Below are 70920 nucleotides of genomic sequence, written 5' to 3'. Positions count from 1 at the left end.
AAGCCACCGCAATGAGAAGCCCGTGCACCGCAAGGAAGAGTAGCCCCCGCTCGCCTCAACTAGAGAAAGCCCATGTGCAGCAATGAAGACCCAACTCAGCCAAAAATAAATAAAAACAAAAAAACAAAAAACAAACAAAAAAAACTGTAGCCCACTAAGTTCTTGGGGTGGCACCCTCTTGCCCTCCTACTTGTAAGCCCCACAAGCGTCCTACTCTAATAAATCACTTCTTATCTATCACTTTGCCTCTCACTGAATTCTTTCCATGCTGAGACAGAAGAACCTACGCTCTGCCAAGTCCCAAAACATGTTGTATGATTTCACGAGCAGCAGGCTGCAAGCTCGCTGGGCTCGTTCCAAACAGTGGCTCAAGGGGAGCTCAGAGCTCCCTGTGCCAGGCTCTCTGGGGAAAGCAGTCCCGGGCATCGTTCCCCCACCCAGTCCTTGTAAGTGTTTCTGCACCTCCCTCACCCCACTTGCTTGGTTACCTTCATGGCGTCGTACAGCTCCTTGGCTTCGTATCCGTATGGAGGGTACATGAGGGCTATGATGAGCCTCTCGAAATTGCTGCTCAGCTCCGACTTCAGCGTCTCGGTGAGATCCTACGGCAGGAGCAGGGAAGGGTGGTGCTCTGTGTGCTGTGTCCACTGGAGGGCAGGCAGCGGGTGCTGGCCGGGCCCAGGGGCTCTGGCTGGATTCTCACGTGGGCTCTGCCACGCGCTGCTGCTGGCTGGGGCTTCTTGGGCCAGCAACTCAGCCTCTCTAAGCATCATTACCCTTTTCTGTGAAATAGAGAGCTTGGTGTTCCTGCTTCATACCGTTGCTTAGGGGATTGGCGGAGAGATGTCGAAATCCCTCTCAGCGCAGTGCCGGGCACACCATGAGCCCGAAATACAAGTCTGTCATTAAGCTCATCAAGTCCCTGTCGCTTAGCCCATAGACACTCAATGAATGAGTGAAATGAATTAAGGAATCTATCTCACGTGTGTCTCCTTCTAAGGGCACTTGTATTTGCAAGAAACCACAAGGCCACACCCAGCTGATCTCCCCTCACAGCACAGCGGAGGACCAAGGGCCTTGTCAGACCTGGATTTAAATCCCAGCCTTGTTGCTTACAGGCTCTGGGATCCTGGATCCTCCACCTCTCAGAACATCAATTGCCTCTGAAGTCGAATGCAGAGAATAATGCATAGTTGTGAAGGTTAAGAGAAAGAAATTATTTTTAGGAGAGCACATTGGTTTCTCCCATGGAGTGTTTGGGCTTCATCATTCATCTTCCTGGGTTAAGTGTCCACGTTACCAATGTGCGCTAATGGAGGTTTCCGGCCACCACAGCTCTGTGTGCATTTATTCCTGTGTTTAGCTAGGATGCTGATGCCTGGCTCTGTCCTGGGGGCGGCGGGAGGAGGGACAAAGGGTCCAGGCGGCGTGCTCCCTGCCCTTGGATTTCGCCTGTGGCAGGAGGGAAGGGGCAGGGGAACAGCAGCTCCAACACGAGGAGACAGCCCTGCGGCACAGCACAGAGCAGAGCCCGGCCGGCATCTCTGGCATGTGGGAAAGAGAAGGGCCTTCCAGGCTTGGGGAATAGGACAAGCAAAGCATAGAGGCAGGGAAACAGCTCAGGGATGGGGCCGTGGAGCAATTGTAAAGGAGCAAGTGAGAGAGAAGGTGGGAAAGGAGGTTGGGGCCAGACATCAGAAGGCTGGACCAAGCCAGGGTTGTGGGGAGCCATCAGTAAGTTTTCAGAGTTAAATCTGATTTTCAGAGAAACAATGCATCATGTTTTTAGTGTATGTCCCAAATGCCCCATGTTGCCAGTGGGCTGGGCTCTAGACCAGCTGGACCTCATCCAGCAAGGCCCTGCCTGCAAGGCTGTCTCTGGCAGCCGTGGTCCCTACAGCCCCCCGAGCACAAGTGCCCCCCTTTACCTTGCCAAACTGAGCCTTGAAGGACTTGGCAATCTGCTGCCTCTGTGCGTTGCTTCTCTGCGTGAGCACATCGATGATGGCCTGCTCGTTGGTCCCTGCAGGGGGCACAGTATGAGCACCCTCATTGCCCCTGGGGGACTGATGAGGGCTGGGGAGGAGGGAAGGCAGCTGCTTGGTGGCCAAGCAGTGGGGACGCACCACCTGGAAACTCCCAAACCTGATGATTTTCATGGTGTAGACAAGACAGAAAATGCATCTGTCCACCCCCCCATCCACACGATGTTGGGGTGCAGCCAGGCCTAGCCTCACAGCGATAGAATCTGAGGCCCCTCTGGTTATCTGATCTGCTCTGGACATCAGCTGGAAACTCTGGAGCTCAGGCAGTGAGACCTCCTGCCCTGACCTCCCTTGTGCTGGTGGCCATGGGGGAGGATGGGGACAGAGGGTCCAGAAAACTGGATCTGAGTCCTGGCCCAGCAGCTGGGTGAGTAGAAGCCTCACCTCCCCAAGCCTCCACATTTTTCTTTGGGAAGTGGAGATAATAATAAAGATTTCACAGGAAGTAGAAGACAGAGCATGATTTCTCAGCTTGTCTGGGAATGGCAGTTTTTGTTAATGCCCCAATTCACCAGTCAGAGCCAGTTAGAGGGTAAATCCTGCCTGGGTGACAGCATGAGGGCTGTCTGGGCCGGGTTATCCAAATCCCAGCGGGCCTCCAGCCAGCCCTTTCCTGCTCAAAGGAAATCAGGCGCTGGAGACAGGACGGTCAGCCCTGCACAGCTCCCAACATAGTCCCATCCGAAATTCACAGTGACACGCAGGGTCCAGAGTTCTTGGGGCCATTTTATGAGGGAGAAAGTGCAGACTGAATGGGGGGAGGTCTCTTGCACAAGGACTCCCAGGAACACACAGCAGATGGCCTCCCCCTCCCCACCCCCATTACTCCCAACTGCCCTCCCCACCTCCAGTCTTGGGAGTCTGTGTAGACCTGTGCTGGGGAAGGTGGGCCCTGTGTGATTCTCTGGGTGCCAGAGGATTATGGGGAGATGCTCACTCCCAGGGCTGTGAGCAGAGGGGTCTTGAGCAGCGTGGGCAGAGCCCCAGAGAGTCACGGGGTTCCCTGGTCAAGGCCACTCACCGATCCCCTTCATAGCTTTGTAGAGGGTCTCTGCATCGGGGTCTGGGTTGAAGTGGGGACTGCTCTTCACGGAGACACCCTTCTGTTCAATCTGCAAGAGAAGCCACGCCTGCTCAAAGCGGGAATGTGGGGAAGGCAGCGCCCCTTGCAGCCAGCCCAGCAGGGTGAGCACCAGCTCGGCCCCTGCAGACCAGCGGCTGAGCCTCCATCCGTCCTGGCCCTGCCCATCCATCCAGGGTGAGGGGAGGCCCAGGGGAGGCCACAGCTTCTGGACATGCTAGTTTCCAGCATGTCGTGCTGAGGAAGGGGCACCTTTGTCCACTTTGCACTAGGTTGCCATATGGTCCTCTCAGGTCAGGGCTGCAGAAGACCCACGTGCCTATTAGCCCCTTGGCCAAGGGGAGGCCTGGCCTGCCAGCTCGGCCCTCAGGCTGGAAGGAGGGGCCTCCTGAGGAGGAGTGGGTCGGCGCCACCCGGCCACCCTAAGAGATGGAATCCCAGCTCTCAGCCCCAGTGCCAGCCCTGGGGAGTTGGGGCTTGCAGGCTCAGATGGTGTAGGGAAAGACCTCAAAGGTGGCTGGCACTGTGGCCACTGCCAGAGCCTCCGTGCTGACTGTGGGGCAGCAAGAAGGGCTCTAGAGACTGGACTCCAGCCTTCGGTGCTGGGAGCCTCATCTGTCTCCTGAGTCTCCCACGGCCAGCTGCCCTGTGGGGACCACACCTCCACCCCCTCCTACACACCCAGCAGCCTGTGCCACGTCTCCTCTGTAGCTCTGGGTCCTTAGATCCTCAGTTGGCCATTTTTCTCCTTACTTGCACTTCCTGGGTTTTTGTGACGATCAATGGACTTTAAGGAAGAAAATAAAAACAACCAAAAAATTTGGAGAGATAGAGTTGGGGTAGGAGGCCTGGCCTGAAAAAAGATCAGCAGGGGTTTGGGGGGCCGCTAAAGAGGGAGAATCCTTCAGAGTCCAGTGATGGTTTTACTGCGGTGACAGGGCACAACAATGGAATCTCCTAGGAGATCTGTGAGGCCAGATGACCCAGGGGCTGTTCACTCAGAGGCGTTAGCTGTGTAGGGAAGGGTACCCCCAGAGACAGTGGCCTGACCGTGAGGGATTGCTGGTTCCCCTTGGGGCTCCGTGGGGCTGCCTTGTCTCCTGTGCAGAATGGCCCCTTGTTTTAACAGGCTGGCGCCAGCCAGAGCCACAAAACCTCTCCCATCCCTGCCCCGTCCTGGGACGTGGGCTCTGAATCAGGCTGCATCTCTCCCAGGCAGTGCCATCTGAGGGCAGGCAGCAGGAAGGGACAACCCTGCTCAAAGCTACAAGGACAACGATCAAGTAAGGAAAGGCTCAGTGGAGCTGAACACGCTGCCTCCTTACTCCTTCTATCCACCCCTCGTCCACTCATCTACTCTTCCACCTACCCACCTACCAATCCACTCATCCATCCATCCATCCATCCATCCACTCATCCATCCATCCATCCATCCATCCATCCATCCATCCATCCAATCACCACATCCATCCTTTTTTCCTCCCTTTCTTCCTTCCTTCCTGGCCCTGGTCAGATCCTGAAAATACAGAGCAGCTTCCCATCCATGGTATATCTGTAAGGATATTTCTTTTGAGTAAAAAGTAAAAAGTCTTTCCATATCCTTTGCTTGAATTTCAAATATCTGGTGACAGATTTTCCTACTTTATTTCTTAGCACCATGTTTCACAGAAGAAATTACGAGAAGTAATTCCCTGTGCAAATTTCATCCAGAGAGCCTGTGTGGTCCCAGATGTTGCCCAGCTGCATGCGTGCATCTATTGCATCCCTTTTTTGTGGAGTCATGAGCAGCTGTCACTACTGTTAGTGATTTGAGCACCTCCTATGTGCCAGGCCTTGTGTGTTAGAGGCTTTAGGTGCTTTAGATGCAATGCTCTTCTCCTTGCTGTCTCTGCCAGTCACACTACGTAGCTATGAAGGCCCCATTTTACAGGCTGGGCTCGGAGTGCCTGGCAAGGTTACGCACCTAGTAAATGGTGGTGATGGATTTAACCCACAGCCTGACTCAGAAGCTAAGCTCTGTCTGCTGCCCCCCTGCTCTCAATGACTCAACCTTTCCCAGACATGGAGTTTTCCCGGTACCCTTCGTTGAAGGAAACCTTGCCCACAGGAATGCAGGTCATTTGTGAGCGTGGGGTCATCTCAGATCTCAGTGCTAAGCTCTGGAGGCCATCCAGGAGGGGCTCTCCCCCGTCCCTTGCCCCAGGCTGGCACTCAGGGGGCTGCACAGCAGTGACTGACCAGGCCGTGTGTGTCAGTCACCATGGAGTGGCCTATTCAGTGGGTCTGAGGTTGGGCTCCGGTGGCAATGTTTGTAACTAACTCCCTGGGGGTTGTGATTTCATTGCATTGAGGAGCCCCAGCCTTACCTCCTACGCTAAGGTGTTAGGGGGAAAAAAGACAAATTTCTGGGAATCAGACCCCTGGATGTCAACATAGGGTGGTGGAGCTCCAGATTTTCTATCTACCCACTCCCTACCCCATGTTGGAGGAGGGGTCTGCCTAGGCCCTTGCTGGGTCTTGCACAGAGCAGGTTAGTTCAGACAGGAACATTTTCACTGAAAAGGTGACTCAGCCTGGCTTGTGACTCTGTTACGTGTCTGTGAAGGTCTCAGGGGAGCTGCCACGCCTTTGCCTTCCCCCATCACAGGGCTGCCCCGGAGAACTTGGGAGGCAGAACTTCATCTCCACAAGAGAGGCACAGACGGTCCCCCCTCAAGCTGATCTTCCACGCCCCTTGGCTGCCCTTGGCTTGTGGGTGGCTGAACCCCATAGATCTTGAGCTCTGGCGTCAGGTTGCTCAGAGTCTAACCCAGACTCCAACACTTCGTAGTGTGGCAACCTTGGGCACTGTCTTAGTCTCCTTGTGACTCCGTTTCTTCATCTGTGGATAAGGATATTGGCATCTATATTGTACTGCAGAGGTGTACAGAGGCTCAAGTGAGATATTGACAGAGGAAGGTCCAGGGCACAGTAGGTGCTCAAGGAATGTCATTGTTATCCTTCCAGGTTGTCATCCAGCCTCCCTGCAAGGAGGCTTCTGCCTGCCTGGCTGGGTGGGCCCCAAGGATGGGCCTTTGCCCCACCCCACTGGGAGCAAGGCCCAAAGTCAGGCCACCTTGGGCAGCAGCTGACCTTGGAAAGTGCCCAGCACTGGACTCTCCCTGCCACGTCTGCCTCCTCAAAGCCTTGTTCCCCATCAGCCAGGATGAAGCTGGAGGCCGCCCTGGCCCTTGCCCTGTCCTGGCTGTTTCGCTGAGGTCAGATGGCTGCCTTACCTTGCCCCTGGTCTCCTCGCTGTCCAGGCCCAGCATGTCTGAATCTGAGGGCCCCTGGGTTGTGACGTTTGTGACAAAGAGATTTCCTGAATTAGGATAAGCCCGGGTCACCCACTAAGAGTCACAGAGAGCCTGGGGGCAGGGACAGAGAGAGACCGCAGTTCACACTAGACCCCCACCTGCTAGCTGTGGGACTGTGCAAGTTACTAGATATGGCTGAGCCTTGGTTACCTCATCTGTGAAGTGGAAATAGCAGCCCTGATATCCCAGGGCTGCCTGGGGATGAAGTGAAGGAAGGTGTGCAGAGCACACAACATCGTGCCTGCCCAGGGGACACCACCTGCTCCTCATCTTTGTCCCCCTTTTGTGTTTTCAACTCCTTAGCATGAGACAGCATCAGACTCAAACCCAGATGAAACACTCCTGAGAATCTGTTCATTCACTTGGACATGGGAGATTTGGGGGCAGGATGTGCTGTCCCCCCCTAACTCAGCCCTCTGTCACTCTGTAAATTTCACTCATGGATTTCAAATGTGGAAGGCCCCTGTGGCCCAGGTCGTCCTCCCATCCCCTGAGGAGAAGATATTGATGAGTCCTCTAACATCAGCCTATTCAATCAGGTTATTCTCTAGCTCAAGGTCCTTCAATGGCTCCGCATTGCTCTCAAGGTGGAGCCCAAACTCCTTAGCCTGCCATGCACAGCTCTGTAGGACCCGGCCCTGCCTGCTTCTTTAGGTACATTTCCCCCGACCCTCTACCCTCTCATCCAGGACCCTCGAGCTTACTTCTCTTTAAAGCCAAGCTTCCCAGTCTTCTGAACCTTTGCACATACTGCTCCCTCTTTAAGGAAACATCTGCCTGATTCTCCCTAAACACATGCATGTGCATACACCACACACACACACACACACACACACACACACACACACACACATGTACATATGACTCAACCATGACTCCCCCTTGTTTCCAGCAGCCTGACCCCTCCCTTTGGGCTCCCCCAGCTCCTCAGCTTCCCCAGGTGCATTTCAAGGTTTCTTTATCTGCCCAGCTCCCCTGTTCTCATCCTGGCCACCATGAATGCCTCTGGGACTGGGGCAGTATCTCCTTGTCTTCCTCCCCAGGGGGCAGCCCAGTCCAGTGCCTGGCCCGGCAGGAAACAGAGTGTTGCCGGAGCTGACCTCCCTCTAGACCAACACCATGAGGGAACCCTCCACCTCTGCTTGCTCTGCACTTACCCAGGCTTTCCACCAGGCCATCTTGTTTACCTCGCCGCGCCTTTCCTCAGGGAGATGAAGATGCACCGGTCAGCCCTGCCTCCGCTCTGAGACTCTGCACACTCGGCCCTGCTGCACTCAGAAGAGCAGGCGGCTTGGGGTTGGGTGTGGTGGCAGCAGCATGCAGGCCCCAGGCCCCACCCAGTACCACGCCTGCACACCCCCCGCCCTGCCCCCGGGCTCTGGGTCCCTCCTGTGGCTCTCAGGCCCCACCCTGGCACCAGCCCAAATGCCCTGTGGAAACACACCACTCGTCGCCAAATGTTTGAGCTGTGCTGTTACACAGACTGGGAATGCTGAGCTCCAACCTGTGAAAGCCCCACTTAGCAAACACGAGCCTTCATTCGGTCTTTGCTAGACCTGATCTATAAAAAAGAGTCTATTTATTGCACGGCTTCTCCCCAGTGAACAATGCAATGGGGAGCTCTGCAAAGGACATAAAATAATAGCAGCCTCCGCTTGTTGGGGCATCTCTATGCCTAGATCCCTCTTTAATCACTCTGTGCACTCTATCCTATTTAATCTTTGCCACAAAGATTAAATGGAAACTCTAAAGTTTAGATAATTTGCATAAATCACACTTCTTGTGGGAAGAAGCCACATGATCCAGCAGGCCTCTTGGACTTGCCTGCTCTGCCATGGGCCCTGCAGGACAAGTTGGCTGCCAAGGGAGAGAGGAACCTCTTGGAAAGAGGTTAATTTTTTCCTTTCTGGAGTTTGCCCTCCTTGGGGCCCCTGCCTAGAACATTCCTTAGCACCACTCTCCCCATGCCACCCCTTAACCCGCCCTTCAGGGTAAAGACCTTGTCTCAGTGACTACCCGGTAACCCCTCCATCCTGGGGTTACTTCCTCAGGGCTTCCAGAACCCCCATTGCTCCTAGAGCCCCAGAGAAAAACAGCCCCACCCTGGTGTGACTTGTATTCAGTGAAACCTCTCAGGGTGTTGATGAAAAATTAATCGGTTGATCTAAGAAAGAAGTGGAAAATTTTATTCGAGCCAAATTTGAGGATTATAACCAGGGAAGAGCATCTCAGAAGGCTCTGAGAACTGTCCCGCCTGTTAGAAGTCAAGGCTATATAAGTTTTTTGAGACAGAGGGCTGTACATTAAATGACGTGTCATTAATAGTTTACACAATCCAGATCTAAGCGCCATGTGGCCCCTTACAAGATCAAGAAGGAATGTTATCTTTTAAGGGACTGTCCGGCCGGTGCTAGGAGAATGTTGCTCTTTATGATCGAGCAAGTGTTTCTGCCCACGGGAGGTCTGGTTGATGCCTAACGCAGACACACAATGCACAGTGCGGGAGAGCGGAGGCCAAAGGGCAGAGAAAATTGTTTGTTTAAATTTTTCTTGTCTTGCCATAAAATATGAATTTTATTTCATAAGGGTAGCAGGTAAGAACTGTCCCCTCCGGATACCTGACCCTGGTTCCAGTGCTCCTTTCTCTACACAGTCCTCAGTCTGTTCCTTCTGGAAGTGAGGGCTGGGCGGGTGGGGAGGGAGCTGGGCCAGCGTGCAGAAGGGAGGGGAGGCAGCCGGGGCGGGCCGAGCAGCTGCTGCCCAGGGCTGCCGTGGGAATGGGGACGGGTCATCACGCAGAGCTGTGGGATGCCACTGTAAGAGGAAGACTGCAGCTTGCTTCAGGTCACACGGACTGAGAAAGGGCCTGCTTGGGGCCCCAAACTCCCCACCCTCCTTGGGAGCCCTTGGGGCCAGAACCAAGGCGTCCTCACTGGTGAGTCTTTCTTAGGACCTCAGCTGCTCACGGGGGCCATGCCTACGTCATGCCATGAGGATCAGGGTCTGGGGAGTGGGTATCCTCCAGGGGGTCTGTCCAAAGTCAGTTATGAAGATGACCCTAGCTAGGTCACTGCAGTGTGGTGGCCCTGGGCTGAGCCCAGAGAGAAACTCTGGACTCTGAGACCAAGACAGGCCACAGAGCTCGGTGCAGAGAGAATGTCAGACAGGGTCCTGCCCTCTGAGGGTCCACAGTGCACAGCGACCCAGTGAGGTCGCAGGAGAAGACCTGCCTTCTGTGACCTGCTCCCTCCAGCAATTGTGCCCTCTTCTCAGGCCCCTGCTCCTGCAGGCAGGACCTCACCTTCTTTTTGAAACTCTGGGCTTAGCTTCCAGGATGCCCAGCACTCCTGGCCATTCTTTTTCATCTCTTTTCTGCAACCAAACTGTCCCCTAGGACTCCTCCCTGGGCTTCCGTTCTTCCCCCTTTTTGTTGGTGGTTCTGAGGCTAGGCTGCCCTTTGGGCTCACCTGGGTACCTCCTACCCCAGAGACGAGAGCTGCAAGGTCCGCACCTGCTCTTTTGGGGTGCCCTTGGCTCAACATCCCCATCCCAGAATCACCCACTGACATCATGTCACTGTGGGTCTCTGACGTCCTGCGTCATCCCCACGTCCATTCTGGAACCTCTCACCCACCCACTTGTGCCCATAGCCTGCCCTTGTGCCTACTTCCTCCTCCTGAATGGCCTTTCCTCACTCCTGGCTGGGCGTGGGCAGCCTGCCGGCCCTGGCTGTGAGCCTCTGCCCAGCAGAGTGATCCTCTTCCCCCACGTTTCCTGGCTGGGATGGCCATGTGATGTCACAGCGTCAGGCAGGAAGAAGGTGCCCGAAACCATGGGGCTTGCTCAGCCCTGCTGAGTGAGCCCTGGCCTGGCGTCAGGCAGGGCTGGGTCTGGCTAGCCGCACCCTGGGGTGGGTGACTGAGCACTCTGTGTGGGTCCTCATGGGTGAAATCTTTGTGGTGTGCCCTTCCCACCGCTCAGACAGGGACTGTAAGGACCACACACAACGATGAGGCTGGCAGAAGCTGGCCTGGGAGGTGCTCAGTACCTAGCCAGGCCAAGCTAGAGTTCTCGTGAGGAACGTTAGGCTCTTCTGATTGGGGAGGGGGTCTCAGGATCTCCAGCCTCACATTTCACTCATGGCACAAAGAGCAATGGGCGCTGCTGTGTTCCCAGCGCTCAGCTGAGAGCAGGCCTTGCTGAGCCTGCAACCCTGACCCGGGGGAGCAAAGACTGTCCACAAAGCCCTGTAAGCTGCAGGTGAGTGGCAGAGAGGAAGGCAGAGGATGCTGTCGGAACAGACAGCAGGGCAGGGGATTGGGTCTCATCTGGATCCCCGTGTTGGGAGGCTGCTCTGAGGAAGTGATGTTTCTCTGGGCCCTGATGAATGGTTGTAGTTAGCCCAGGAGCAGGGCTGCAGGTGGGGTAGCAGACAGGCAAAATGGAGGTAAGGGATGCCCATGGTGCGGTGCTCATGTCCAGGTCGGGTGTGTGTGCCCGGGGCTAACTACCCATTAGAACGAGGGAGGGACACGTGGGAGGGTGTGGCCTGTTCAGGATGAGAACGGCTGCAGAGTCACCAGGGAAAGTAACGGGGACTACACAGGAGCCTTGCAGGCCGTGGACAGGGTTTCTGCTTCGCCTGAGCACACTGAGGCAGTATGGACGGCGCACAAAGGAGAATGGCATGATCTGGCCCAGATTCTGGAAGCCTGCAGCTGTGTGGAGCCAGCTGGGGAGCCGGAGACCAGGCAAGTGAGGAGGAGGGGACATGGGGTTGCAGACAGACAGGGGAGAGATGGAAATGGCGGCAGGATGCGGGTGTGAGGGACAGAGATGTCTCGCAGTGCAGGGAGTTGGAGGCCAAGAGGTCAAGGATCAAGAGGTCCTGGGTCATCCTGTGGGTGTTGAAGTTCCCGGGGATAACAGTGGGCTTTGGGCTGTGAGGCAGTGTCAGCCAGGTGCCCGAGTCTGCAGTGAATGAGGAGTAGAGGATGTCCATGGGGAGAAGGGTGGAGGATGGCAGAGCAGAGCGCCGGGTCCCTGACAGCATGCGGGGTCCTTACACTTGGGCACGCTGGGCTCTGGCAGAGGGGCTGGGGCTGGCCCGCTGGCACAGACCCGGCTGCCCCAGCCGTGAGTCTGCTGTCCATCACAGGAAGCTGCACATTTGGTGGGAAGCCTGTGGCTGGGACAAGGCCATGCTGAGGGCTTAGGGCAGGGTCCCGCCAACCCCCCCTAGTACTCTGCCCTCTCTCTAGGTTTTCAAGCAATATCTCCAGTCTCCAGAAAGGGGAAAAATAGCTCTCACCATTGACAATGTGATAGAAGGGGCCACATAATGGGCATGAAATCAACTAAGAAGTGAACCAAAAGTCTCCATCATGCTTGTTCCATGACTCTGCTAACACTGACATTTTAAAACTGATTTTTAAACTGGACTAGTAGACAATCGTAAGCTCTGAACACTGGAACAGTTTACCACATCACACCAGCTTCCTGCCATCCTGTCCTCAACAAGCCACCTGGGCACCCAATGCCTGAAACTACAGGACAGGAAGGCCCCTGGGGGGTGAGGGTGGGACCATAGGCAATGCCTATTAGCCCCCTGTGCCTTCTGCCCCTGGGCCCCCAGGGTTAGACTGCTGCTGATTTAGGCCCAGCCCATCTCTGAGACAGTCCCCTGCCCTGGGTGGGGCCCCCGCCCCTGGCCTCCTTCCCCTTTATGTCCTTCTGCCTGCATGATGAGCACCTCCTGTGGCTGGCCATCTGCTCTCTGAGCCAGAGTTTGCTTCCTTGGGATGCCTACCACCCATGGGTAGCAGAGAAATAAGGAATGAAAATTCTGGGTTTCCAGTTACAAGGAATCGTATCTTTGGGTTGAAAACCCCTTGTCATCTTTGAGCTCATGAGCTGCAGTGCTGGGCATCCTGAGGTCCCCTGGAGCCCCAGAATCTCCAAAAGGATCATAAGCGTGGGGCTGCAACACATGCTTCCTCAGCTCTTCACCTGTCGAAGGTGAGGATGAGTGGCCAAGGCCCTTCCTGATCTTGCAGCAAGTGGGTCCTGACCCAGCACTGCCTCAAACTGCCAGGAACTCATGGTGCAGGAGCTGTCTCTGAGGGGCCCCCACTGTGTATGTGAGTGCAGGGAGCTATGTACACAGTCATGTTCTGTCTTCACACAGCTGGGGGCACTACGGAGGAGAGGGTGACCTGCCTGGGGTCATCCAACTTGTCCATCACAATGGACTTGAGCAGGACCTGTGGCCTTTTTGTCGCCAAAGCTTGTAGGAGTCTTTTCCCAGGACCCCCCTCTTCCCCAGAACCCACTACTTGAAAAGAGGTGCTCCTGATAAATGGCTATTATGGGCCGAGTTGTGTCCTCCCCAAATTCACCTGTTGAAGCCCTAACCCCCAGGACCTCAGAATGTGACTGGAGATATGGTCTTTACAGAGGTAATTAAGTGAGGTCATATGGGTGGGCCTAATCCAACATGACTAGTGTCCTTATAAGAAGAGGAGATTAAGACACAGACACAGACACAGACAGAGGAAAGACCATGTGAAGACAGGGAGAAGACAACCGTCTACAGGCCAAGGAGAGAGGACTCAGAAGAAATCAACCCTGCAGACTCCTTGATCTAAGACTTCTAGCCTCTAGAATTGTAATAGATTTCTGTTGTTTAAGCCACTCAGTCTGTGGTACTTAGCTTGGGTACAGCCCAAGCAAGTGAATACAGTGGCTTTGCTGTTAACTGAACCCACACTGCACCACTCCCTGTTTCCTGTACCTAAGGGTCTCCCCTCTCCACCTCCACTACCAAGTCAAGCCCTGTTCTCCCAGCCATCACAAGCCCAGTATGTAGACTGGAGGCAGCAGGCAGGTGTGGGACCTTCATAGAAGGGGCAGGGGTTGGGGGCAGGGAAGAGCAGACACGAGGGGTTCTTGCTTGCCTACATGGCCCAGCTTCCTAGGGTGTCAGGAGGACAAAGTAGGTGGGAGAAATGAGTAGGAATGAAGGATGTAGGGTGACAAGGGCAACTCATGGAGAGACAGATGGGTCAGGCTCCTTAACATGCTGAAAATACGTTGGAGGTGCCTGCTCAGCCTACTGTCAGACTCTCAAAACTGCCCCCGGGCCCCGTGCTGGGCCTGACAGCAGCCGTGTTTGTACATGACCCTGGTGGCTGGACCAGGCATGGACATCTTTCCCCCAGTGATGGGGCGCTGGGGAGCAGCCAGACAACCTGAGCGGAGGACCAGCAACCAGGAACTGGTCACAGGACGGCAGAGATGGGCGAGAAAGAGCAGATGCACAGAGAGGGGGAGGGACAGAGGCCAGTGACGACATGGTCCAGAGCTCAGGAGGTCCTGCAAGAGAAGGCCAAGCATGGACCCCATGGAGTTGGCAACATCTGGTCCCACCGGGGCCTGGCTGCCTGTCCACTCATGCGTGGGTCGGGACCCACAGCCACTCCAGCCCTGTCCTTCTGGCATCGGCTGTGGACCCTGCCTCTGCACAGCTTGGAAGCAGCTCAGGCTGGGCTCTCCTGTGTGGAGACTTCAAAGGGCAGGATTTCTTAAACTTTTCCATGAAAATCCCCGGTAGATGGAGAACATGAGTCAACTGGGCCACATTTTGACATGGTCTAGGAAATGTGTGCAAATCGTGTGGCTCACCTGAAAGATTCATGGTTTAAAAATGGGCTCGTTCATATTTACGAACGTAGTTTCTGTATGCTCCGAGAGCTCCTCCTTCTCCAGGGCCGTGGCTGCCCCTGAGTCACCCAGGGCCCGGCCTGCAGGGGCCCTGCAGTCCTGGTGGCTCTGGCGAGGCTGGGTCCCCAGTCCTGCTCACCACCCAGCCACCTCTCTGGAGTCCGGTGACGGGCAGCCCCCGTCTGACCCCAGACCTCTGCCTCCTGCCCTCTCCACTCTACTCCCTCACTCAGAGGCACAAAGCATTGCCCCTCAGGAGCTTCAGTCTTGACACAAGATGGAAAAGAGGCTGACTTCGGACACTCGTTTCCCACTGCAAGCAGCCAGGCAATACCAAGGGCCTGGCTCCCTGCTCGGAACGTGGAAAGGAAAGCAGAATGAGAGCATGACACAGAGCGGACATGTGTGCAGACTGCCCAGCACAGCGCCACTGGGAGCCCCGGGCAGTGCTTGAGAAACGGAGTTCCCTTCTGCCACCCCGACCTCCTCTGCATCCTGGGCACACTCGGGGTCCTGACGCACAGACAAGAGGGTGGGAGGACTGCTGTTAAGGCCACAGCTTTGCCAGGTACCCAAGTTCCCTCGCGGGGGCACGTGTGCATGGCTTCTACTTGTGTGCTTGTGGAGGAGGCCTGTGGTTGACCCTGCGGGGGTCTCAGGGAGGTTCCCGGCTTCCAGAGGCTCAAGCCTTTGGCCCAGGCTTGGAGGTCCATCTGAGTCTACAGGGGCTGCTTTACATGACACCAAGAGGCACTCAGAAAATGTGCGTTTTTGTTGCCCTGGTCTAAAATAAGGAAGAAGCACTGCCCAGTATATTCCTCTGTGTACAGGTCTCAGCTTGGGGCAGCTCAGATGTGAGACCTGTTACCTAAAACTATCCTGCTCCATGCCAGGACTCAGACAGAAGGGGGATCTGGGACAAAAGGCCGCCCTACAAGTCAGGTATCAGCTGAGGGCTGTGTGCCCTTTCCTCTTTACTAGGGTGAGGAGCCCCTAGTTAATGCCAAACCAGAGGGATTGGATGAGCTAGAACGAAGGAAGGCAGGGGGACAGACGGGCCCAGGGGGAGACTGCTGAGGAAACTCCCTTTTCCTGCTGTCTCCTGTTACTACCGCAGAAAGGGAGGCCGGGGTCAGTGGGTGTGGGTGCCGAGCTGTGGACTTGTGTCCCTCCCAGATCTCCCCTGACCTGATGAAAGTGATGACTGCCTCCTTCCTCAGTTCAGGGGTCAGGAAGGAGTGATGGGATAAAAATGAGAAGGCTCTCAACATCCATTAATAAACAGACATGTGGATTTCAGCCAGGGTCACCTTAGGCTTGTTATGAAATCACAGATACACTTCTCCATTTAGGGTCACAGAGTCTCAGAGATGGGCATGTACTATTTTACAGGTATCCACAGACACATAGATATAATGTAGGAGCACAGAACCAGTTTCAGAAAAGTGTCCCTGACCCTCTCAGGCCTGGACAATGCTTTCACCAGTTACAAACAATCTAAAATATTCCACTTCTAAGGAAGAGATAAAATCTCTCTATAGGATTTCACATTATCTAAACCCCCTTTCTGCCTAAAAAAAAAAAGTTTCACACACTCTCCTTGGTATCGTGAGTACGTTTTCCTTTTTTGAACATAGGGAAAGTTATGGTCATCACTATCCATCCACTTCAATCAGTACAGATGAAAAACCCAAACCTGATATATTTTTACCTCTAGTTGTCTTACAGAAATGCAACTGAAAGGCATAAATATAACATTCAAGGAGATGGGAGTGAGGGTGGAGAGCAGTTCAACTTACTATCAATACGGATTAGGGACAACTGGTTATTGCCCCAGGCCCCCAACCCCGGGGGATCCCTCCTTGAGTGCTCCCGTGGGCCGTATGCCCGGCACTGGAGTATCATACAGACCCCCTGGGTGGTGGGGAGGACACGGCATGCTGAAACATCTCTGTCGGGAGCACAGTTTCTTCTATGGTGGCAGATGGCAAATAGGGGAGGTGGAACTTTATGGAAAGGGAGAGACTCCTCTAAAATTCCCCTGGGCCTAGGGACCAGTTGGTTTACCTGCACAGAGAAGATGCATTTCTGGAAGATGCACTTCCAGCTGGTGAACTGTAGAGGGCCTCGTCTCTTTCTGAGACACGTTCGCAATGGAGGTAGCCAAAAAATGGAAACCAGGAGCACGGAGTGAAGGAGGTGAGAAATTCAAGTACTTTTCTCTGCGTCAGATTAGGGAAGGAGACACAGGATAGTATTCATGTTGCAAAGATGTTTTGGGCTTTGTTCAAAGAGCAGAATTTGACTAAAACCCCACGCGTCCCAGCCCTTGGTGACAGATGAAGACCAGGCTTTGGGGAGTGGGGCTCATCATGTCTACATCCACAGGATGCCGGGGTGCTTTGTCCTGGCAGGAGCAGTATAGATACGTCTCACCAGGTAACAAACTCTGATCAGCAACAAATTCCAACGCCTTTTGACTGTAAACCAAGTCTCAGTATATATGTCTAATTCAGCAAACAAAGGGCTCTTAACAATCTTGGGCTCTTGGTGCTTTAGAGGTTGGGCTATGGGGGCTGGAGTGACAAAGTGGCGCCGCAGCGTGGCCGGGCAGGGGGAGAGATGAGCGGCTGCATCCTGGAGGGAAGCCTGGAGCACACGGGCGGGGGGCATTGGCACCGTGAGCAGCAGCTGTTGACGGAGAAGCACTCCCGGCTGGGTTGAAGGCAGACCTTAGGGCTGCAGTGCAATTGCCCACAGTGGGGCTTCATTAGGGCGAAGTTGAGGCACTTCCCCTGCAGGGGACAGAAGAGAGAGAAGGTCACTAGAAGCCACTGGAATTGGGAGCAGAAGGTTGTGGTTTCCCTGGCCTCTGGGGCCTGCCGAGCTCCTTCTCTGTCTCAAGCCCACCTTCTCCTGCTGCCCAGAGTTCCCTGATCCCCCTGCTGGGTCTGTCTGGGCCTGTTGGTCCCTATAGGTGCTCCATGTGGTGTGCAGACTTCAGGCTTCCGTGAGCCTGCCATTCACGCGTGAAGTATTACCTTGAGTGCCTGTGAGGGACAAAGGCCACTGAACGCTGCCTGCTCCTCCTGAGGCTGTCATTTTCCTCACCCTAGGTTTTAAAATCCTTAGTAACCCTTTAGAATGATCGTGGTTTTCCCTGCTAATGTAGCCACATTAGGAAAAGAGAACACCTGACCCCCCTTGAATTTGAAAGAATGTTCTTAACAAATCTTCGACACCTTGAGCCTGACCTTGTCCTCTTCCACACCCACAGGGATGTCTGATCCGATGAAACTTTCAGGAAATACACCCTGCTTTGGGACCTGCACCCCTTGGCGCAGAGCAGAACCAGACCCAGAGATGGGAAGGGATTTCTCACTCTGACTTTCCCCGGCATGACAAGCCTGAGATAGTTTGGTAAATGTCACTTTCTAGCAACTTTCTATGTAAAATCACCTTAGGCTTCAATAAGTTAATATTTCCTCTTTTACAGATAAACATTTTTACTTTTCCTGATTATAAAAGTAGTACCTGCCCATTATAGAGAACCTAAGCAACACAGGAAAATATTCACGAGGAAATACATGCTTCTTTTCCAACCACCCACGATAACCACTATGAAGAGGGTCCTGAACTCTCTGCAGACAGCAACTTCTTTGATCATTTATCAGCAATTCCCCTTTTCTGATCTCCACCCCCAGCTGGCCGTTCTCCCTTCCAGATGCACGGCCCAGGTTTGCCCTCTCCTGCCACCTTCCTGCGGGTCCTGTGTCGTCCAAGCTCACCTCCCCTGCCTCCTACTCTGCAGGCCTCTTCAGCCTCTAGGTCCCCAGGCCCAGCCTCGGGGCCCACTCTGCCTGAACCCTGTCCTGAGCCACGAGTGTCTCCGGCTGTCCATCCGTGCTCTGTATCCACTGCCTGCCCAGGCCCTCAGCTCCCTTCCTAGGCCAACTCAAGTGTCTCCTCTCCCCTGGTCACCTGGCCCTTCCCCTCCTCCCCTCCCCACCCCCAATCCAGGCCTCACGGAATCAACTTCCTCTGGCTTCCTCTTCCTCAACTCACACCTTCAGCTGTGCTTCCTCACTGTCTGGGAATCCAGCCCCAGTGCCCAGCCTGGCCCACCAGGCCACCCAACCGCCGGCTCCTGGCCCATTGCCAACATTGCCCGCACGCACCCAAAGTGTCCCTGTGTCTCAGCTGCACCCTCCGTGCTTCTCAGCTGCACCCTCCGTGCTCCTCTGCTCCAGGGTTGTCCTCCCCGCCTCTCCGTTTCCCATATCCAGACTACCCATCCTCTGAGGCCGCCTCTGCCCTCCCGCAAGCCAGTCTGGGAGCGCCTGGGCCACACAGCCCCCAGGGCACGGGAGCTGGTTCCCTCTTCTCTCAAGCCCACCAACAGGGTCTCCCTCACTGGCAGGACCTTCACCCTTCCTGCCCTAGGACTGCACCCCAAATTCCTTAACTACTCTTAACAGTTCATTTACTCAGGTGAATTTTAGAATCATTTTGATCAAATTCCCTAAAAATATTCATTACAATTTTCACTAAAGCAGCATTAAGCCCATGAATTCTTTTGGGAAAAGCTGACATTGTGGTCTAGGTTTTTGTATTTTCAAGTCTTCCTTTATAGCAAAGAGTCAAGTTTTGTGGTTTCTTTTTATTACAGGTTAGCACACATTGTCACACCTGTGCGTGGGTAAGTTCTTTTATTGCTGTGAATAGACTGGGATCTTCTATTTTTATTTCTAAGCTCCTTTATTTCTGCTTATTTACTCCAGAATGTGAACAGACCGTTCTAGACCTAGTGTCTACCATCTGCTGTGGGATCCCTTTGACTTCCTCAAAGCACGACTGCAGGGCACCTGTGCTGAGGCCTGGCTCCTCTCCCTCAGCCGCAGCCTGTCACTGGGAGCTGCAGGGGGAACGTGTACATGGGCTGAGGGAGAGGAGCGAGTGGCTCCAGGTGGTGGTGGAGGCCCCTGGGTAGTGGCAGAGCCCCTGAGTCTGTTGTGTGATCATAAGGGGGTGAGGGAGGTGACTAGGGGCTGACGGGGATCTCCCTCCCCTCTGGTTTTCTATTAATGAAGAGATCTAAGCCAGTGACCAATTACTTCTTACATCAACTCAGCGACTCCACAGTGAAGGGATGTTTAAGAGATTGGCAAATGGTTGATTGAACCTTAATCTCCAGTGCTTTGGAGCTTTGGTTCCATTTCTGGATTTCCTGCTTATTACAGAGGGAAGTGTGTGTGCACGTGTACGTGTGAGCGTGTTTGTATGTGTGAATGTGTGTGAGAGAGTCTGTGTGTGTGTGAAGAGTAGGGGGTGAGGGTTGTCGAGGATGGAGGAGCAGCCTGCCATCACTGTCCCAAAGTTATGATCTGGGACTTTCACAAAGGTCACTGTCTTGAAGGACATCTGTCAACTTGGGACTTCCTGGAGGGCTGAAGTCCTGCCCCAGCTTTATCACACACACTTTGGTGCTCCCTCTGTGGGTGGGGTCAAAAGATAGGAACTCAGGAGCTCCTTGGCCATGAATGCATCATATGGCCTCTCTGCAGCTCTGATCATTACCCAGGACAATTGTTTCCAGTAAATATTTATGTGTTCATATTTAGAGGAGGTCTGCAAGCAACACAGTGTGAAAATAAGAAATTATCATTCATAATTGTTTGCACATCTAACACACTGCACAGAGGAAGGAATTACTTTCCAGTTGTTTCCCTATCACCATGATAGCAGGTTACAGGAGCCGCAGGCTGGACTTGGAAGTGAGCCTCCCTGGGCTCTGTTCACAGCCCTCCTGTACCCCTCCAGAACCCTGTCACATTGAGCCCATCATGAAACATCAGAACCTCGGTTTCTTCAGCTTCAAAATGCAGAGGAGTGATCACCTGGCAGGACAGAGAGGCAGCCAAGCACGGGGTGAGGTCTGGGCCCTGGGCTGTCGGTACTGGCCTTACTGCTTCATGGCTGTGTGGCTGGGCAGGTGACTCAACTGCGCAGGGGTCAGCTTCCTCCCCCGCAGAGTGTTGGGAGGATGAAAAGAGTGAGCCTGTGTAAAGTACTCAGTGTCTGGCGATCCCTACTCTGTATAAACGGCCGCTGTTGGGAGAATGAATGAGATCCTTGTGTAAAGGGCCTTGCATGGTGGTGGCACCCAGGTCACACTCTCTTGGAGACAGTTGTATCACTGTCAGCATCACATTCAGTGAGAAGTGGAAGGTTTCCCATTTTTACCGGATTTTCCTGAAGGATCTAGGAGAACTGATTTCCATGAACTGAAGGGGCTGCCCTGGAAAAGGCAGGGAAGGAAGAGAATCAGGACCTTGGATGGGGGGCAGGGTTTGGCTCAAGACTAAGAAACTAAACTGAGTCTTGCTGCGTCATTTTGTATATGTGTGTAGGGAGAGATGGTCTGGAAGGGACCATTATTAGAAAGCTTCCTCTGGGGATGAGAAGGCGGTGGGGCAGAGAGACACAGTCGTTTCACAGAAGGTTACAGTAAACAAGAATGACTGCTTCTGCTACAAAAACACTGAGATTTTTGGTAAACTGAGTCTTTGAGAGTTTTCTGCATTGTATTGTGCTGAAGTGCAGGAACATCTGGATTCATTGAAACGAGCAGCTGACTGAGGTTTTAGCAGGCAGTAGCTCCTACAAGTTCACCCCCAGACTCCACTGTTCACATTCTGAACACGTTCACATCCGCAGGCCTGACTGCAATTCCAGTCCAGGCTGAGGAGTTTGGAAACAACCTCCCTGTGGATCGGGAACTGGAAGGAGGAGAGGTTGTGCGCCTGTGCTGCTGGGAATCCCCTCTCCTGCGGCTTCTGTTTTCCAGCACAGCCTGGTGAAGAGGGTCTGGGCAAGGTTCTGTCTGAGCAGAACACGGGGTGGTCTGCAGTGAGCAGACGAAAGGCTTATGTCTGCACATTCAGGGCTGGGGGTGGGGGCCGACTCTGGTCTGCAGAGACTGCAGGTCTCAGCTGACACCATGTCTTGGTTCATGATTAACTTTAAGCCTGGGACCAGAGCACTGAGGGCTTCAAGAAAGGAATCAGGACTCACTCCTGCACCTACTGGAATACTGGGGTATCCACAGAAATCCTACAACACTAGGGTCTCCAGGACTAAGGTTGGGAGGGACAAGGTCAAATGGGATGGGGGCAGAGGAGTGGGAGGGGTCACATCCACCAGGCACAGTTACAGGCTCCCAGCCCCTCTCAGGATGAGCAGGGTTGATTTCAGGTAGCTCTGGCTGCTGCCACTTACTCTCTGGGTGGTCCTGGCAACTCCCTTGACGTGTCAGGCCTCAGTTTTGCCTCCAGCGAGCACACAGGTCACTGTGAGCCACAGACTGCTGGACGGACTCGAGAGCTGGCATTGCAGGGGCCTGGCAGAGCCCTGGGCAGCTATAAGGCCCCCTAATCCATCACTCTGCCACTTCCCCAACCTGAGCTTCGAAGAGTGGCCCTGGGAATGGGACCATTTCAGAGAGGTGCTCAGCGCCCCTGCCCTTACCTCGCTGGGCAGGAAGGCCATACCTGGCATCTTCCCTTTGTCCACCCTCTTGTCTCTTGCCTCCCTCCGCTTCGGCCCTCTGTCTTGCTCTGTCCCTCCTGATCCTGAGTGAGCATCTCTGGGTGGGTGTGTCCACTGTTCAGGGCATAAGGCTGGGGTGGGGCTCTTATGACTATGAAGGAGCTGGTTCTGGGAGAGGCTCCAGGAGAATCAGGTGGGAAATGGAGCTTCTGTGCAATCAAGGCTGGAACTCAGAGCTCGATTCAGACCCAGAACTGGGAGCCCAGCTGCCAAAGGAGCTCTGACACCACTGTCACCAGACAGTGTCTCTGCCGGGTGTGAGCATGCCTCAGGTATGTAACCAGCAGTGTCCAGAGGCTTTCAGGCCTGTCTAGAGTTTCCAAACGCCCACCTGCCCAGCCACCAAGAGCCAGTGTTTTCCTGATTCAGTGAAGGTGGTGAGCGCAGCCCTCACTATAGACCCTGGGACCACAGCATCCTCTAGGCCGCTGGCCCGGTCTGAGTTTGGAATGGCCAGGCAGATGATTTTCAGGCAAACCACTGCTCTCCTTGGGCCGCAGGGGCCTGAGTAGGGCAGCGTCTGGTAGTTTGGGGGTAACCATCATGAGACCATGAGTGCTGACCCAAAAGCAGGGCAAGCAGTTAAGAAAGGTGGGCCCAGACTAAGAATTCAAGTCCAGCTCTGCCCCTCCCAGCCGTTGTGACCTGGGACAAGTCACTTAGCCTCTCTGTGGGTCAGTACCCCCTTGGTAAAGCTGGGATAATAGTTGTATCTATCTGTACAGTTACTGGGAGGATTAAAGCACTGAAAACATGTAAAGTTCTTAGGTTAGCAACTGGCCCACAGAAAGGACTCAATAACATCGGTCATTATTATTAAACAACAAGGATGACAACTAGAACAATTTAGCTTCTCCCCACTGTCACAGGCACTGACACAAGGAGGGCATCTTTACTACCTGGTAACACCAGTCATTGCTGGCCAGACAACATTGGGGAGGGCGTGTCACCATGTCCTCCACCACTCCTGCACCTGAGTGACCAGCCCAGGGGGGTCTCATGGATGGGGTGCAGCCAGCAGTCCCACAGGGTCGGGTGGGCAATGGGGAGGGATGATGGACGGGAGGCCAATAGGCCTCTCCAGCCCTTTTCACTTAAGATTGGAATTGCTGGGCATTGCTCTGGAGAAGAAACGTCTTGACACCCTTGAGACAAGGATGCAGGGGAAATGCACGGGCGCCATGTTGAGAATCGTCTGGAGGCTCATGAGTTCTAGGTCTCCACGTCTTGGGCGTTCTTCTCAGCAGATGCTGGGACAGGGCTCTCTGACCCACAGTCCCGGGGGCAACTGTCAAGGGCCAAAGCAAGACCCCAGCCCACGGGGAGCATCCCTGTGCCCTGCTTACCGTGTCCCTGGGCGGACACCACATCAATGACATCTGGTTGCAGCGCTGGACAAAGTCACACAAGGTATCCAGTTTTCCCTGAAAAGCAGATGTGGTTGTGAGGAAGCTACAGGCATAGATGCTGCCTCTAGAGGGGTAGTGTCCCCTCTGACTTGAGATGGCCTGTCAGGGCTCTGTCCCCACAAATTCCCTGAGACAGCACTGCAGCCACCCTTTGGGGCCACCCACCAACATCCAGAAACTTGGGCCCATGCCAAGGGGGAAACCCTGGTGGTGATGGGAACATGAGCCCTCATACTTTTTGGCCTCCCCTGGGCCACTAGGGTCGGGAGGGCTTTGGCTTTTCTCTGGCACCAAGTGACCGTAGTCCAGTAACCATAGCTCATTTCCATGCCTTATGGGTCCAGACCTGTGTATGAACCAGCGACCCTCACCTCCTGCTCCCCAGCCTTGGCGTCATCACTCCTTCCCAAGGGCCTTTCTCACCTCCATTCGTTTCATCCCGCCTCCTTGACACCCACAAGGGACAATCACCGTGGGGCATGACATTTGACATGTCTCCTCTGGCTCCTAGGAAGAGAAAACACCGTCTGCGTCCTTGTCTGGCAGCTCCTCGGTGCAGACAAATGACATCTGTTGCCCCGGCACCTGTCAAATACTGGCCACTCAGCAAATGTTTGTCGGAGAATCAAGGACAAATGAGCAGCACCCGGCACTGTAAGAGAGTGGCCTCCCTGCGAAAAACACACCAACTCCTTTTGGTTTATAAAGATGGCTCTTCTCCAAACATCAATGAACTCTATCCTGTCCCCTTGGTTCCTGGCGGCCACCCTTGCAGGAGAAGCTGGGCGTGAGGCTGTGCCATGTGACGGAGGCTGGCAGGGGTGTGGGCATTAGCAGGTGACAGCGCTGTATTCACCCGACTCTGGCAGATCCAGCCTCCCCCGGCCACACTGCAGCCAGTGTAGACGTCAGCCCGGGCAGTGACCCTGTTTCCCACCAGATCTCAGGTCCAGGTCCGCCTGCCTCGGGACACGGCAGCCCTGCTCTAACTACTTCTTATGGGCCCTGGTTTGGGCCCCACCCTGGGTCAGCCCCAGCCTCCTCACCTGACCCTTGGTCCCTGTGCTCACCCGGGCTGTGCCTCCCTCAAAGCTCAATGACCGGTAAGAGTCCCTCCACCCTCCTCAGCTCCCCAGTCCCTAAAGGCCAACCCTGCCAAGACCCTCACCCTGACATGAGACAAGGATAAAGACCAAGGAAATGGAGCCCAACATACATCAGAGGCTGGGGAGGGAGACCAGGTCCCTAAAACCTGAGGATCCTTTCTCAAAAACTCACCTGAGTCCTGGGAAGGACCATCCTACAAACAGTCCTTTGAGAATTGACAAAAAGCCCATTTATACCAGGAGGGATCATAGCTGTGATAAAGGTCCTGGATCAGGCCGTGCTAGGAGTTCAGGAATGATATTGTCTGGGTGACATTTTCTGAGCCCACTTCTTCATCTGCATCCCTTCCTGCCCTCTGTCGCTCTCTTCTTTCTGCCAGCTCTCTCTGCCCAGATAGGTGGGAGCTGGAGGGGTGGGGGAAGTCATATCCCCATACACAGCAGGGGGCCTCTCTGTGCAGGTGAGTGTGTACATCAGGCATGCTGACAACATCAGGACCAAACATACCACTTACCCTTTCTGGTTTCTGCACTGGTGGCGGCTCCTTGGTAGTCTAGAAAGGAAATGGTCAAAACTGAAGTGGTCAAAGTTTAGTGCCCATATAACTCATCTCTACTGAAGCGATGCCTTCTGGGACCAGGTCTTTGCAGCATGAATTGGCTTCCCTCAAATCTCACACCCTAGCCTGGGGATCACAGCTCCTCCCTAATGGCTTTTTTCACCTCCATCCATCTTTTCCTTCTTACTTGGTACCCACAGCAAGGGACGATCACTGTGGGGCATGGTGATAATCACAGGTTAGAAGGCATGTGGAGGGCTCTGGCTCAGCCATGCAGACAGGAGGGGACCTTGCTCAGCAGCAGTAGGGGGACAGAACATGGCCTTTTGGGGTGTCAACCTAGGTGCCCACTGTCTGTGGGTCTGCAACCAACAGGCTCCACCTCCCTGAGCCTCAGGCTCCTCGGTCATCAAAGGGGAATCGGTACCTCCGTGGAGGGTCAAGGGGGAGACAGGCAGACTAAGGCCCCTGGTCCCTGGTAGAGTTTTCAGCAGCAGCCCTGACATCATATGAAGACAAGAGAACACTCCCCACACCCCTCCTCCTCTCCCCTTCCCTCCCTCCCCCTGCAGCCCTCCCTGCCTCCCAGCCCTCAGGGATGACAGGCCACCTCCCTCTCCCCAACCCCGCTTTCTCTCCTCACTTCTCGCCCTTTGCAGAAATCTGACCTGCTGGCTTCTATGCTGCTTTGCTTGTCCTTTCTCACTCTGCTTCTTCCTCTTCTTCACCTACCTCTGGCCTGTGTCCTTGCAAACCCAGCCAGCCAGCGCCTCTGCCTTCCCTCCCACCCGGGGCCAGTCTCTGTCCTTTATCATTATCAGGACACCTGCCACACCCTCTGAAGGTGACATTTACCCTCAATGCCCTCCAGCTACCAATACCAGACCAGACACCAGATGGTGAGCTCCTGTGGGCAAGGGTAGTGGCTGCTTCATTTCTGCCCCTCTGTGCCCAGCACGGGGCCCTGCACATCCTGGTGACTTAGTGGTGACTGACGACGGAATGACGGAAGGCACCAGAGATGGACAGGGATCCATGCTGCTTTCAAAGGCACAGCTGCCCCCGGGGTTAGCATCCTCCCGGCCAGCATCCTTCTCCCTTTGGGCCATCAGTGCCCTTGCAGACCCCTCTTTGTCCCCCAACAGTGGAGATTCCTGGGGCCTTGGTCTACCTGAGTCCTTCAGAAGCCTGACTGCTGTGGGGCAGCCCTGGTCTCAGGAGGTCTGGGGTCCTTTTGCCCCAGGGGCCAGGACAGCCCATAGGCCACCTCCCTGTGAAGGTGAAAGCACGAAGCAGGTGGCCCCCTAGAAGCCCAGGCTGTGTCTATGCCCGGGACGGGAGGACAGAGTCTGTGCCTTGTTTGCTTGTGTGTTGGCCCTGGAGCTGATGGGAACCCGCCCACAGGCAGGATCGTGGGGCAGGCATGGGCGTGGTCCCTTGGGGGTTGGCGAGGGCTGGACGCAGGCTGTGCGGGCAGGGGTCACTCACCTTCCTGCGGCACAGCCACCAGATGCACCAGAGCACCAGGAGGAACAGGAGCAGGGCTGGGATGAGGGCAGAGAAGTAGAGAGGGTTGACATAGGGGATGAACTGTGGGGGTGGTGATGAGGGAGGCTCCTCGGGAGGCTGCTGGGCAGTTGGTGGGTCAGCTGGTGGGTCAGCTGGTGGGGCAGCTGGTGGGGCACTCTTGTCATCTGGTGCCCCTTCCTACAGAAAAAACACACAGCAGAGTCCCGGCATGGACCAGGCGCCTGCTACGTGGATCCCATACCAGCCCACCCTGTCCTCCCAGGCCCCCTTCTACATGGTTGCCCCACCTGAGGAGACAGATTCTAGGAGGTCGGGGCTGGTACCCAGAGAGCCACTGTGGAGCCCTGGGCCACAGACCCCACCGCTGGCCCTGTTCCGAGACTCTCCCTAGAGCCCTGCCAAGGAAGCCCAGTCCCCCATGCAGTGACAACCCAGCCCTCACTGCCTGCCTTGGCTGAGAGCACGGGGGTTTTGTGAGGACCACAAAATACTACGACACACAGACGGGTGAGGGAGGGGCTCTGGGGCCCCAGAGAGGTGTGGGTGCAAGAGCAGAGGCAGGACACCTTGCTCACCTCCCCATAGCCTCTCCCCCCTACTTCTCTGCTCTGCAACCTCAGGCCAAGCTGACTAAGCACGGTCACAGCTGCCCTCACTCTCCTCACCCCTGTGCCGGGGACCCCGACTTGGAGGGCCCAGGTGTCCCAGAGGCCCTGGACCCTGTCCCCTAGTACACAGTGCCCCAGCCTCTCCCGCTCACCCCGGCTGGAATCCAGGATGGAGCCTTGAGCTCCCCACCGCAAGGCCCGGGCCAGGGGAGGTGGCAAGGTGTGTCCAGGGTGGGCAGAGCCTCAGCACTGTTTCTGGACTCTGCTTAGGGCTCTAACTGGTCTCTTCCATGTGCCTTCAGTGACACTTGGTTCACAGAGAGAGCAAAGGTTTGCAAGGCCTGGACAGTAAGGTGTCCCCCAGGTGCTCTTTTTAGTAGCACTCTCAAGGCACTACTCAAGCCTCATGGGGGTTCAGATCCTGGAGGTAGGGCTAAGGGCTCCGAGCTACCTGTGAGATGCTGCTCAGGGGCCTGTCTGCACAGGCTACCTGCTGGGCCTGCCTGGGGCGTTGTTCCCTTCGCTTGCCTCCCCAGGGTGCAGGGTGTCAGGACAGTCTTAGATGCTAGAGCCTTACCCTGGTACTCGCACAGTTCTTGCTGGTGATGCTAACATTGTTGTTGATGACGCTGACACCATTGTTCAGGCTAACTTCAACAAAGACCTCCCTAAAGCATAGAAGGGGCAGACAGTGACTACCAGGCCAGACAGACATAGTTCTAACACTTGGCTCAAATTGTAGCTTATAATATCTCCTCACTGTAATGACTTTGAACATCAGGCATTCAGGGCTACCAGAGAGCAGACGGCAGGGGTAAGGGGAGCTCATCCCAAAAGTACTATGAGGTCAGCTTCTGCAGTGTAGGCTGACCAGGCAGTGAGGAGCCCTGCATGGGGTCAGATGCCCTCAAGACCATGAGCGAAGTGACCAGGGATGGCGGTATGATGTCACCATCCCGACTCCTCTGTATGTACAGAGTATGTGAATTGAGCTCCAAAAGGCTGCCTGGAGCAAAGGTACCATCCCTGGGGCACATCATCTCCTGCATCCTATGCTCCTCAGCAGAGCCTGGGCCACCGCAGATCGCTGAGCACCTCCGGGGACCACCAACCAGGGCAGGTGTGAAGGATGCCCTCAGTCCTCCTGGAGACAGACATGTGCTGCCCCAGTAGAGGTGGCTTCCTAAATTTTTTACACCTCATGGTAGCAAAAACTGCCCACTTGGCCCCTGGGCTGGGCACTTACTGATCTGGCTTCTCTATCTTTACTCCTGGGCATGTTATACTGGTATCTTTCACAGACTTGGCTTTTATATCTGAAAGACAATTACAGGAGAAGAATGTCAGTGGACTTGTCCACTCATCCGCCCCTCCCCTTCTGCCTGCCCTTGGCAAGGAGAGCTACCACTTTGGCAGAAGCAGCTTCTCTTCTCTGCCTTCTTCTGACACCTACTGTGCACCAGGCACTGTCAGGGCTCTGGCGTTTAGTGGGAACAAGGCAGGCAGAGGCCCTGCTCTCAAGGACCTGACATTTGCGGGACTGGAGAGGGAGACAGACAATAAAGTAACAAACAATGAACAAAATAAGCGCCGGAGTGAAAAGTGCAGTGACATCAATAAGCAAGGGACAGGATAGAGAAAGGAGGGGAAGGGACAGCTGCTTAGAAGCAGGTGACCTGCCCTGTCTTTTAGAGACTCAATTTCTCTTTAAGAGAAAGTGAAATATTTATACAGGACATGATGGGATGTCTGGGATTTGCTTCACAATAATCAATGGTGAGAGTATCAGCAAAACCAGATTGGCCAGGATTGGTAATTACTGAAAGCCGGGGAAGGCTGCTTCAAGGGCATTATACGATTTTTGCTACTTTTGTATGTTATTGAAAATTCCCATTAAAGATAAGGTCTTTCTGAGGTGGTGTTCCTGGAGCTGAAACCAGATGAGGGGAAAGGCAGGGAAAGGTCTGAGGAAGAGGGTCCAGGCTGTGGACACCTGTTCCGAGGCCTGACGCATAACTAGCTGAGCTTGTTGTGGGAAAGAGGTGAGTGAGGAGAGGGGGCGGGGCCTCGTGGGCCCTGGGAAGGGGTTTGGGCTTTATTCTAAGGTCAGTGAGCCTGTGGCGTGGCTGGCCAGGTTCGGGTAAGTTTGGACACAGAGGTAGCAGGGCCTGCAGGTGGACTGGATGTGGGATGAGAGCAAAGAGGAGTCAAGGACGACGTGCAGGTGAGTGAGCAGAGCGCCTGGGTGGGTGGCGGTGCCATTTATGGACACAGGGAAGCCTGAGGGGAACAGGGCTTCTGTGTTCGTGCTTGTTCTGTAACTTTGTGGGAGCTGGGAGGTGGCACGCCGGAGGCTCAGACAGCCCGTAACTAGTAGCTGTGGAACCTTCTCCTCTCCTGAGCCCTAACTCTTTACATTCTTGTAAAAAGAGATGGGAAGGCCCAGCTGCTTTGACTGCTGGCTTTCCTACCAGCTTTCTCCCCACCCTGCTCAAACTTCCCCAGGTCCCAGACTTCCCCTCTGAAAGTTAGAATCAATGGTCCCAGAGGGCTGCAGCGGTTCTGACATCGGTGATTTGGGAGGAGAGTGCTTTCACTGGCCTTTTTCATGACCCAGGCTTCCCAAGGCCCTAGGAGCTAGGTCACCACTTCCCGGGGTCTGGAACCACAGCTCTGCACCTGCTGCCCTGTGTGGACAGATGCTGGCCTGCACATTTTTGCTGTGTAGGATGAAAGCAGGTTCTCTCCTAGACTTGCACCCACAGGGCTGTGATCCGAGGTTAGGGATGAAGTTCTACAGGAGGGGCCATGCTCAGGGCCACGCCTCTAGGGACATGTTCCGGAGCATCTCTCTAAAAGTGGAGATAGTGGGCTTCCCTGGTGGCGCCGTGGTTGAGAGTCTGCCTGCCAATGCAGGAGACACGGGTTCGAGCCCTGGCCTGGGAAGATCCCACATGCCGCGGAGCAACTAGGCCCGTGAACCACAATTACTGAGCCTGCGCGTCTGGAGCCTGTGCTCCGCAACAGGAGAGGCCACGACAGTGAGAGGCCCGCACACCGCGATGAAGAGTGGCCCCCGCTTGCCACAACTAGAGAAAGCCCTCGCACAGAAACAAAGACCCAACACAGCCATAAATAAATAAATAAATAAATAAATAAATAAATAATTTAAAAAAAAAGTGGAGATAGTTTTAAATGTTCTTCTTTTAAATTTATTCAAAAATAGGCTTGTCGTCTGTTTAGAAATATTCTCTAATTTTTACAAGACTGGAGTCTAGGTGTCACTACCTGGACACTTAAACTTCAAAAGCACACAGATCATAATCAAACTAAAGATTTTCCTCTTACATTCCTAATCTGTTAGTGTTTTTGTAGCCTCCTTTTACCTTAGGGGCATTTTTGGGGGAACTAATACGTCTCATGAAGAAGGCTCTGCGTGACGCTCAATACTTTCCTCAATTCCACTTCAGTTTTTCTTCTATCATTCAGGAAAACTGGGGTTTACCAGCTGTATTTGAGGTGTTACAGGCACTTATCTGTGGCTTTGGAATCAGGGGTAATGTTTTATTCTTTACTTTTTTGTACTTCCTGCTTTCTACTGTGTAGCATTGTTATAATCAACAATCTCTAATAATTTTTATTGTTTTTTGCCACAGGTCAGGGCTATTCGCTACAGAATGGTTCATTTCCATGTGGAAAGGTTTTTGGACCTAACTCAACTGTCAGATTAGCTGTGAACTTTGGACGGTGTTAGTCCTTTGTTGGGACTGAAAATGAAAACTAATCGCCGAGTATAGTTAGGGGAAAGGATCTGCATCTGAAGGATAGGATGGTTGAGATTAGTGTGAAAAGAATTCCAAAAGGGAGCAACTTACTTTCCACAGGCTGTTCACAATCCAGAACAGGGAGAGGGAGGTGACGGCAGGCACCCCACATACTAAGGGCCCAGAAAAGCATGGTTGACTGGAAAGCAGTTTCCAATATTAACGGATTAACTAAATACTTCACTTGCCACATTTAAAAAACTTTGTCTTAAAATATGAAAACTTTACATACTAGCGACAGACAAAACGTATAGAAACCTTGATTAAAATATTTCTTCTTTATGCTTCTCTATATTTTCTAAACTGTTTTGCCATATGTTTTAATCAGAGGAAAATGTAATTAAAAAGAACCAAATCAATCCCAATCAGTGCATCAGGGCCCCTGGCAATAAACAGCCCTGTACGGCCACTTCTGGTTAGCCTTGACTACGTGCAGTGAGGCGGTCAGCAGAGGAGCCCAGGACTGTGGGATGGGCTCTCCCGTATGAGATCCTGGTGCTGGTCCACCTCAGAGAGAAACACTGGTGACATCTAGAGTGGGAAAGCAATATAGCCATGGACCACAGGGGAACATCTGAACACATTTCCTGGAGGATAGGTTGAGTCCCACCTTCCTCAAGAACTCATCTCAGTGAGGTCAAAGGCCCAGACTGGGCAATCACATCACCTATGTCTACTTTCCAGTTCTTCCTGAACCAGCTTGTGACCTTGGGCAAGCTCTTGAATTGACCCTGACTCTGGTTTCAGATCTACACAAAGAATAACAATTGGTTTCTTTTGAGAATTAACTGGGATAGTGCATGTAAGACACTTAGCACATTAGCAGATGTAGTAGGTGCTCAATAAACATTAGCTCTCCACATAAATATGTTACTGAGTCCTAATCACTCCTGAGAAATTACAGACCAAGGGAAATCTAGCTCCCTGAGGCCATCTGCACACTATGTGGTGTGAGAGTGTGGCAATGGCAGAGCTCTGCGCATTCTATGCACCCGTGGAAGAAGGAGAGATGGCCCAGAAGTGTGATGGGGCAGAGGACTCGTTCTGGGTTTACCAGATGGCCCTGGAATGAGGAGTGTCATTGAACATAATATAATCATATTAAATCAATGCATCAGGGGAGGGTTGAGGAGGAAGAGGAAGTTCAACTGTCCCCAGGCACTCTGTGGGGGAGATCAGGCCCACCTCAGCACTGAGGACACATCTGCTTCCCCAACTGTGTGCTTCCTCAGGCCTCTCACCCTTCCTGGAGGGACACCTGGTGCCTGAGTATTTCCAAACAGTAGCTTTACATATGTGATAGGGCTTAGTTAGTGCACCTACCATACTGGCCCCATTTCACAGTACAGATAATAGAGGCTGAGAACAGAACACTCATTAGGTCAAGATCACACATGTAATGTGGGCCACAGCCAGGATTCCGGGGCCCAGGCCTGGCAGTTGGCATCCTCTCTCAATCCCAGGTGACCACACGGTCCTGGGAGAGCTCAGTGCACCTGGCCCAGACTCAGGGCCCTGGGGCCGCCTCCACTTCCCACCAGCAGACTCGTAAGATTCAAGTCCTTGTCTCTCAAGGGAAGTGAGGGCCGAGGAGAGTGTGGGGGGAGTGTAGCAGTGAGGACAGACCCAGCACCCCCAACCCAGCTTTGAAAGGTGTACGCCCTGACCCAAGATGCTCCTGATGTGCTAGGGATTGATCACTTCCTGGCCTGAGATGAAGGGAGCGGTGGCCAGGCTTCCCAGCCAGGTCCCTCCTTCCATTGTCCATGCTGCCTCTATCCTCACAGTGTCCACAGTGAGTGGCCAGCAAGGGCTTCGACGGCCTAGCTGGCTCAGGGAACGCAGTGCGGTGTGGGAACGCAGGGGGTGTCACTTGGCGGCATCAAGGGGGTTACTTACCAAAGAACTGCTTGTCGCTGAACTTAAATCTACAAATAACTTCATCCTTCTTCTTTGCATTATTAAATCCTTTTCCAGAAATCATCAATTCATTTTCATCTGCAAGGGCAACACCCAAAGGTCTGTGTTAGGAGGGGCTGAGTGCTGTCTTCCCTCTGATTTTGCAGTTATGACAGGCCACTCCATAACTGAATTACCAGGGACTCTGATGAGGAAGCATATGTGTCTGAACCAATATCTGTGTGCACACTGGGCCTCACCTGGTATCACAAAGGGTACAACTGAGATGGCTGGGCCTTGAGCACCCGGGGGCTTCTCACTACTGCCCCTGACCTATCCAACTCATTAAAGGCACCCAGTCTCATACCCTCCACAAGGGCAAACCCAGCCATAGGTTTCTGATTCTGAAGCCAAGGTCTTCCCTAAAAGGCGCAGGCAGTGCTCTCCACCAGGCCCTCCCTTACACAAATGACAGGAACCCAGATAACGCAGGCTGAAGACAGTCCTGACTCTTCTCTGAGGTGAGCACACAAGCCTGGGTGCCTGTAGGGCTTTGTGACACTAGGGGGTTTGCTCCTCCTCCCTGTGTTTCTCTCTGCCTATGGCAGGCTGGAGACCCCAGGAGCAAGGCCAGAACCCGGGTGAGGCAAGGAGGAAGCGAGGACCCTGCCCCGGAGAATTCCCCATGGAAGGTGAAATCCTGTCTCAGCTGTGGTTCTGAAGTCTGCAATGAGTACTCTTCCCCTCCCTCTTCCTGCCCCTTCATGTGCCTCACACAACCCCCCAGGGATTCACCAAGCACCTCTTTCTGTCAGGGTGGGAGACACTGATTTGCTAAGATGCAGTTCTGGGCCATAGCCCCTCTGCAGGCTGCTGGGTCCCCACTGCTGCTTCCTGGCAACTGAAACAAATACTAGGGGATCCAGAAAAGGCAGCTAGTGGGCCTGACTTCTGAGGAACTGGCTAGGATAAATGCAAGTCTTCCTGCTGCTAGCCCGAGGTCATTAGCCTCCAACTCTGTCTCCTGGTCAAGGTCAATTAATTACTTGAGGTCAGTTAACTCTGAGGGACATGCCTCAGAATGCCAGCACAACCTTGGACCTGGCAGTCCTGATTCCTCCTGCAATTCTTCATGCAGTTCCCATCAGATCAAGGCTAAGTTTGCAAATTCTCCGTTTTGAGGCAATTAGATTCTTGGGCTGTAGGCTGAAGCTGGCCTGCTAACATGTTTTCATAGGCTTTTGGAAGCAGAAAGCCCCCATAGAGGACCTGGCGGTCCCGGCCTCATGGTGAAGATTGGACCCAGCCTCCTCTTCCACGTAGCTGACAGGAGGGAGGGCAGCAGCCGAGGGCAGGGCCGTCTGATGGCCCAGCGCACAGCCCGTGCCGCGTCCTCAGGAGCAGCGCACGCTGCCCTCCGCCTGGACACCCTCCTTCCTCCTTGTGTCTCCTGCGGCCCTCAGCCCCGCTCGGGTGCTGCTTCACCTTTGCAGCAGAGCCCCCTGTGCCCCAGGCACTGCTGCTCCCAAAGGGGGGCTTCTGAACTCCGGCAAGTCTCCAAAGTGGAAGGCAGGGTGATGGTTTCAATATTTCAGCAAGAGACCTCCAGGTAAAGGACTTTTGCTATGTCCAGAAAGCTGCTCCTTTTGCTTCCCAAACCCCTCCCCCTGCACCCCAATTCCTCCAACAGTATCAACCACAGGAAGAAAATGAAGTCACAGGAAGGTCTAAAATCGGCTTGCAGGGCTGCATGTCCCACGTACAGTCCACTGCCCACCAGCTCTCAGGCAGCAGGACGAATAGTCCCGGGAAGGGAGATGGATCCTTTCTGGAACAGAGAGCTTTCTCTCTGGAAGAAAAGTTGTACACCAGGCCAGCCGGGGGCTCCAGAGAGTGGAGCTGGGAAGGCAGGCGTCTCCCTGAGCAGGCTGGTGGAGCTGAGCATGAAAAGGGCATCTAGCCTGCCTGAGACTGACACGGGCACACAGGTGGACATGACCTGCCCTGGGGTGGGCGTGTCTGGGAGCACCACATGCTGCTTGGGACAGTCACTTTGAGAGAAACTGGACACTGACCAACTGTGACCTGGGTGTTCCCTTAAGGCAACAGGTCTATGTCTGGTCTTGACCCCAGGGAATTCCTTTCCCAAGCTCGCAGTGGTAAGCATCAGGATGGTCCTACAGTATGACTTTCTAGTATCGACTTATTAGAAACAATTTGAATATTGATCAAGGGAGACCCATGAAATAAATTGTTCCATCCATGCAATGGAATACTGTGTAGATGGCTGGAAAGTACTATGTACTGCATGATCTCATTAATGTAAAAATATCCTTGTAAAGTACACTTAGGTAGGTCTTTACATATAAAAGCTGAACTCTTTGTGGTTGTTATCTCTGGAGAGAGTAGGATGGGACAAGGGGGACCTTATCACGGTGGGAGGACAGCCTGGACCCAGGCTGGTTGCAGGAGTGTCCCCGTCTGCGCAGTGTGTCCTGCCTTCATCCCGCAGGTCCTCCTGCCCCGCACAGCCTGCCCCTCCCCACCCCCCCAGAGGGTCTCTGGCCATGACGCAGAGCTGGATGCCGGGCCTCAGAGGGAAGCCCTGCTCTGCACTGTGTCCTCCTATGGCCACCACTGCTGGGACCCACCTGCTGGGCTTCTTGCACACACTCACTCTGGCCCAGTCACATACAGGAAAAGGAGTGACCAGGTGCCGCCTCCAGCCTGCCTCTGGGGTCCAAGCCCCGGGCCAACCCAGCAACACACAGGAGGGATGAATCCCCAAACCACGGTGCCGAGTGCCCCAGGCCAGGCCCTGCGCTCACCCCCTGTGAGTCCCTGAGGAGAGGTTCTAAAGCAGCAAACTAGCCTGTGGAGGAAGAAATCAGGGAGTAGCTGCCTCCAGGGGGTGGGGCAGGGATTGCCTGGGAAGGGAGCTGAGGGGACTTTCGGGGGGCAAATGTAGTGTCTGAGTCTTCATAGGGTTGGGGGTTACACAGGTGTGTGCATTTGTCAGAAGTCATCAAATGATACATTTGCTTGCTGCATTTCAAAAAGAGAAATCTTAACAAAAATTGTTTCCCAGGTAAAGAAATGTGATGCAGTAACCCGATGACTGTGTTATTTTGAAATGCATCAAGATATAAGATGGGGACTTCCCTGGTGGTGCAGTGGTTAGGAATCCGCCTGCCAATGCAGGAGACAAGGGTTCGAGTCCTAGTCCGGGAAGATCCCACATGCTGTGGAGCAACTAAGCCCGTGCACCACAACTACGGAGCCTGAGCTCTAGAGCCCGCAAGCCACAACTACTGAGCCCGCATGCCACAACTACTGAGCTTGTGAGCCTAAAGCCCATGCTCTGCAACGAGAGAAGCCATGGCAATGAGGAGCCCGCGCACCACAACAAGGAATGGCCCCTGCTCGCCACAACTAGGGAAAGCCCGCAGCAATGGAGAACCAATGCAGCCAAAAAAAGAAATAAGATGAATTGATGAAAACAGAGAGTCAAGAAAGAGAGAGGAGTTAGATAAATAAATGATAAAGGAAATACGGTCAGGTATTAATTGCAGATCCAGGTAGTGGAGAGAGGGGTATCCATTGTACATTCATTTCCACTTTGCTAGGTTTGAAATCTTCCGTAATAAAAAGCTGGAATAAAAACAATGAATTGAATGATAAAAATAAAAAAACAAAGCTGTGGACACAGCCAAGCAGAAGTCATGGTTCATACTGGGTGACAAGTGCCTAATGACAGGAACAGAGCAAGGGCTGTGAGAAGCCAGAGGGACCAGTTGACTAGGAAAGACTTCGGGGTTGAGGCGCTCTGAGAGTGAAGTCTCAAAGGCTGGGTGGGCTGGACCCTGTAAAGCTGAGGAAGGTTTTGCAGGGAGCCCAGTTCCCCCAGCCCCCAGCCTCTGCAGCAGGTGGGCTTAGAGCAGAGGCTGGACCTTGGAGGGCCCAGTTGTCTGGCTCGGGGGCTTCAGCCTCCATGGTCAGGCTGGGGTAGGGAAGTGGCCTTCTCTGCCCCTCGGGTCCTGTGCAGAGAATGGGCTGGAGCACATGCCTGGAGGCAGGGAGGCCAGCAGAGGCCTCTGCCTAGTCCTGGAGGGAGGCCGAGAGGCTGAAGAGGCCCGTGCCTCATGCTCACCTCCTCCCGGCTTCCTCACACCTGGCCCACTGACTTATTCAGAACGACAGCCTGATGAACAGCTTCTTCTACTTTATTTGGGGTCCAGGTTCCTGCCTCGAGCTTTCCCTCCAAGTGACAGTCATGCTGTGTGGCAGCTTTTGACAAGATGACAGCAGCTGTAAAGGTCAGAGCAGCACTGCTGGGCCACGCTTTCAGAGGGTGTGCAATGGGCACCTGTCACCTCAGCTGGGCCACCACAGGGCATGAATGACAATGGGTATCTTCCTCTATGGTTTGACAGGCCTGTGTATGTCCCAGGGACATAATCAGAGAATTGAAGCTGTCAGGCTACTGCACGGCTGGTACGTGACACCAGAGAAGCCCTGGTTTCATGTCTGGGGACAGCAGAGCTCAGATATGAACATTGTTGTGTCTGACCCCATGGCCTACTGTGCTGTAGCCTTGCAGTTCAGAGCACCGCGGCCAGGACCAGCTTCCTGGGTCTGCGTCCAGCTGCATCCAGCTGTGTGCTGTTACCAGTGGGAGCGTGTGCTTATCCACCCACCTCAACTCCACAAATCCCAGTGATGTAGACGTACAAGCCAGCATGCACAGAGCTCACTGAGAGAGAGGGTTTCTACCAGAAAAGCAACTGCACAGGATCCTCCCCACACTGATGCAGGGACCCTTCCGGGGGAGAGAGGGCATCCTTGTCAAGTTCCAGATCTCAGGGAGAGGTCGACCCCGTTGAACCACTGGGTGTAGTGATAGCTGTGAGTATTTGTTGGATGCCTTTGTCAGTCTGTGTTGCTAGTATGATGCTGACCGTGAACTATGTCCAATTCTTTTCTTCATCCACTGAAATAATCATATTTTTCTTCTCCATTTTGCTGATGAGGAAAATCACATTGATATTTCATATACTGAACCAGGCTTGCATTTCAGAGGTGAGCCCTAATTATTCTTGATGTATTGTCCTTTTTTTATGTTGTTGGATTCTATTTGCCAGTGTTTTGTTGAGGGTTTTTAAAATAAAGTTTTTCTTATTTCTTAATTAAACTTTTGGCTTTGAGTTTAAAAAATATGTACACTAAACTTATCATTTTGCAATATTTTTGTGTCAAGTCATTTTGTGGCATACATCAAACGTATACAGAGCTGTATGTCAATTACATCTCAGTAAAACTGGAAGAAAGAAGTAATTATACAAATACACACACACGCACAACCAACACTCGGCATACACACCTCACATAAACATTCCCTTATATGCCCAATGTAGTCATATGCCCACAATTTCCATACAATCACCCCACACACTCAGACATCACACTCACACACACCATACACACTACACGCACAACCACACATAGTGAAACCATGTGCTCACAGCACACCTGCAACGCACACTGGGCACATTCACCACTCACACAAACACACACCCCTGTGTTTAAAACAGCACTCCAGCTCTTACCTCCTGTACAGACACTGGAAGGCTCCACAGCTGTAATTTCAATACAGGACTTAGTTCCGAGCTAGAATAGGGAGATGAGGGGCAGGGGCTTGAATGTGGGGGCTTGGCGAGAAGCTTCCCCTTCCCACTTCTCACGTCCAGCCCTCACTCACTGGCTCAACGATGTATTTAAGAGCCTTGAATCCTTGGTCCACTCCAAAGACGTGACGCGGGCTGTCTGCAATTTCCAGTAACTACAGCAGAGAGGAGATGGTTGGCACACAGTCAGGGGTTGAGGACGCAGCAGGTCCCATCCCAGAAGACAGGCTCTTGCCTCCTGCCATGCGGGATTCCAAGGCCACGTGCTGGCATCTGCTAGCAGCCCACCCTTAGGGAGTGGAAAGCTCCTCCACCCGTACCTCTGCTGTGCAGGTTTACACAACACTTGCTATTCATCTGCAGTGGCTACCTGTTGTCCAGACACTTGGGGTGGGTAGAGGACCATCCTCTCGGAGACCCTGGGACAGGTGCCTTTGAAAAATTTCCCCACCTGGGCTCAAAAGTGGCACCTGGTTACCTGTTCTGAATTACCTGGTCTTCCTCAAAGTCTTTTACACCCACACAGTATACTGTTGCTCCCATTTTCCGAGCCTTGTCAGCCTAAGAGGAAAAAAGCATTGAGTACAATTCACAAAACAGGTGGAGCACAAAGCTGGTAACGATGGTCTGGACTCACTTCTTCCTTAGTCATTTCAAACGGTGCTTCCTCGAGGGTTCCATCGGTCAAGGAGATAATCATAGAGGGAACCTTGTTTTCTGCAGAAGCAGGGAGTGGCCTGGTCAGCAAGGCACCTGGAATGACCTGCCTCAGGCTGCCAGGCCCACAGCACTGCTCCCACACCTCCCCCTCCTGGGGAGAGGTCACCCTGACCCGAGCACCCACCACCCAGAGCTCCTGGAGGGAGAAGGGGCCTCAGCCCAGGACCCACTTGACAGACGAGGAGCCTGAGACCGGATCAGAGCCCTTCCTAGTGGACCCTCACTATGGGCAGGTGGCACAGCCTTTGCCCTGAAAGGCACCTGCAGCTACTTCACTGGACGAGGACAAGCCTCTCAGGTGAGCACAGGGAGGAGCAGCCAGAATGACTGTCAAGGTGCTTGGGCAGCAGCCCCCGCCCAGCTCCCCGCCTTTCCCCAGCAGCCCATGCGTCTTTCCTGACAAGGGCTGCAACCCTACAGTCTAGATGCAGGTGGTCTGGGCCAAGTACAGCCATTGCCACAGTCGGAGGCACAGTCACAGGATGAGAGTCAACCAGAGGGAAGAGGCTCAAGGGAAAGGAGGCAGAGCCAGAACTGTGGTGGACAAAGTGTGGGCAGCCAGGGGGACGCCAAGGTCTCTGTTCCCTAAACTGAACTCCGTCTGCTCGCCGTCCCTGGAAGTTCTCTTTTCTTTTTCATGCAGCCCAACCATAGGTCAAGCACTTGATATCTAGTAAGAACCAGGAACGTAATGCATGATGCCATGTGGTTCTCGGAAGCACCCCTGGGGGTGGTTTTCATCCTCACTGCGCAGAGGAGGAACCTGCATCACAGAGAGGGCAAGGGACTCGCTCCGAGGGTCAGTGCTAGGTATTGGCCGAGGGGGTCTGCACCAGCCCTCGCTGAGGCCCGCGCCTGGCTCTGTCCCACCTGAGCACAGTGACGTCAGCAGGCAGCTTACCTCCTGAGTTAGCTTGTTGAATCTGCTCATTTGCCTGCAACAAAATGAAGGAAAGTTGGGGGAGGGCAGTGAGATGACCCAATAATACTCTAAGAACTTGAGAAAGCAGAATAAAGTCTCAGAGCTGTAGGATCTGTACCTTTTTAAATCCTTCCTGCATGTGTGTGGCTCCACTAGGTACTATATTCTGAAGTCTGCTAAGACCGTCACGAATTTCATTCCTGAAAAAAATCAGTAAAGGGGGTTGAGGAGGAATGAGGGTTGACTGTTACAAAACAGACCAGCTGCCCTAATGCCATTCTGCCCTGTGGAGACCTGCCTGGACCAGAGAGGACACAAGTGGCCCTGTGGTGACCTCTCTGCCTGTGTCTTTGACACTGACAGGCCTTGGTCAACGCTTCTCTGTCTCCCATTCAGTGGGCGTGGAGAATGCTGCTTTGCTGGTCCCATGGGTGGGGCCTGGCTTTCAATGTGCTCATCCCTGTCTCAGGCATGCAGACCTCAGGGGACTCAGCAAGGGCCCTGCCTTGACCGTCCGTGGTGAGGGGGGAGCACCCATGGATGTGCACCTGTGAATCCAGCACCCCCAATGTGACTGGCGGTACTGCTGGCACCTAAGGGGTCCCTGGTGAGGGCACGTCACCTTCCAACAGGCAAGGCTGAGTTTGGAAAGGTCACTCTGCTGATACTCCTGCCCTGTCCCCTCCTCCCCTGCCACAGACTCCTGAGGTGGACTTGGTCCCTCCAAGCCACTTCCCCTTCTGGATCGGTACTAAAGGAAGCCGTCAAGCTGCTCCGTTAGAGTCTAGGGCTCCTGGGCTTCATGTGCTCCTGACAAAATAGACCATAAGCTGGAAAAGAGGCCTGAGGCCCGTCCATGTGGGAGGAAGAGCAGTGACCCCAGGCTGCCATGGGGATGGGCAGTCGGCCTCTGTTAAAGCAGATAGCAGGGGATGGGACTGGGACACACCAGGGCTGGGGCTTAGGTTCAGGCTAATCCAGTGTGATGGGCTGAGCAGTCACAGCAAGTCTAAGGAGAACGTGGTCCCTGAAGGCTGGCTCTCGCTTTGCGCAGGTGGGATTCTGCCCTGAGGTGAGATCTGAGAGCCCCAGGTCCTGCCCTGCCTGACCCAGCCCAGGAGCTGAGGAGGCTGTGACCCCGGGCCAGTGGAGGCCAAACCAGGCCCTGCCCACCCCAGCACAAACACCCTCCCCTCTTCCTGACACTTTTGGGAAGATTTCTCTTTTGTTGACAGCACCCTCAATATGCTGGAGCTCTCATCTCTCCCCAGCCTTCGGCCCGGGACTGAGCTTGGCCAGGCTTCACTCCTGCCTGAGCGGGCCTTTTTCTTGGGCTGCCTCCCCCATCCCTACTCCCAGCTCTGTGCACTAGGCTGCTTATGCCCTCATCAGGCCCTTCGCTTCTTAAGATTCCACCCCATTTTTCACTCCCCTGCACCCCACTCCCACTTCTGACACCTTCCCTTGAGGAAGACATCGTCACCTCCAATTTCCAGAGAGGACCCCGGAGACCCTCAAGAGCCTCCCCACAGCTCCTTTGGTTCAGGCTCTGAACCCCTGCCTTGGAGGAGGCAGTGGTCCTCCTCTCCCCCACGGGCAGCTCCTCCCCCCGAGGCCCCTGCCCAGCCCCCACCTCTCTTTCTGCCACCTGCCTGACAGCCCCCCACTGATTTGCTGTCTTCCACCTCAACCTCACTCAGGTCTCTCTCTCTGAAATGCAGAAGACAGGGACACCCAAAACCATGCCTTCCCCTAGCTCACCTAACAAGAAGCACAGCCCCTGCTTCTCCTGGGAGCCAGGCATGGGGAGTGCTGTGTCCACGCACTGGCACCAACACACTCCCTGGGTTCCGATCATTTGCGTCATGGGCATCTTAACCTCCCGGCTACTCAGGAGCTCCATATCTTCCCACCTCCAGGGCTTTGGGCACATCGCTGGGCCCTCCTAATGGCCCACCTAGGATGCTGGCGTGTTATGCTTCCCTCCTGCACCCCAGCCCACACTCATGGGCTCCCTTGTCTCAGACCCACCAAGGGACCAAGCTCCCCTCCACTGAAGCTCCAGCACTTCAGCACTGCTCGTCCCTGCCTCCTGGTTCTGACTGTGCCTCCCCTCTTCCCCCACTGGCCCAGAGCAGAGAGTGGCACACAGAGCAGGTGCCCAACACAGGCCAGTGTTCACAAAGGGCCCACACATCTGCTCCACCAGATCCCAGGAGTCCTTGCAGTGAGCCAGTTCTCAGAAAAGGGAAGAGTGCTGAGAGGACACAGGATAGGCGGAGGGCAGGGCTTAGAGGGGGCAGAGATGGTCTAGCAGCACGGGGGTCTGCCAGGGCCAGCGCAGCCAGGGGTCAGTGGGAGCCATGGAGCCGGGGCTGGGGGTCAGAGTGGACACTGAGGGGAGCCCGGGACGGCCCAGCCTGCTCCCAGTGGGAACTGTCAGCTCCCTGGGCTCTCAATGGACCCCATCCACCAAGCCTGCCTTGGGGGATTAAAGCAGCACTTACCTGTCTGAGGTGAGCTTCATGAGGGTGTGACCCAGTGTGGAGTAAGTGATGAAGGACATCCGCAGGTTAGGGCTGGGGAGGAAGCACGTGCTCATGAGAAGGTATACATGACACAGGCTCAAAATGAAACCAATGAGCAGCCAGAAAGAAGGTGCATCCCAATTTCTCTGTTCCTCACCCCAACTCTTCTGCTTTGGGGTCCATTTCCCAAACCCTGGAAGCTCCTATATCTTTAGTGAAGGATTTTAGGAATCTTGGTGAAGGAGGCCTGTGGAGATGTGGTGCCTTCTTGGAAGAAAGTGCCAGGATGGCATCCTGCTCCAACCCTGTGCTCCCAACACCCCCCCACCCACAGTGTCTTCCTCTCAAACACACACACACACACATGCACACACGCACACAGGTGCACATGCACACACCAGGAGACAGACACCTATGCCTCTGGCATGAGGGCCTCCCAACTGGCTTCTCCTCTTCTATAAAATTCTTTGTACCTTCACTCCTCTTCCCTCCTTTATAGCCTTCCCTGTCTTATCTCCTCTCATCTAGAAAAATCATTCTCTTTCTTGGCAGCTATTCATATACATCCCTCCCTTTCCTCTCCCTGGCCACTGCCTTTTGGTCCATTGACCCTCATTATCTTTTAGGTAAATTGCTACAATAGGTTCATGGATAAGCTCCGTACTGCTCCTCGTTCTTGTTACAAAACATTTTACCCACAATATCAGACTTTCCTTCCTGGGACACAACCTTGATCATGTCAGACCCCTGACCAAGAATCATCTATAGCTCCCTATTGTTCACAGCAGGAAATACAAGTCCCTTGGCCTGGCATTATAAGCCCTGATGACCTTGGTCCAAATCTGTCCTGTCCAGCCTCATCTCCTAGCCTTCTCCTGAGTTAACCCTACTCTCCAGCTGAACAGACCACTCACTGCACAAGAAGTCTCCTTGATGGTTCCTGTTACCCTGTCTTTCCCCATTCTTCAAGACCTAGTTCAAAATTCCACATCCTCTGAGAAACCATCCTTGACTTTTTTCCTAAGAGTTCTTGCTTTTTCCTTTTAATTTGCCTTATAAGTCCTTCTCCCTTTTCTTTTGGCCCTTGGCACCATTTAACCTGGTGTTTAGTTATTGTGTTACTGGTTTGCCTGTTTCCTCATCTATGAGGTCCTCAAGGGCAGACTGTGTCCCCTACAATATGGCCTGACTTCCAGGTAGGAGCTAAGAAAGCTGCTGAGACCTGATGGAACCAGCGTGATCTCTTATGCTTCAGAACACCCCCCTGGGCTCTGTGCTCCTGACCTGAGGGGCTCCCATGGCCACTGAGTCTAAACCGCTGTGTACTCTGCCTGGCAGGGGTAAACACCCTGCAACTTGGAGAAGCCGTACTTGTCAAACTTCTTGACCAAATCCTCCACAAAGGTGTAAATGTCCATCCAGTTGTTGTTCACACTGCCTGACCTGAAAATGCAGAAGACCTGAGTCAGACAGATGAGGTGCATCCATTGTGTGGGCAGAATTTGTCTCCCCAGCTTCCAGCAGACCCTTTAGCAACTCCCCCCCCCCACCAATGTAGCTGAAGGCTGCCACACTCCCTCAGAGACCTCAGTGGGTCACCGTGGTGATGACTTCATCCGTGTGAATGTGGGAAGGGTGACCAACCAGACCTGTGTGCTTGGGACTCAAGAACTTTTAGGGGTGAGGGACTTCTGGTGGCAAACTAGGATGGTTGGGCAGGCTTGGTGGAGCTGTTCCACAGGAAATGATGTAGGATGCATTGGTTGGAAAAGCCTCCAGTGATTCTGATATGACTCTTTTGGTCCCTCAGTTCCCCTTGGGAATAAACCATTCCTAGCTGTCTGCTCCTCTCCTGCCCCTTGAAAAGGTGTGGGGGTGGGTAGGGGTCAGGGCTCTTTGGCACACCATTCCCACAAAAGTCTCTTAGTTGGTCCTATCACTCATTCTGCGTCCTCTAGGCTGCATCTAAATCTCTCAAGAAATAGTGATGAAACTAAGAATAGATTCTTTTAACATTATCAGGATTATCATTCATTGAGATGTATGTACCAGGCACTTTACATACATGATTTCCAATTCCAGAACAACCCCATGATATCAGCATTATTTTCATTTTCATACGAAAGTTGAGGCTCTCACAAGTCATGGAATTTTCCACAATTTCCATAGCTAACATGGATCTGAATCCAGATCTTGCCTCAAAACCCATGCTCTACCCATTGCACTGGGCAGATGTGTGTGACACGGCTATGTCCAACAATTGCTGGGTAGCAAACACTAGACTCTGACAACTCCTACAATATAAACTTTCTATCAGAAGCTTCCATGCTAAAGTGCAAGACAACTTTTTAAACTAATGGTAACACCTGAAACTAATATAATATTGTAAGTCAACTATACTTCAATTAAAAAATAGAACTATGTACTCAACTCAAAAAAAGAGAACACATCCAAATAATTATACACCATGTCCTAATGAGATTTATCCTTGGAATGCGAGCATGGTTCAACACATGCAAATTAAAAAGTGGGATACACTACATTAATAGAATGAAAGATAACAATCAGATGATCATCTCAATAGATGCATAAAAAGCATCTGACAAATTACAACAACACTTCATGCTAAAAACTTCAAACAGATTGGGTATAGAAGGAACATACCGCAACATAATTAAGGCCATATACAACAAACCCACAGTTAACATTACACTCGATCGTGGAAAGTTGAAAGCTCTGCTTCTAAGATCAGGTACAAGACAAGGATTCCCATTCTTACCACTCTTATTCAACATAGTACTGGAAGTCCTAGCTAGAGCTAATTGGCGTAACAAAGAAACAAAAGGCATTCAAACTGGAAATGAAGAAGTAAGCTTGTCATTATTTGCAGATGATTTGATTTTGTATATAGAGAATCCCAAAGACTCAACCAAAGACCTGTTGGAACTAAACAATGAATTCTGTAAAGCTGCAGGATATAAAATCAACATACAGAAATTGGGGGTGTGGGGCACGGAGGAACGGAAGGGAACGGGGCCAGCGCTTTCCCTGTCCACTTAGGCACCAGGGAACCTGTTGGGCTCCAGGGCCTAATCCTCTGCCCTCGGAGCCTCCCTCCTACCGCGCAGAGCCCAAGCTCCGCCCCTACACCCACACCCAGGGTCCTACATCTGTATTTGGAGACCCCCTCTGAGACCGCCTCCAACCCCGCTGGGCCTAAACCCCACCCACACACCCTCACCCAGGGCCTTACCTCCAAACCCCAGAACTTCACACTCCAGAGACCCCCCTTTGGACGAACTGTCTCTCTGCTACCAGGCAGGTCCTAAGCAGAGGCCCCGCCCCACACTTGAACGTCGCCCCACCTAGGGCCCACCCCCAAGGCCTCTTCCAGCTGCGGCTGTGTGGGTCCTGAGCCTAGGACCCACCCCACACTCAAACATCACCCACCCCCTCCCGCCTACGTCCCGTCCCACCCTAAACCCTGCCCCTGCCTAAGTTCCACCTCTGCCTAAACTCCGCCCAAACTCCTCCCCCGCCAGAGCCAAGGCTTTTTTTTTTGTTTTTCCTTTTTTCGGCTTTTATTTATTTAGTTTTTTGAATTTTTAGAATTTTATTTATTTCTTTTATACAGCAGGTTCTTATTAGTTATCCATTTTATACATATTAGTGTATATATGTCAATCCCAATCCCTTTTTTCCGTTTTTAGATTGGGGTTCTATTTTACCTTGTTGTTGATTCATTTATATTTTTATTTTTCCTAATAAATCTTTTATTTTTCTAATTTTATTTTATTCTTTATACTTTGTTATTGTTTTGCTCCTTTTGGCTTGTTGTTCCACCCCCCCCCCCTTTTTTTTCTTTTTTCTGTTGTGGTTTTGTTTTACCTTGTTGCAGTTGTTTCAATTATATTTTTATTTTTCCTAACATACTTTTATCTTTCTAATTTTCTTTTGTTTTTTCTTCTTTGTTATTGTACTGCTCCTGTTTTTCTTTTCTTTTCTTTTCTTTTTTTCCCTCACCACGCAGCTTGTGGGATCTTGGTTCCCAGGCCAGAGGTAGGGCCCAAGCTCCTGTGGTGAGAGCTCTGAGTTCAAACCACTGGACTAGCAGAGAACCTAGACCCCAGGGAATATTGAATGGAGTGAGGCCTTCTGGAGGTCCTAATCTCCACATCAAGACCAGGCTCTATCCAGCTGTCTGCAAACTCCAGTGCTGGACGCCTCAAGCCAAACAACCAGTAAGACTCCTGTCCACAGCCCCACCCATCAAAAAAAAAATGAAATGATAAAAAAATATGTTACAGATGAAGGAGCAAGGTAAAAACCTGTAAGACCAAATAAATGAAGATGAAATAGGCAACCTACCTGAAAAAGAATTCAAAGTAATGATAGAAAGATGATCTCAAATCTCAGAAACAGAGTGGAGAAAATACAAGAAACATTTAACAAGGATCTAGAAGAACTAAAGAGCAAACAAACAGTGATGAACAACACAATAACTGAAATTAAAAATACTCTAGAAGGAATCAATAGCAGAATAACTGAGGCAGAAGAATGGATAAGAGAGCTGGAAGATAAAATGGTGGAAAAAACTGCCAGGGAGCAGAATAAAGAAAATAGAATGAAAAGAATTGAGGACAGTCTCAGAGACCTCCGGGACAACATTAAATGTACCAACATTCGAATTATGGGGGTCCCAGAAAAAGAAGAGAAATAGAAAGGGTCTGAGAAAATATTTGAAGAGATTATAGTCAAAAATTTGCCTAACATGGGAAAGGAAATAGTCAATCAAGTCCAGGAAGTGCAGAGAGTCCCAGACAGGATAAATCCAAGGGGAAACATGCCAAGACACATATAATCAAACTATCAAAAATTAAATGCAAAGAAAAAATGTTAAAAGCAGCAAGGGAAAAGCAAAAAATAACATACAAGGGAATCCCCATAAGGTTAACAGCTGATCTTTCAGCAGAAACTCTGCAAGCCAGAAGGGAGTGGCAGGACATATTTAAAATGATGAAAGGGAAAAACCTACAACCAAGATTACTCTACCCGGCAAGGATCTCATTCAGATTAGATGGAGAAATCAAAAGTTTTACAGACAAGCAAAAGCTACAAGAATTCAGCACCACCAAACCAGCTCTACAACAAATGCTAAGGGAAGTTCTCTAAGTGGGAAACACAAGAGAAGAAAAAGACACACAAAAACAAACCCAAATCAATTAAGAAAATGGTAATAGGAACATACATATCAATAATCGCCTTGAATGTAAATGGATTAAATGCTCCAACCAAAAGACACAGGCTCGCTGAATGGATACAATAACAAGACCCATCTATATGCTGTCTACAAGAGACCCACTTCAGACCTAGGGACACATTCAGACTGAAAGTGAGGGGATGGAAAAAGATATTCCATGCAAATGGAAATCAAAAGAAAGCTGGAGTAGCAATCCTCATATCAGATAAAATAGACTTTAAAATAAAGACAGTTACAAGAGATAAGGAAGGACACTACATAATGATCAAGGGATCAATCCAAGAAGAAAACATAACAATTATAAGTATTTATGCACCCAGCATAGGAGCACCTCAATACATAAGGCAAATGCTAACAGCCATAAAAGGAGAAATCGACAGTAACACATTAATAGTGGGGGACTTTAACTCCCCACTTACACTAATAGACAGATTATTATAAGGAAACACAAGCTTTAAATGACACAATAGACCAGATAGACTTAATTGATATTTTTAGGACATTCCACCCAAAAGCAGAAGAATACACTTTCTTCTCAAGTGGACACAGAATGTTCTCCAGAATAGATCACATCTTGGGTAACAAATCAAGCCTTGGAAAATTTAAGAAAATTGAAATTGTATCAAGCATCTTTTCTGACCACAACACTATGAGATTAGAAATCAATTACAGGAAAAAAAAAACAGTAAAAAACACAAGTACTTGGAGACTAAACAGTGCACTGCTAAATAATCAAGAGATCACTGAAGAAATCAAAGAGAAAATCAAAAAATACCTAGAAACAAATGACAATGAAGACACGACGATCCAAACCTATGGGACGAAGCAAAAGCAGTTCTAGGAGGGAAGTTCACAGCAATTCAAGCTCACCTCAAGAAACAAGAAAAATCTCAAATAAACAATCTAACCTTACATCTAAAGCAACTAGAAAAAGAAGAACAAAGAAAACCCAAAGTTAGCAGAAGGAAAGAAATCATAAAGATCAGGGCAGAAATAAATGAAATAGAAACAAAGAAAACAATAGCAAAGATCAATAAAACTAAAGGCTGGTTCTCTGAGAAGATAAACAAAATTGATAAACCTTTAGCCAGACTCATCAAGAAAAAAAGGGAGAGGACTCAAATCAAAATTAGAAATGAAAAAGGAGAGATTACAACTGACACCGCAGAAATACAAAAGGTCATAAGAGACTACTATAAATAAATATATGCCAATAAAATGGACAACCTAAGAAATGGACAAATTCTTGGAAAAGTACAACCTTCCAAGACTGAACCAGGAAGAATTAGAAAATACAGACCAATCACAAGTAATGAAGTTGAAACTGTAATTAAAAATCTTCCAACAAACAAAAGTCCAGGACCAGATGGCTTCACAGGCAAATTCTATCAAAGATTTAGAGAAGAGTTAACACCTATCCTCAAACTCTTCCAAAAAATTCAGAGGGAGGAACACTCCCAAACTCATTCTACGAGGCCACCATCACCCTGATACCAAAACCAGACAAAGATATCACAAAAAAAGAAAATTATAGACCAATATCACTGATGAACATAGATGCAAAAATCCTCAACAAAATACTAGCAAACAGAATCCAGCAACACACTTAAAGGATCATAAACCATGATCAAGTGGGATTTATCCCTGGGATGCAAGGATTCTTCAATATATGCAAAACAATCAATGTGATACACCATATTAACAAATTAAGGAATAAAAACCATATGATCATCTCAATAGATGCAGAAAAAGCATCTGACAAAATTCAACACCCATTTATGATAAAAACTCTCCAGAAAGTGGGCATAGAGGGAGCCTACTTCAACATAATAAAAGCTGTATACAACAAACCCACAGCAAACATCACTCTCAATGGTAAAAAACTGAAACCATTTCCTCTAAGATCAGGAACAAGACAAGGATGTCCACTCTCGCCACTATTATTCAACATAGTACTGGAAGTCCTAGCCACGGCAATCAGAGAAGAAAAGGAAATAAAAGGAATACAAACTGGAAAAGAAGAAGTAAAACTGTCACTGCAGACGACATGATACTATACATAGAAAATCCTAAAGATGCCACCACAAAACTACTAGAACTAATCAATGAATTTGGTAAGGTTGCAGGATACAAAATTAATGCACAGAAATCTCTTGCATTCCTGTACACTAACAACAAAAGATCAGAAAGAGAAATTAAGGAAACAATCTCATTTGCCATCGCAGCTGAATATCACAAAAACAAACAACCCAATCCAAAAATGGGCGGAAGACCTAAATAAACATTTCTCCAAAGAAGACATACAGATGGCCAACAGATACATGAAAAGATGCTCAACATCACTAATCAATAGGGAAATGCAAATCAAAACCACAATGAGGTATCACCTCACACTGGTCAGAATGGCCATCATCAAAAAATCTACAATAAGTGCTGGAGAAGGTGTGGAGAAAAGGGAACCCTCCTGCACTGTTGGTGGGAATGTAAATTGATACAGTATATAGGTTCCTTAAAAAACTAAAAATAGAACTACCATATGACCCAGCAATCCCACTACTGGGCACATACCCTGAGAAAACCATAATTCAAAAAGATACATGTACCACAATGTTCATTGCAGCACTATTTACAATAGCCAGGGCACGGAAGCAGCCTAAATGTCCATCAACAGATGAATGGATAAAAAGATGTGGCACATATATACAATGGAATATTACTCAGCCATAAAAAGGAACGAAATTGAGTTATTTGTAGTGAGGCAGATGGACCTAGAATCTGTCATACAGAGTGAAGTAAGTGAGAAAGAGAAAAACAAATACCGTATGCTAACGCATATATACGAGATTTTAAAAAGTGGTACTGATGAACGTAGTGGCAGGACAGGAATAAAGATGCAGACGTAGAGAACGGACTTGAGGGCATGGGGGTGGGAAGGGGAAGCGGGGATGAAGTGTGAGAGTAGCATTGACGTATATACACTACTAAATGTAAAATGGATGGCTAATGGGAAGCTTCTGCATAGCACAGGAAGATCAGCTTGGTGCTTTGTGACGACCTAGAGGGATGGGGTAGGGAGGGTGGGAGGGAAGCTCAAGAGGGAGGGGATATGGGGATATATGTATACATATAGCTGATTCACTTTGTTGTACAGTAGAAACTAACACAACATTGTAAAGCATTTGCACTCCAATAAAGATGTGAAAAAAAAACCACAATGAGATACATCTCACACCTGTTAGAATGGCTATAATTAAGAAGACAAGAGATAACAAGCATTGGTGAGGACATACAGAAAAAGGAAACTTTTACACTGTTGATGGGAATGTAAATTGCTTTAGCCACTATGGAAAACAGTATGGAGGTTCCTGAGAAAATTAAATATAGAATTTCCACATGACCCAGCAATCCCACTTCTGGGTATATATCTAAAGGGAATGAAAACAGGATATTGAAGAGATATATGCACTTCCATGTTTATTGCAGCATTATTCACAATAGCCAAGATATAGATACAACCTAAGCGCTCATCAACAGATGAGTAGATAAAGAAGATGCTGTATGTATATACAATGGAATATAATTCAGCCATAAGAAAGAAGGCCATCCTGCCATTTGTGGCAACACTGATGGACCTTTCGCTAAGTAAGATAAGTCAGACAGAGAAAGACAAATACTCTATGATATCACTTATACGTGAATCTAAAAAACCCAACTCGTCAAAACAGAGTAAAACGGTGGTTACCAGGGGCTTGGGGGAATAAGAGGTGTTGTTTAAGGGTACAAACTTGCAACTAGTTGACAAATAAATCTTGGATATCTAATGCACAGTTTAGTGAACATAGACAGCAATATTTTATTTTAATCATCAAATTTTCTAAGAGACTAGATCTTAATTATTCCAACCACAAAAAAAGAAATAATAATTATGTGATGTGATAGAGGTGCTATCTAAATTTATTTGATAAATGTCAAATATATTTGAATACAAATAATGATTTTTAAAAAGAAAGAAAAAGAAAATCAGGAAAATTACATATATATATAATATATATATTATATATGAGAATATTGACTTGTAACCATTAATGCCCAGGTAACTGTAAAGAAAATATCTATAATAGATATTGAAAATATCTTCACACAAAGGAAGTGAAAAGGGAACCAAAACCTGTCACTACAAAAAAAAAAAAAATCAACTAAACACAAAGGAAGGTAGAAATGGAGAAAATTAGGGAGAAAAAAGCTAGAAGCAGAAAACAAATAGCAAAGTGTCCGATGTAAGTCCTTCCCTATCAGTAATTACTTTAAATGTACATGGATTAAACTCTCCAATCAAAAGGTACAGATTGCTAGAATGGATCAAAAAAGATGCAACCACATGATGTCTACAAGAGACTCACTTTCAATGTTAAGACACCAGGAGGTTGAAAATGAAAGGATGAAAAGAGATATTCCAAGTAAAGAGAAACCTAAAGAGAGCTGGGATGACTATAATTAACAAACTAGACTTTACATATAAAACTGTTACAAAAGACAAAGAAAGGCATTATATAATTACAGGAAGGTCATTTCACTGAGAAGACAAAACAATTATAAACAGATAAGAACCAAATATCAGAGAAGCAAAATTTAGGAAGCAAACATTGACAGACTTAAGGGAGAAATAGACAGTTCTACAATAATAGTTAGAAACTTCAAAATCCCACTTTCAGTAATAGAACAATCAGACAGAATATAAGAAAATAGAGAAATAAGGGAATAGAGGATGTGAACATCATCATAAGCCAACTGTACCTAACAGATATGTACAGAACACTCTTCTCCCAAACAGTAGAATACACATTTTTCTCAAGTGCATGTGAAATGTTCTCCAGGATAGAGTACATGTTAGACCACAAAGCATTTCTTTAAAATTTTTAAATGATGGAAATCACCCCAAAGCTTAAAATCATTTCCAACCCCAATGAAATAAAGCTATAAGTCAATAGCAGAAAATAATCTGGAAATTCACAAATATGTGGAAATTAAACAATACCCTTTTAATCAGCAAATTGGTCAAAGAGGAAATCACAAAAGAAATTAGAAAATACCAGGAGACAAATGAAAATGAAAACACAACATACCAAAACATACAGTGAAAGTAGAATTGAGAGGGAAATTTGTAGCTGTAAACAAATACATTAAAAAGGAAGACAAATCTCAAATCTGTACACTAACTTTACAGCTTATGGAACTGGAAAAAGAAATGAAAACTAACCCAAACTAGCAGAGGGGAAGAAATAATAAAGATTATAACAGAGATAAATAAAGTATAGAATAGAAAAATAGAGAAATACCAGTGAAATAAAAAATTGGTATGTTGAAAAGATAAACAAAATTGACAAATCTTTATATCCATTGATTTAAATAAAAGAGGGATGACTCAAGTTAATGAAATCAGAAAATGAAGTGGGACACTACTACTGATTTTATACAAATAAAAAGGATTATGAGAGAACACTGGAATTTGTAAGCCAGCAAAATAGATAACCTAGATGAAATTAGCAAATTCCAAGAAACACACTTACCTGCCCAAACTGAATCATGAAGAAACAAAAGCTGAATAGACCTATAACTAGTAAAGAGATTGAATCGGTAATCAATAATCTCCCAACAGAGAAAAGTCCAGGACCAGATGGTTTCACAGATTAATTCTACTAATCATTTAAAGAGGAATTAACACTAATCCTTCTCCAAATCTTCCAAAAAATTGAAGTGGAGGGAACACTGTCAAACTTATTTTATGAGGCCTGCTTTACCCTGATACCAAAGCCAGACAAACACTTCAAGAAGAGTACAGACTAATATTTCATATGGATATAAATTCAAAAATCCTCAACAAAAAAATCTAGCAGCATCTGAAAAGGTAGGATTTATTTCCACAATACAAAGATGGTTCAACATATAAAAATCAAACAATGTAATTAATAAAATTAATATATCAGAGAAACCAAACTATGTGATCATTTCAACTGATGTAGAATCACTTGATAAAATCTAAAATCCCTTCTTCATAAAAACACTCAAATTGGGAATAGAGAAAAATTCTATGAAAAACATGATAAAGGCTAATATATGAAAAATCTACAGCTAACATATCAATGGTGAAAGACTAAAAGCTTTTCCCGAAAGATCAAGAGTAGTACAAGGATGCCGGCTTTCATCACTTCTGTTCAACATAGCATTGGAAGTTATAGCCAGAGCAACTAGTCAAGAAAGAGAAAGAAAGGCATCCAAATTGAAAAAAAAGAAAAAAAGATGTAACATCTCTGTTCTTGGATAAAATAATCTTACATGTAAAAAACTCCAAAGATTTCACAAAAAATGTTTGAGTTAATAAGGAAATTCAGCAAAGTTATAGGATACAAAATCAATGTATAAAAATCAGTTATATTTCTATATACTAATAATGAACATTCCAAGAAGGAAATTAAGAAAACAATTCCATTTACAATATCATCAAACAGAATAAAATACTTAAGAATTAATTTAACCAATGAGGCAAAAGACCAGTACATTGAAAACTAGAATACATTGCTGTAAGAAATTTTAAAATATGTAAATCATTGGAAAAACATGATAAGGAAGATCATAAAGTTTTCTATGGCAAGACAATCAGACTAAGTCAGAATTGAAACATGCATGACATGCCCCCATTTGTGATGGACCTCTCCCAAATATTCATTGTGCTTCTGCATTATGCATTAACCAGACCTCCTCAAGGCAGGAGGATATAATCAACCTTTGAGGATAATGGTCCCTTTCTTCTGATGCCAGCATTGTAATTTTTAAGATCAATATTTTTTGTCATCTTGACATTGGATCAAATTGACCTAAAGGCTCACTCTGTATATGCATATCTGGCCAAAACATCTCTGATGAACTTTATGTATCATGTTAACCTGTCAGTGTGACACATAATTCTTTGTCTCAAAAATATATAAAACTGCATCTCTAGCTCCTGGCAAGTGGAACAGTTCTCAGAGCTTCTGAGAATCTGTCTTCAAGGTTATAATCCTCAGTTTGGCTCAAATAAAATTCTCTAATTTTTCTTCTTTGCCTGATTGTTAATTGAATTTTCATCAGCAAACATTACATATTTATGGATTAGCAGACTTAATATTGTTAAATTGGCAATACTAGCTAAGGCTATCTACAGATTCAATGCAATCTCTATCAAAATCTCAACAGCAATTTTTTTTGTAGAAATTGAACGATCCACCCTAAAATTCATATGGAATCTCAGGGGATTCAAATAGCTATAAGCAAATCTTGAATAAGAACAAAGTTGGCAGATTCATATTTTCTGGTTTCAAAATTTAATACAAAGCTACAATGACCGAAACAGTGTGGTACTGGCATAAGGACAGACATATAGAACAATGGAATAAAATAGAGAGCCCAGAAATAAACCCTCATATATGTATTCAATTGGTTTTTGACAAGGGTACCACCAAGACTATCCAATGTGGGACGTGACAGTATTTTCAACAAATGATTCTAGGAAAACTGGATGTCTACATGCAAAAGAATGCAGTTAGATTCTTATCTTACACCTACATAGTATATAGAAAAATTAACTCAAAATGGATCAAAGACCTAAATGTAAAAGCTAAAACTAATAAACTTATAAGAAAACATAGGGGAAAAGCTTTCTGACATTGGATTTTGTAATGGTTTTTAGATATGACACCAAAAGCACAGACATTAAAGAAAAAAGAGATAAACCAAACTTCATCAAAAGTAAAAACTTTTGTACAAAGGATACCATGAAAAAAAATGAAGATAGGGACTTTCCTGGTGGTCCAATGGTTAAGAATCCACCTTCCAAAGCAGGGGACACAGGTTTGATCCCTGGTTGGGGAACTAAGATCCCACATGCCATGGGGCAACTAAGACCGTGAGCCGCAACTACTGAGCCCGTGCACTCTAGAGTCCGCGTGCCACAACTAGAGAGCCCAAATGCCGCAACTACTGAGCCTAAATGCCACAACTACTGAGCCTGTGCACTCTGGAGCCCACGAGCCACAACTAGAGAGAAGCCTGTGTGCCACAACTAGAGAAGCCTGTGCACCGCAACGAAAAGCCCGCATGCTGCAACTAAGACCTGATGCAGATAAATAAATAAATAAATATTTAAAAAAATGAAAAGATAACCTACAGAATGAAAGAACAATTGCAAATCATATATCTGATAAGAAATTGATATCCAGAATACATAAGAACTCCTACAACTGAACAACCAAAACCAAACAACCCAATTCAAAAATGGGCAAAGGACTTAAATAGACATTTCTACAAAGAAGATATACAAATGGCCATTAAGCACATAAAAAGATGCTCAACATCACTAGTCATTAGGGAAATGTAAACCAAAACCACAATGAGATACCACTTCATGATGGTTATTATCAAAAACAAAACAAAATAAAATAAAACAAAACAAAACTTGGAAAATAATAAGTGTCAGAATGTGGAGAAACTGAAACTCTTGTACACTGCTTGTGTGACTGTAAAATAGTGCAGCCACTGTGGAAAATAGCATGGCATAGTTAACATAGTTAAACACAGAATTAAAAGCACAGAATGATCCAGCAGTTCCACTCCTAGGCATATGCCCAAAAGGAGTGAAAGCAGGGACTCGAAGAGTTACATGTACACCAGTGTTTGCAGCAGCACTATTCACAATAGCTCCAATGAGGAAACAATCCAAGTGCTTATCAATAGATAAAAGGATAAAGGAAATGGTATATACATTAAATGGAATATTATTCAGCCATAAAAAGAATGAAAATTTGATACATGCTACAACATGGATGGATCTTGAAAACATTTTGTTAAGTGAAATAAGTCAGACACAAAAGGCCAACTAGTGTATGATTCTACTTGTATGAGGTACCTAGAATAGGCAAATTCACAGATACAGAAAATAGGATAGAGGTTACCACAGGTTGGGGAGAGATAAATGGGAGTTATTGTTTAATAGGTACAGGTTTCAATGTCCTCTGCTGACCAAAGCACATAAGCCATGTCTAGCTCCACGAGGGACTGTGAGGGGTCCTAAGAAGGAGAAAACACGACATGAGATGACCCACAAACAGGAGAACACAGGTCAATGGTCTGGCCTGCATAGCCCTATTCTTCCATTCATCCAAGCTGTGGGAGGAGCTGTGAAGGACACAGATATGCTGAGTCTGGATATTACTCTGAGGATGTCCCTTCAGCTGTCATCAGCTCTAGGAACCCCTCATGTGCAGAGTTTCCTTGCCCAAGGTCACTCCCTTCCTCAGGTAGCCACCTGCAGTGACTGACGGCCTAATCATTTGGCCCAACTTGGGACAACCTTGAGGGTGCCTTTCAGCTCCAAAGCTCCTCGCAGGTCAGCCGAGCCTGTCAGGCCTGCACTGAAGCTCCACTTAATCCTCCTTCTGTCAGTCCCCTTGCACAGGTGTTGATGCCAAGGCACTTCCTGATGAACATCCTGCATCGCTCTGTCCCTGGCGCTCTGCTTCTCTCCTCTTTGGCCAGCCCCTCTTCTTCCACTCTGCCCCACATGTGGGTGCTCCTCTGGGTTCTGTCTCCTCATTCTCCTCTCATTGGGCACACCCACCCTGGGCTCCTACCTGCCTTTCTCCAGCTGCCTGGGACCTCCTTGGACCCTTCTCCTTTTTACTCCAGCTGCTGCCTCCAGTCTTTCCTTTTCCTACCCATCCTCCCCAAGGCAGCCAAAGGGTTCTTCTGAAAATGCAGATCTGATCCATTTCTCCTCTGATAAAATGTGAAGAACACACCTCCTACATGGGCCCAGGGCCACATCATTGGCCTGTGCCCCTCCTTTCTCCTTCTCCCCCACGCCCAACTTCTACACACCTGGATCCTCTGGGATCACCTGAGGGCCTCATTTCTCAGGCCTTTGCACAGGCCACTCCCTTAGCCTGCAGCTCCCTGGCCTTCATAGACCACTGGCCAGTACTGTGGGCACATGGGACGGTCTGTCATTTTCATCCAGTTCAGCCTAACGAAGGAAACAATGAATAAGGAATCTAATGAAGGAGCTGGGAGTGAACCACTCAAGACCTTCCTGCAGGTGAGACATTGGTTTTGCTTCTAACCACCGGAGGGATTCTCAGGGACCCATCCAGTCTTGGAGTCTTTGGAATGGCTTTGGAATCAGATACTCTAGAGTTTTAATTCCAGCTCCATGTTTTCCTATCTGAGGATTTTGGTGGTTATTCCCAGGCCCTGAGCAGCTTCCTTTCCTCATCTGTAAAATAGTGGTAATAGCATTTACACATAGTTGTTAAGAAGATGCAGTGATGAGGCTGATTTCCTACTCTACCCTTACCCTGAGTCTAGGGACACACCTGGTCTCCCTCCATCCATTCTGTCTGGAATCCTGTGGCCTCTGCCTTCAAAAGAGCTCCATCATCACCACCTGGACCTACTGGTCCACACCACCATCATCTCCTCCCTGGATCCCTGCCTGAGGCCCCTCAGTGGTCTCCTGCCAAGCTCTGCCCTTGTGCCCTTTAACTGTGACCCTTTTAGAAACAGTGCAATCACACATCTCCTCTGCTCAAACGACACCTACCCTCTCCCACCTCCTCACCTTCCAGTCTGTCAGCATAGCCTTTCCTGAGCACATCTCTAGGACAGCCCCTCCCTCAGCACTTCCCATCCTCCTGTCCTGATTTTCCCCCTGGTGTTTATCCCCATCTAACACAATATTTCCTCTTTGATTTATTTATTTCTTGTATCCTAATATGAAAGCTCTAAGAGGATGAGGACTTTTTCAAGTTTTGTTTGCTGCCTTATCCCCACTGCCCAAAACAGTGACTGGAGTATAGCAGTTTTCCAGTAATTATTTCAGTGAGTGGATGAACAAGGGAATGAGAGAATGAATAAGACTGTTCGTTAATGGATGAAAGATCCAGAGAAGCTTGGGAGTGCCACCAGCAGAGGTGTCTGACCCACACCCCACCTCCCCACAAAGGGCACATGTGGAGAGAGTGAGCCACGGAGTCAGGGCTGGATCAGGGGCCCCTACAGTGCCGGGGAGTTCCCGGGGTGTGTGACTCTGCCTTCCCTGGCATTTTATTTTATGCTCATCCTCCACGACTGCATCTGACACATGCTGGGCAAACCATATAAACTCCCCTTCATCCCCATCACAACCTGGTGAGGTGGGTATGAAGGCCCCATTGTACAGATGGGGATGCTGAGGCAGAGAGAGGTGAGGCGACTTGCCGTAGGCCGCATGACTGATGAGTGGAGTCTGCCTGACTGCAAAGCTGGGGCTGCCTCCTCAGTGGTCATTAGTCCCCTCTCTGCAAGAGTAGCAGGGGACATCAGGAGGAAGGCTGTCCTCACATTCTGGGAAAATCTTGTCAAGCTGGTTTTCTTCAACTAGACTCAAAGAGCATAGTTCCCAGGGAGTGGTGTTCCTTCCCTGGGGCTGAGGAGCGAGCTGCGCTTTCAGACAAGCCTGGCCTGGCCCACTGTGGCTGGGCTGTAGGCCTGCTCCTCCCTGATGGCCTGGTGCTGAGAAATGGGTGTGCAGGGCCTTCTTTTGGACATCCCCAGCTCCCCTTCTCATTTGCAGAATCCAGCAGGATTCAGACCTGGCCAGCCTGAAAGGCAAGTGTCGTAACTGACAGTAAGGGGCGGGGTCTGTGGAGCAGCTTCAGTCCTGGAGCCTGACTAGGACTGAGCTTGAGTTGCTCCCCTTTCTCTCCTGCCCTCCCAGCCTTCATGGGAAGACCCACACCCTTCACGTTGAACTACAGCTACACCAGCTATGGTCAGAGGGATCAGTGCTGCCTCCCAGCACTTAAGAAGCCAAAGGAGGCAAGAGGTGGGGGAGAGGGGTGGGCGAGAGGGGTGGGAAGTGGGGACAACCTGGCTCAGGAAGCCATTTCTCTGGTGCCTTTCTAGTCCCCCTACCTCACACCCTTCTTGGAGGAGAGGAAAGGGGAGCATCCTTCCACTATTTAATGTTTTGCAGCAAACTAACTTTGACTGACATTGAGCAAATCATTCAGTACTCCCAGCCTCAGTTTCATCACCTTAAAGTAGGGATATAGAACGTACTTCCTCAAGCTCTTGGTTGTTCTTAGTGTTCAGCACATCCCTGGAACATAATAAGTGGCCCACCTGTGCCCAGAGCCCTTCCCCATCCATCCTGGGGCTGTGCTGTGCCCATACTGGGCTTGACTGCAGACAGCAGGGGTGTGGGCAGTGGCACTATAACAGGATGGCAGCTGAGAGGACCCTTTGGACTCACTGCCACTCTCTGGAAAGACTGACCCAAAGAGGCTGTCATCCCCCTACAATGTCCATCCATCCCCAACCCCAATGCCCAAGAGGGGAATCACTACCACCCTGGGCAACCAGACAAGATGTGCCCAGGGCATCTCAGAATTCCTGCCACTGGACGGAAGGAATTTCTCTTCTAGCAAGCACGGTGCTCCCACCTCTGCTGCCTCTGCTTAGAAGCTAGTGGGCTGGGGCACACATCCCCCCCAATCATCAGTCTCCACGGAGAATAAGAGGAATCAGAGGAAGTACAACCTGGGATGCAGGAATTAGGGAAACACAGGAAGCCTGGGTTCTGTCACCCCCACCAGCCTCTGGGCTACTTCACCCAAACTCTGGGAGCCTGCTCCCCTTTCCAGGAGATGGCATATGCAAATACTTTCCCTGCTTTATATGCCAGTATTGTTTTGAGGATGGCAGATGTGCAGTAAAGGGCTTTGGGGACCATAAAGTGCTTCAGTGATATTGGGAGTCATATCACTGTTATTACTGAATAAGTAAAATTTATCCTCAGTCCCACAGAGGAGTTGAAAATGGAACCAAGGCAATCTCTCCAGTCTGAAGACCTGTCCATCCCTTTCCTTCCTTGAGGGCCAGAAGGTACCTAATGCACAGCCCAGGCTTCCCAAGGCCACATGCAGAAAGACCAAAGTGTTCAGAAAGTGCACACAAACTGTAATGTGGATCTCTAAATTGTCAAAGAAAGAAGCGAAACATTTAGAACCAGCAACACAAAGGACTTTCTAAGCAGTGACACTAGGAGAATGCCTAACAGATGACACGGCAATCTCTCTGGGGCCCAGTAAAAATAGAGGTCATTTGGTTAAAAACAAAACGAAAAACACAACCCCAAACCCAAAGTGAGCTTCTCCCAAGTACTGAGAAGATAGCTCCTAGCAATCACCTGCCCCTCCAGCTGTTTAAGGGGCATGCAGGCCACAGGTCCTAGTCAAGCTGAGAGCCATCCAGAAACCTATGGTGGCCTTTTTTCCTTTCCAAAAGAAAAAGTCCCAGGAAACAAATGCCCGGGTCACTCCCTCTGCCTCAGGACAAGGAGGGAGGCCACAGAGGTCTGACCAAGACTACTCCACCCTCTCCCCTCACAGAAGCTGGCATCTGTTTAAGCCAAGTCTTGCCCACACTGACATCAGAGACAGCACTACTACTACCAATGGCGCCATCAAGGGCAGGAGGGCCACTCACATATCCAAGATGAAGTAGAGGTCAAAAGAGCTCTGGCAGGAATTCTTGTCTTCTGCCCGGCTCTTCCGGGTCCAGGTGCTGGGGCCGCGGAGGTGGTGGAAGGTTCCCGCGTCCTGGCTGAGGTGGCGGTAGAGGTTCCCCCAGTCCAGACTGAGGTGGTGGAGGTCCTTCCAGCCTGGACCGTCGTGCTGGAAGCTCCCCGCGCTCAGCAGCGGCGGCGGCAGCACCAGCAGCAGGAAGAGCGTGGGCCCCGGCACGCCAGACCCGCGGCTTCCCATTTTTTTTTTGGCTGCCCCTGCGGCGCCACTGGACGCCGGCCACTCAGGCCACCTCAGGCGCCGGCCTCCGCCGTGTCTGCGCGTTCCAGGGTCCTCGGCCCCTCTAGCCCTTTCCCCAAAGCTGTGAGCCTCCCCCGGTACCTGCCCTGAGGGCGGAAGACGCAAAGATGGCTGGCCTTGGGGGATGGCCCTCCCCCCGCCCCAAGGGGCAGAATCCCCTGTGATGTCCCTTATGATGGACAGGAAGGTTGGCATGGTGACTTTGTGACCTGCAGCTCTGCTCAGTGTCCTGCCTGTTGACAATCCCAGGGGGGAGTCAGGGGCTCTTTGGAGGGGCAGTAAGATGAGGCCTCCGTTTGTTCCTCATCCCAAACCCTCTCAGGTGGCCATTAAAATCCTGGAGAAATCCTGCCTTTTTGTCAGCTGAAAGAGGGCAGCTGACGTGGCTTAGACGAGGACATCGCTGTGGGGGAGGAGGTCCAGGAACTGGAAGTGTAGAGTGTTGTAGTGGTCATCGTGTGACCCAGTGGATGCAAGGATCTAGAAGGGGAAGAAGGTCCTGCAAGGATGTCAAAGTCCCTTGTGAATGAAGGGCATGCCAGTTATCTACTTTTTGTAAAAGCCATCACAAGCTGAGAGACAAAACAAAAACTATTTTGTTATGCTCACAGGGTCTGTGGACCAGAAATTCAGGGCTGAGTGATGATGGCTTGTCTCTGCTCCATGGAAAAATATGCAAAAACTTAATGGGTGTGGGGGGAGGGGGCGTGGTGGGCTCACAGCTGTTAACTTGAGACTATTAGCTGGAGACCGTTAGGGCGTGACCCTTAGTCATCCTCCCAGCGGCCCCCGCGGCAGAGAGTGCGGTGAGGGGTGGATTGCGGCGTTCCCTCCGGGGCCCTCCAGGCCGTCCGGCCTCAGGCTGCCAGGTGAGCTGGGGGTCCGGGGACAGGCTGAGGGCTGTGGAGCCCTGGCCATGGCCGTCCACGGACCGGGCCCAGGCCTTGAAGCAGTAGCCGAACCTCTCCCCAAAACCCACCTCCGGGACCTAATGGCGGCGGCGGTCTCCATGGGTCGCAGTCCGTGGGACCCGGCCCCCATTTAGGCGGCTTGAGGAGCCTGAGGGCTGGTCCTGGGCGCCTGGCTCCAGGGTGTGGAGACCTGGCCCTGAGGGCGCCGCCAGCTGAGCTCTGCCTCTTCAGCTGGACCTGGGCACTGGAGGGAGGACCCAGACTGGGTGCGGGACGAACGCTCCCGGGCAGGGTGACCGGCCTGCTCAGGGACCCCGTCGCTTAGCTCGGCGCCTGGACCTCGGAGGACGAAAGTCCAGCCTTGGGACCTTGAACAAGTAAAGTGAGGGGTAATGATGCCGCTTTGCTTATGGGATTGGTTAAGTGTTGAAAGTCGAAAGGAGGCGTGGAGACAATTAAATGCCTCCCCTTCCCTTTCTTGTCAGAACAGAGAATAACATTTGTTATTAACGAATGTTAATAATATCTTGACCTGACTGTGACCTGACCTCAAGAACGAAGGATCTGACACTAAGATGTCTGCAACAACTAACCACGCCCCTCCCTCACCTTTCCTATAAAAGGGTTTTACTGAAAGCTTTCGGGGAGTTTGGTGTTTTTAAGGCGTGAGCCATTGTCTCCTTGCGTGGCCCTGAAATAAACCTTTCTCTACTCCAAACTCTGACGTTCCGGTATTTGGCCTCAGTGCGTGGGGCACACGGACTTGCGTTTGGGTAACAAATCCATTCGCTCTTTCATGTAAATTTTAGAAGTAGCACACTGTTTTCACTCCTACCCCCCGCCAAACCTTCTAATATTCGACTACAATAACTGTAAATATTTGGAGGGATTTGAATCTGTGATCTGGACTCCTCCTATCAGTGAACACGGCAATGTCTTTATTTATCTGAGTTGTTTTCAATGCCTGTCCTATAAATTTCCCTATGAATATCTTGACTTCTTTTGTCAAGTGCCTTCCCTATATACTCTGTATTTTTGATGCTATTGGAATGGCATTTTTAATACAGAGTTTTTAAACGATTGCTATCCTGAAGAAATTTACGTATTTATTGATATACTCACCCAACTTGCTAAACTCTGTTATTATAAAAATTTATCTGTAGAATTGTTTGCGTTTCTATAAAAAATGAACAAAACCCCAAAACATTATGCTGACTAGTTCTCCAATGAAATGTTGACTCGAAGTTGTGATGGAGGCATTCTTGATTTTAAAGAGAATAATTCTAACACGTCACGTTTAAGAATGGTATTTATTGAAGGCTTCTGTTGGATATCTTTTATCACATTAGGGAGTTTCCTTGTTATTCTCGGTTTGATACAAATCATGAAGGAGTGTTGAATTTTATCTAAATTCTCTTTCTGTATATTCTTTTGATGAATATGTGCATTTCACCAATAATCTGTTAGTGTGACTAATTACATTGGTGCATGTAAAACTAATTTTAATATTTTATAACTAAACCCAAATTGATCATGATAATTTTTTAAAACACTGCTGGATTGCGTTTACCATTAGTTTAGAATTTTTTAACCTATGATCATGAGAGAGGCTGCCCTTTAATTCCTGTTTTTGTGCTATTCTTATCTGGTTTTGATATTAGGTATACTAGCCTCATAAAATGTGCTTGGGAATGTTTTCACCTTCTTTTGGAGAGACTTTGAACATGATCACAATAATCTCCTCCTTGAATATTTGATATGATATAATCTATGCCTGGTGTTTTCCTTGTGGGAACTTTTTAAACTACTGATAAAATTTACTCAATATTTACTGAATGTTATGGACTGAATTGTTCACCCACCAATTTAGATTTTGAACCCTAACCTCTAATGTGACTGTATTTGGAGATTAGGGCCTTTAGGGAGGCGACTGAGGTTAAATGAGGTTATAAAGTGGAGTCCTAATCCCAGAAGACAGATATCCTCATAAGAAGAGAAAGAGACACCAGAACTCTCTTCCTACACAGGCACAGAGGAAAGGCCATGTGAGGACACAGCGAGAAGGTGGTCATTTGAAATCCAGGAAGAGAAACCACATCAGAAACCAACCCTGTTGGCACTTTGGTCTTGGACTTCCTGCCTCCAGACGGTGAGAAAATAAATTTCTGTTTTTAAGCCACCCAGCCTGTGGTACTTTGTTAAGGCAGCCTGAGCAGGCTACCACATTGGACTGTTTAGTGCTTCCATTTCTTTTATCAGTCATTTCAGATATATTTTTCTAGGAATTTGAACTTTTCCCCTATATCGGTATAAAGTTGTTCAGAATATGTTTGATTTTTATATTTCTGCTCTATCTTCTTTTTAATTCCTATTATTACTTGTGTCTTTTCTTTCTTTTTTTTTTTTTTTATTTATTTTTGGCTGTGTTGGGTCTTCGTTTCTGTGCGAGGGCTTTCCCTAGTTGTGGCAAGCGGGGGCCACTCTTCATCGCGGTGCGCGGGCCTCTCACTGTCGCGGCCTCTGTTGTTGCGGAGCACAGGCTCCAGACGCGCAGGCTCAGTAGTTGTGGCTCACGGGCCTAGTAGCTCCGCGGCATGTGGGATCTTCCCAGACCAGGGCTCGAACCCATGTCCCCTGCATTAGCAGGCAGATTCCCAACCACTGTGCCACCAGGGAAGCCCCAAAAGATTATTGTTAATTAAAGAAAACCAGGTATCACAAGTTAAGGAATTTAGTTGTGTCTTTTCTTATTTTATGGATTCACAACAAGGAGGATATTGCCTCCAAGAGGTTGAAAATTAGTTAGGAATCTTTTTTTTTTAAAGGATTTTCTTATTTATTTATTTATTTATTTATTTATTTATTTATTTTTGGCTGTGTTGGGTCTTCGGTTCGTGCGAGGGCTTTCTCCAGTTGCGGCAAGCGGGGGCCACTCTTCATCGCGGTGCGGGGACCGCTCTTCATCGCGGTGCGCGGGCCTTTCTCTATCGCGGCCCCTCCCGTCGCGGGGCACAGGCTCCAGACGCGCAGGCTCAGCAATTGTGGCTCACGGGCCCAGCTGCTCCGTGGCATGTGGGATCTTCCCAGACCAGGGCTCGAACCCGTGTCCCCTGCATTAGCAGGCAGATTCTCAACCACTGCGCCACCAGGGAAGCCCCAGGAATCTTTTTAAGTAGGAAGCACAGTCATAAAGAGATATATAGTTTCTCTGTGATATTACATTAAACAATTTTTTTTTTTAGTTTGACCTTTTATTTCATCCCATTTATGTTAAAAAACAGAGTCATTTTTGTATAATTTCCCATATTTTAAATTTGGTTGTTTCCTTATAGTCTCATATAACTTTTTATTGTATCATAAATTTCCTATAAGCTAGTGGTTAGATCTAGAAACTTGGTGAGATTCAAGGTTAATTGTTTTTGTTGTTGTTGTTGATTTTATTCTTCTTGTATTACATCAGGAGACACATGATACTTGATAGTTGTATTTTTACTGATGATAAGATTGGTAAATGGGATCAAGTTCGTCAGTCTGTTCCCACCATTAAATTTCTCCAGCAATGTTTTGACTCATGGTTAAATCCCCCAGCAACATTCCAACTAATGGCTTAAGCATCTATTAATGATAAATGTCTATATTATTTCATTAAGTGTTGCAAAATCGTGACTTTTAAAAAAATTTTTTTATTGGAGTGTAGTTGATTCACAATGTTGTGTTAGTTTCAGGTGTACAGCAAAGTGAATGAGCTATACATATACATATATCCACTCTTTTTTTTTTTTTTTGGATTCTTTTCCCATATAGGCCATTACAGAGTATTGAGTAGAGTTCCCTGTGCTATACAGCAGGTAAAATGGTGACTTCTAATTCTATTATTTCTTCTGTATTTATTAGCTGAGGTTCTTTTTTTCCCCATTTGATTGAGATATAATTAACATAGCATTGTATAAGTTTAATGTATGCAGCATAATAATTTGACTTACATATACTGTGAAATGGTTACCACAGTAAGGTTAGCTAACTTATATCATCTCATCTAGATACAAAAAAAGGAAAAGAAAAAGAAAAAATGTTTTTTCCTATGAAGAGAATTCTTAAGATCTATTGTCTTAACAAATTTCAAATATACCATATAGCAGTGTTAACTGTAGTTATCATGTTATAAATTACATCCCAAGTACTATTTTATCTTATAACTGAAAGTTTGCACCTTTTCAACAGCTTCATTCAATTCCTCCTCCCCCAACTCCCCACCTCTGGTAACCACAAATATGATCTCTTTTTCTATGAGGTTTTATTTTTTTTTAAGTTTCCACATATAAGTGAGATCACACAGTATTTATCTTTCTCTGACTTATTTCACTTAGTAAAATGCTATCAAGTTCTATCCATGTTGTCACAATGCCAGGATTTCCTTCCTTTTTATGGCCAAATAAAATTCCATTGTGTCTGTGTGTGTATATATATATATATATATATATATATATATATATATATACCACAACTTTTTTATTCCAAAAAATTTAAGTGAGATATACTTTATTTACAATATTATATTAGTTTTAGGTGTACACAATTTTTAGAGATTATACTCCATTTATATTATTATAAAATATTTGTTATATTGCCTGTGCTGCAGAATATTTCCTTGTAGCTTATTTATTTCATACATAGTAGTTTGTACCTCTTAATTCCCTACCCTCATCTTGCCCCTCCCCACTTCCACCTCCTTGCTGGTAACCACTAGTTTGTTCTCTATATCTGTGAATCTGTTTCTTTTTTGTTATATTCACTAGTTTGTTTCATTTTCTGGATTCCACATATAAGTGATAACATACAGTATTTGTTTTTCTCTGACTTATTTTACTGAGCGTGGTACTCTCCAGGTCCATCCATGTTGTGGCAAATTGCACAATTTCATTCTTTTTTAGGGCTGAGTAGTATTCCATTGTGTGTGTGTGTGTGTGTGTGTGTGTGTGTGTGTTTGTGTGTGTGTGAGACATCTTCTTCATCATTTCGTCTGTTGATGGACACTTAGGTTGCTTCCATATCTTGGCTATTGTAAATAATGCTGCTATGAATATTGGGGTGCATGTGTCTTTTCTAGTTAGTGTTTTCATCTTCTTCAGATACATACCCAGGAGTGGAATTGCTGGATCATATGGTAGTTCTATTTTTAGTTTTGGAGGAGCCTCCACACTGTTTTCCACAGCGGCTGCACCAATTTACATTCCCACTAACAGTGTACAAAGGTTCTCTTTTCTCCACATCCTGGTCAACATTTGTTATTTGTGGTCTTTTTGATGATAACCATTCTGATAGTGTGAGATGATATCTCACTGTGGTTTGATTTGCACTTCTCTGATGATTAGCAATGTTGAGCATCTTTACACGTGTCTGTATATCTTCTTTGGAGAAATGTCTGTTCAGGTCTTCTGCCCAGTTTTTAATTGGTTTCTTTTTTTGTTGTTGAGCTGTTTGAGCTGTTTATGTATGTTGGATATTAACCGTTTAACAGTCATATCATTCAAAAATATCTTCTCCCATTCAATAAGTTGTGTTTTCATTTTGTCGATGGTTTCCTTTGCTGTGGAAAAGCTTTGACGTTTAACGAGGTCTCATTTATTTATTTTTGCTTTTGTTTCCTTTGCCTTAGGAGACAGACCACCCAAAATTGCTGTGATTTACGTCAAAGAGTGTTCTGCCTATGCTCTCTTCTATGAGTTTTATGGTTTCTGGTCTTACACTTAGGTCTTTAATCCATTTTGAGTTTATGTTTGTATTTGGTGTGAGAAAATGTTCTCATTTCATTCTTTTTTTTTTTTTTAAATTTACCAATTTAGAAGTCTCTCCAATTTATTTATTTATTTTTTTAAAAAAATTATTTATTTATTTATTTATTTATGGCTGTGTTTGGTCTTCGTTTCTGTGCGAGGGCTTTCTCTAGTTGCGGCAAGTGGGGGCCACTCTTCATCACGGTGCGCGGGCCTCTCACTATCGCGGCCTCTCTTGTTGCGAAGCACAGGCTCCAGACGCGCAGGCTCAGCAATTGTGGCTCACGGGCCTAATCGCTCCGCGGCATGTGGGATCTTCCCAGACCAGGGCTCAAACCCATGTCCCTTGCATTGGCCGGCAGATTCTCAACCACTGCGCCACCAGGGAAGCCCCCTCATTTCATTCTTTTACATGTAGCTGTCCAGTTTTCCCAGCACCACTTATTGAATAGACTGTCTTTTCTCCATTGTATATCCTTGCATCCTTTGTTGTAGATTTATTGACTGTAAGTGGATGGGTTTATTTCTGAAGTCTTTATTCTGTTCCATTGAGCTATTTGTCTGTTTTTGTGCAAATACCATACTGTTTTGATTATTATAGCTTTGTAGTATAGTCTGAAGTCAGAGAACATGATTGCTTCAGCTCTATTCTTCTTTCTCAAGGTTGTTTTGGCTAGTTGGGGTCTTTTATGTTTCCATATAAATTTTTAAAATTACTTGTTTTAGTTCTTTGAAAAAAGCCATTGGTATTTGGTAAGGATTGCACTGAATCTGTAGATTTCTTTGAGCAATATGGTAATTTTCACAGTATTAATTCTTCTAATCCATGAACATGGTGTATCTTTCCATCTATTTGTGTTGTCTTCAGTTTCTTTCATCAGTGTTTACAGTTTTCTGAGTACAGGTCTTTTACCTCCTTAGGCAGGTTTCTTTCTAGGTATTTTTTTCTTTTTGATGCAATTGTAAATGGGATTATTTCCTTAATTTCTCTTGTAGCCTGTTGTTAGTGTGTAGAAATGCAACAGATTACTGTATATTAATTTTGTGTACAAATTTTACTGAATTCATTAGTGATGCACTCTAGTAGTGTTTGATGGCACCTTTAGGATTTCTATATATAGCATCATGTCATCTGCAAACAGTGACAGTTTTACTTCTTCCTTTCCAATTTGGATTCCTTTTATTTCTTTTTCTTGTCTGATTGCTGTGGCTAGGATTTCCAATAATGTGTTAAATAAAAGTGGTTAGAGTGGGCATTCTTGTCTTGTTCCTGATCTTAGAGGAAATTCTTTCAGCTTTTCACTATTGAGTATGATGTTAGCTGTGGGATTATCAGACAGTTCATAGATCCCTATTTCTTTAGGGTCAGTTATGAGAGCGTTATTCATTTCCTTGTGTCATGTCATGTTTACCTGATCTCCATGATCCCTGATTTGTTCTGTTGGTATGTGCATATTTGAGTTAGCAATCTCCTCTTACCTGCTCAGACTCTGTGATTCAGATTGATGCTTCAGCCTCACCTTATGTTCTGGGATTTTCACAATGGAGTCTTGCCTATGGATAGTCCTCAAGCACATTAGTGTCAAAGGAAAACTTGATTGGGTATTCAAAGTCTAGAGGGAAATGGACCTGAAAGATTGTGAGGTCTGGCTCTATCAGCAGAGGAGTAGATTTGAACAATTGGGAATGTGGGAACCATGGGTTTCCTTTATATTATGAGAAATATTAAGGGTATGGGAAGGGAACTGACATTTCTGCAGGAGTTAGTAGGTGCCAAGACCTTTTCCAATGGCATATCTGGGAGGCTGTATGGGTGATGGGCCTGGAATGTGAACCCATGTGTGGTCAGCAGCCTCCTCAGAGAATGATTATGTGTGTCAACCCCACATCTTGGTGTCTGGAGCTGAAAAAACCAGTCATGTACTCCCCTCTGACTCCCCTGACTTCACAAGACACTTCTTATATCTCTGAGTCATCATCTTCTCCTCTCTGACTCCCCTGACTTCACAAGACACTTCTTATATCTCTGAGTCATCATCCTCTCCTCTCTCAGGGCACAAAGGGAAGACATTAACTGTTGAGCACCTGAGTCTTTACCAGGGACCTGGCCCTTTGCTGAATACATTGCAGCAGTTACTGTCTCCCTCATGGCACCCTGTAGAGGAGACATGATTATCCCCACCTTTTCAATGAAGAATTTGAAGCGCAAGGAGATTAAGTAACTTGGCAAAGAGATTAATTTGCAGCCAGTGAGTGGTGGAGGCAGGATTGTATTCATATTTCAAAGATATTTTGGGCTATTTTTAAAGAGCAGAATTTGACTAAAACCACATGCATCCCAGCCCTTGGTAACAGATGAAGAGCCAACTATGGGGAATGGGACTCATCATGTCTATATCCAGAGGACACCAGGGTGCTTTGTCTTGGCAAGACCAGTATAGATACTTCTCATACAGTGGAGCAGTACTCACCAAGTAA

General features: G+C 49.1%; 3 protein-coding genes across 5 annotated transcripts in view; all 3 read right to left on the bottom strand.

Moving 5' to 3' along the window:
* Positions 1 to 7793, bottom strand: part of LOC103004798 (annexin A8) — a 16865-nt gene extending 9072 nt beyond the window's left edge. For both annotated transcript variants that reach the window (XM_057531248.1, XM_057531249.1), the window contains exons 1-4: positions 7640 to 7793; positions 3067 to 3157; positions 1929 to 2023; positions 489 to 602 (exon numbers count right to left, since the gene is read on the bottom strand). In XM_057531248.1, coding sequence (XP_057387231.1) covers positions 489 to 602; positions 1929 to 2023; positions 3067 to 3157; positions 7640 to 7660 — 321 coding nt within the window. In that variant the 5' untranslated portion in view covers positions 7661 to 7793. The remainder of the gene's footprint in view (positions 1 to 488; positions 603 to 1928; positions 2024 to 3066; positions 3158 to 7639) is intronic.
* Positions 7794 to 16771: 8978 nt separating this feature from the next.
* Positions 16772 to 61697, bottom strand: ANTXRL (ANTXR like). Its single transcript, XM_057530601.1, has 17 exons — positions 61420 to 61697; positions 43974 to 44045; positions 42582 to 42653; positions 40193 to 40274; positions 40054 to 40087; positions 39070 to 39149; positions 38925 to 38993; positions 38507 to 38587; positions 38355 to 38415; positions 32749 to 32847; positions 28272 to 28341; positions 27603 to 27693; positions 26376 to 26594; positions 24843 to 24881; positions 23645 to 23728; positions 23159 to 23236; positions 16772 to 16999 (listed from the first exon to the last, which is right to left on the bottom strand). The coding sequence occupies exons 1-17, from the start codon at positions 61695 to 61697 to the stop codon at positions 16772 to 16774; spliced, it is 1737 nt and encodes a 578-aa protein (XP_057386584.1).
* Positions 61698 to 69745: 8048 nt separating this feature from the next.
* Positions 69746 to 70920, bottom strand: part of LOC103004223 (anthrax toxin receptor 1-like) — a 16070-nt gene continuing 14895 nt past the window's right edge. For both annotated transcript variants that reach the window (XM_057530371.1, XM_057530372.1), the window contains one exon: positions 69746 to 70920. This exon is cut by the window's right edge and continues 328 nt beyond it. The gene's annotated coding sequence lies outside the window, so the exon portion shown is untranslated.

Source organism: Balaenoptera acutorostrata, chromosome 16 (genome assembly GCF_949987535.1).
Source record: "Balaenoptera acutorostrata chromosome 16, mBalAcu1.1, whole genome shotgun sequence".
NCBI lineage: Eukaryota > Metazoa > Chordata > Mammalia > Artiodactyla > Balaenopteridae > Balaenoptera > Balaenoptera acutorostrata.
The sequence above is the reverse complement of the archived record's forward strand: the minus strand, read 5'-3'. Positions and strand labels throughout refer to the sequence as shown.

What these genes read in the sequence shown, in the direction of transcription:
- ANTXRL (XM_057530601.1), bottom strand. Translation starts at nt 61,697, where the DNA reads ATGGGAAGCCGCGGGTCTGGCGTGCCGGGGCCCACGCTCTTCCTGCTG. An exon ending in TCAACAAGCTAACTCAGGAG is followed by an intron (nt 39,150 to 40,053) that starts GTAAGCTGCCTG and finishes CTGCTTCTGCAG; the next exon opens with AAAACAAGGTTCCCTCTATG. An exon ending in CAGCGACAAGCAGTTCTTTG is followed by an intron (nt 28,342 to 32,748) that starts GTAAGTAACCCC and finishes ATTGTCTTTCAG; the next exon opens with ATATAAAAGCCAAGTCTGTG.